At 33.5% G+C, this 72,089-nt stretch overlaps 4 protein-coding genes and 1 pseudogene across 9 annotated transcripts; 4 read left to right on the top strand and 1 right to left on the bottom strand.

The window, feature by feature from the left end:
* Positions 1 to 25,992: 25,992 nt before the first annotated feature.
* On the top strand, positions 25,993 to 26,531 carry LOC148563747 (uncharacterized; annotated as a pseudogene).
* Positions 26,532 to 27,763: 1,232 nt separating this feature from the next.
* LOC148563746 (uncharacterized) lies at positions 27,764 to 28,401 on the top strand. Its single transcript, XM_088486927.1, has 2 exons — positions 27,764 to 28,059; positions 28,158 to 28,401. Exons 1-2 carry the CDS (start codon positions 27,764 to 27,766, stop codon positions 28,399 to 28,401), a joined length of 540 nt encoding a protein of 179 aa, XP_088343053.1.
* Positions 28,402 to 40,435: 12,034 nt separating this feature from the next.
* LOC148563745 (uncharacterized) lies at positions 40,436 to 49,694 on the top strand. The gene is made up of 3 exons (XM_088488795.1): positions 40,436 to 40,486; positions 42,650 to 43,782; positions 49,404 to 49,694. Exons 2-3 carry the CDS (start codon positions 42,657 to 42,659, stop codon positions 49,427 to 49,429), a joined length of 1,152 nt encoding a protein of 383 aa, XP_088344921.1. The 5' UTR covers positions 40,436 to 40,486; positions 42,650 to 42,656; the 3' UTR covers positions 49,430 to 49,694.
* Positions 49,695 to 53,238: 3,544 nt separating this feature from the next.
* Positions 53,239 to 57,852, top strand: LOC107643472 (uncharacterized). 6 transcript variants are annotated; one of them, XM_088488153.1, is made up of 9 exons: positions 53,258 to 53,374; positions 53,450 to 53,534; positions 53,768 to 54,448; positions 54,573 to 54,989; positions 55,093 to 55,157; positions 55,627 to 55,723; positions 55,848 to 55,922; positions 56,113 to 56,224; positions 57,024 to 57,852. In XM_088488153.1, exons 3-9 carry the CDS (start codon positions 53,768 to 53,770, stop codon positions 57,026 to 57,028), a joined length of 1,452 nt encoding a protein of 483 aa, XP_088344279.1. In that variant the 5' UTR covers positions 53,258 to 53,374; positions 53,450 to 53,534; the 3' UTR covers positions 57,029 to 57,852. The 6 variants fall into 6 exon arrangements, with proteins under 6 accessions (XP_088344277.1, XP_088344279.1, XP_088344278.1 ...); XM_088488152.1 differs by having other exon boundaries at positions 53,764 to 54,448; XM_088488151.1 differs by having other exon boundaries at positions 53,239 to 53,534; positions 53,764 to 54,448.
* An 11-nt stretch (positions 57,853 to 57,863) lies between these two features.
* On the bottom strand, positions 57,864 to 60,984 carry LOC107643473 (formin-like protein 4). The gene is made up of 2 exons (XM_016347131.3): positions 59,552 to 60,984; positions 57,864 to 59,452 (listed from the first exon to the last, which is right to left on the bottom strand). Exons 1-2 carry the CDS (start codon positions 60,952 to 60,954, stop codon positions 58,237 to 58,239), a joined length of 2,619 nt encoding a protein of 872 aa, XP_016202617.1. The 5' UTR covers positions 60,955 to 60,984; the 3' UTR covers positions 57,864 to 58,236.
* Positions 60,985 to 72,089: the final 11,105 nt, after the last annotated feature.

The following is a 72,089-nucleotide window of genomic DNA, read 5'->3' as shown; positions in this document are numbered from 1 at the left end:
GTCATTGTTTACTTGCACTTGAGAGAAGTTGTTTAGTCTTTTTAGAGGTCCTAAGTATGACCCTTTCCCATTTTTCTTTGTAGGTCTCGTCGCCTTTTCATCTATTTTTTTACCGAAAAAGATGTCTTCTCAAGTTTCTGAATAGGTAGATTACCGTTCTTGGGGAGGAACCCTTAGTAGATACAGACTACATCACCGACCTCCGCACCCATCATAGGATTTGTGTTCTTGATGAGGATGAACCCAAGTACGAGTTGATTACTCCGGGTCCTGAGGATCAGGTTTGTTTTGGGAAGGCTGCTGACGCTGATCCTCATTTCTTTTTTTTTTTTGTACGAGAGTCTTTTTACTCGCCTGGGGTTTTTTTTGCCTTTTTCTGACTTTGAGGTAGAGGTTTTGAACCACTGCCGAGTTGTTCCTACCCAACTTCACCCCAATTCTTGGGGTTTTATGAAAATTTACCAGCTTGTTAATCGAGAGCTGGATTTTCCGACGTCTTTGAGGATCTTTTTCTATCTCTTCCATATGACCAAACCCTTCAATGGACAAAATAATAAGCAACATTGGATCTCTTTCTGGGCCATTCAAGGTCGGAAAGTTTTTTCCATCTTTGATGAGTCTTTTTACGATTTTAAGAACTTCTTTTTTAAAGTCCTAACAGTGAAGGGTCACCATCCCTTCTTTCTTGATGAAAATTATTCTCCCCGCTTTTCTCTATACTGGTTGGAGACCTCTCCTGTGGAGAAATACGGCCTGGATGACTTGGATGAGGTTGAGGAAGCTGTTGTGGGGTTCTTCCGAGAAGTTTGGGGAAGAGCCCCTTATTTGGATACAAAAAGGTTTCTTCAGGGGTCTCCGAATTTTGTACGGACCCAATTAGGTAGCTTTATTGTTGCTTTCGATAGTTCCCGACTTGTAGTCTTCCGATTAGTTGTTTCTGACTTGTGGTAGTCTAACTCTTTTGTTTTCTTCTTTTCAGAGATAGTGAAGAAAGGTTCCAGTGCTTCTTACCAGAAGGTTCAGGATGCTAAAAGAAGGTTGCGGGCACGGGTTGATGCCGCGAGGGCTGCCGGCACTCTTTCCCCTCCTCCTCCTCCTCCCCCTCATGATTTGGAGACCTCTTCTCGCCCAATTATGGTAACTTCTACTTCTGCCTCTTCTCTTCCTTCTTTTACCCTTCCTGCCCGAGCTTCCCCTGAACCTGAGAGGAAAAATTGCAAGACTTCAGGGTCAGGTGCTTCTTCCAGGGATTTTGATGGTCCCCAATTCGTTCGGAATCACATCTTTTCCTATACTCATATTAATATGGATGATGCTTTCATTCGAAACCATCTTAATATCCTGGTTCAGGGGAGTGTTCGGGCTACTGGGGTATGCACAAAACTTCTTGATATTTTTGAGAATACTCCCCTTAGCTCTTTAGGTTCTACCAAAAAAGTTGAAAAGCTGGTGGGGAGGATTTTTCTTTATCAAGAGGAAGAGAAGAGGCTTTTGGAGGAAGTTGCTAGCTTGAAGGAGGATAGGTCCCAACTTCAGGAGAGGGAGAAGAAGTTGATGGCCCAGTGTGCCATGGCGGAGGGCCTGAAGAAAAAGGCAGAGCAGAATTACATCAGGATCTTTACTGACAACATTGACCTTCAGCGGGAGTTGGAGAAAGGTCAGGAGACTTATCAGGATTTGGAGGACTACGTAGCGGAGAGCTCGGAGGAGGCCTGGAGGATCTTTAAGGAACAGGTCGGAGTTATTGCTCCTGGCCTGGACCTTTCTCTTCTTGATCTTGATAAGATTGTTGTGAATGGGGCTATCGTTTCTCCTCCCCGACCTGAGACGGATTCTGAGCTGAAGACCCGTATGCAATGACATGAAGAATCTCCTCCTCGTGAGGATCAACGAGAGGGATCTCAGCCGACGTCTTCAGGTGTTCCGACTCCTGCCGCTGAAGAGACTGCTCCGTCCTCCCCTGCTGCTGATCCGACCTCTCTTCCTTCTGATGACCCTTCATTTTCCTTCTTTTACTTAATTTGAGCTATTTGGGGCCTGGCTTGTGGGCCCCTTTGAACAAGTTATTATTTCTGTGGTGATTGCTCCTGACTTTTATTGGCCTTTTATGGCCATTAACAAAAAATGCTTTAATTCCTGTTCCCCTTTTTGGATAAGGGGCTTTAAGTTTAATTGCCGTGTACATGCTTTCCGCAATTTTTCCCTGTTAGGTTTTTTATAAAAAACCCTTTTGATCTTTTTGTTTTTGGAAAAACCTTTTATCTGGGCAGGCTGTGCTTCGTCTACATTGTCTTAGGTTTTCCAAAGACTTGAGCCAGCTTCTGCTTTTGATTTTTGATGATTTTCCTTTTTTCTCTTTTCGTATTGCTTATGAATTCAAATTTTTCTATCTGAATTGTTCATAACTTAGGTTATTTTCGTGATGCACTTCAAGTTTTCTCGATTTTTCTGACTTGTTAGTCGTAACACTTCCGAGTTATCATGATCTGCTTTTATAACCTCTTTATACCGACTTCTACTTCGTCATTTTATCCTGCCGACCACGTAAGTCGGGCATGGGACTTTTACGTTTTGTCAAGCTTAAGTCAGCACGTTTCGTAGGAAAAATAATAGTAACTTAATAGAATTTACAAAGAGATGTAGAAAAAGATATTTATTTATTGATGAATGTACTTTTTGCTACTAAGGGGTTGAAAATTGTTGCCCCTTAGTCTCCACTTTGATGCCTCGATAAAACCCCCTTCAGGAAAACTCTTCTTTTTAGGAAAAAAAACCATGAATTCGGGAAAAAGAGTACATCAAGGAGTGGAGTTCGCTTTTAACTATAGTACATTTTCATATTACAAGTATGCCACGACCTAGGTAGTTCGGCAGCGCTCAGGTCCTCGTCGTAGAAGCTCACCCTTGGATTTTGCTCGTTAATCTCCGCTGGTATCATGGCTTCTATGCCATAAGCAAGTCGAAAGGATGTTTCTCCTGTAGCAGACTGAGGTGTAGTCCGATAGGCCCATAGTACTAGAGGGAGTTCCTCAGCCCATGCTCCCTTTGCATCTTGCAACCTTTTCTTTAGTTCTACCAGTATAATTTTGTTAGCTGCCTCGGCTTGCCCATTTGCTTGTGGGTGCTATACCGAGGTGAACTGATGCTTGATTTTCATACTGGCTACTAGGTTTTTGAAGGTAGAGTTGGTGAAGTGAGTGCCATTATCAGAGGTGATGGAGTGGGGGACTCCATACCTTGTGATAATGTTCTTGTAGAGGAAGTTTCGATTTCTCTGGGCGGTGATGGTTGCCAATGGTTCTGCTTCAATCAATTTCGTGAAGTAGTCTACTCCCACTATTAGGTACTTTACTTGTCCAGGTGCTTAGGGAAAGGGTCCTAATAGGTCCAACCCCCACTTTGCAAAAGGCCATGGAGAAGTTATACTAATGAGCTCCTCAGGGGGAGCGACGTAGAAGTTTGCATGCACTTGGCATGGCTGACACCTCTTTACGAACTCGGTGGCATATTTCTGCAAGGTCGGCCAGTAGAACCCGGCTCGGATGACTTTTCTAGCCAACGACCTTGCTCCAAGATGATTTCCGCAGATACCATTATGAACCTCCTCTAAGACTTCCATTGTCCTGGAAGTCGGGACGCACTTTAACAATGGTGTAGATATTCCTCTTTTATAAAGGATATTTTTTTTTACCAAAGTGAAGTTTTGTGCTTCCCTCAGTATTTTCTTGGCATCTTTTTTGTCTTTGGGTAGGATGTCGAATTTCATATATTCGATTAGTGGGCTCATCTATCCAAGGTCCAATCCGGATACTTCAAGGACATCTTGTCTGGCCTCTGTTTTTGTAACTGAGGGTTCTTGGAGAGTTTCTTGGATCAGGCTTCTATTATTTCCTCCTGGCTTGGTACTTGCTAGTTTGGAGAGTGCATCCGCTCTACTGTTGAGATCCCGAGTTATGTGTTTGACCTCGGTCTCTGCAAAACGCCTAAGATGCTCCAAGGTTTTGTCTAAGTACCTCTTCATGTTGGGGTCTTTAGCCTGATACTCTCCATTTATTTAGGAGGTCACCACCTGAGAGTCGTTGAATACGACTACTTTGGTTGCACCGACTTCTTCTGCCAGCTTTAATCCTGCAATCAATGCTTCGTATTCTGCCTGATTATTAGAAGCTGAAAATTCAAATTTGAGGGAGACTTCTACTTGTATTCCCTCTTGGTTGACTAGTATTATGCCTGCACCACTTCCGACTTTGTTGGAGGAACCATCCACGTATAGCTCTCATGTAGTGGAAGCTTCCTCTTGATCCCCTGCATGTTCTACCACGAAGTTGGTGAGGCATTGGGCTTTGATTGCTGTCCGAGTTTCGTACTTGAGGTCGAACTCGGATAGCTCTATGGCCCATTGAACCATTATGCCCGCAATGTTCACTTTCTGAAGGATTTGCTTCATGGGCTGGTTCGTTCGAACTCTTATCATGTGTACTTGAAAGTAAGACCGTAACCTTCGAGAGGCTACTATTAAGGCATATGCAAACTTTTCAAGTTTTTGATACCTTAATTCAGAGCCTTGTAGAACTTTGCTGGTGAAGTATACAGGATGCTGTCCGACCTCGTCTTCCTGTATTAGAGCTGATGCTACAGCTTTGTCGGCTACAGACAAATACAGGACGAGTTCTTCCCTAACTTTAGGTCGGGTTAGAATGGGAAGTTGGCTTAAAAACCTTTTGAATTCCTGGAACGCTTCTTCGCACTCAGGAGTTCATTCGAACTGACATCTTTTTCTTAGTAGAGAGAAGAGTGGTAGGGATCTTAATGCTGATCTTGCCAAGAACCTGGAGAGAGCTGCGAGTCGGCCATTCAACTGCTGGACCTCCCTTAGGCAAGTCGGGCTTTTCATTTCTAAGACTGCTTTGCACTTGTCAGGATTGGCTTCAATCCCCCTTTGTGTAAGCATAAATCCTAGAAATTTTCCTGCCTCCACCGCGAAGGCGCATTTTGTGGGATTCAATCTCATCCTATGCATCCTAATGGTGTTGAAGACTTGCGAGAGGTCGGTCAAGAGGTCGGCCTCAACCTTGGTTTTTACTTGCATGTCGTCTACATAGACTTCCATTAAACTCCCAAGGTGAGGGGCGAACACCTTATTCATCAGCCTTTGGTATGTGGCCCTTGCATTTTTCAACCCGAAAGGCATGACCACATAGCAACAGTTTGCTTTTGGCATGATGAAAGATGTATTTTCTTGATCTGGCTCGTACATCGGGATTTGATTGTATCCCAAGTACGCGTCCATGAACGACAAGTATTGATACCCCGAACTAGAGTCTACTAAGATATCAATGTTAGGAAGTGGATATAGGTCTTTAGGCCACACCTTGTTCAGGTCAGTGTAGTCGACGCACATCCTCCATTTGCCGTTTTTCTTTTTGACCAGCACTACATTTGCGAACCAAGATGGATATTTAACCTCCTTGATGAAGCCGGCTTCTAGGAGGGCTCTTACTTGCTCTTCCACCACTTGAGCTCGTTCAGGTCCGAGCTTTTGCCTTCTTTGCTGAACAGGTCACGATCCGGGGTATACTGACAGTTTGTGTGACATGAGCTCGGGATCTATACCTGGCATGTCGGAGGCTTTCCAGGCGAAGATGTCGAAATTCTCTTGTAGGAGCCTTATAAGCTTCTGCTTCAAATCTTCTTTCAGGCTGGCTCCTATGTTGGTATTTTTTCCTCCCTCTTTTCCAAACTGTACCTCCTCAATTTTTCCCCCGGGTTGTGGTCGCAACTCTTCTTTAGCTCTGATCCCTCCGAGCTCAATGGTGTGTACCTCCTAACCTTTTTCTCTCAAGTTTAGGCTTTCTTTGTAGCATTTTCTTGCCAATTTCTGGTCTCCCCTAATCGTTGCTATTCCCTCTGGTGTTGGGAATTTCATGCAAAGGTGGGGGGTGGACACTATTGCTCCTAGCCGATTTAGGGTAGTTCTGCCTATTAGGGCATTGTAGGCTGAACCCACATCGACGACTATGAAGTCGATACTCAGAGTTTTGGATTTCACCCCTTTTCCAAAAGTTGTGTGGAGGGGTATGAATCCTAGTGGCTTTATTGGTGTATCCCCCAACCCATATAGGGTATCGGAGTAAGCTCTTAACTCCTTTTCATCCAGCCCCAGCTTACCAAATGCCGGCTTGAATAGGATGTCGGCTGAGCTTTCCTGATCTACCAAGGTTCTGTGGAGATGGGCATTGGCCAGGATCATAGTGATCACTACTGGATCATCATGTCCGGGAACTATGCCTTGCCCATCTTCTTTAGTGAAAGAGATGGTTGGGAAGTCGGGGACTTCGCCTCCGACTTAGTAGACTTCCTTCAGATACCTTTTTCGAGATTACTTTGTGAGGCCACCTCTAGAAAACCCTCCTGAGATCATGTGTATATATCTTTCTGGGGTCTGTGGTGGCGGGTCTCTTCGGTCCTCGTCGTCTCACTTTCTCTTGGCATGATGGTCCGACTTTTCTATGAGATATCTATCCAGTCAACCTTCTCTGGCCAGCTTTTCTATCACATTTTTAAGGTCGTAACAATCATTTGTTGAGTGACCATATAGCTTATGGTACTCACAGTAGTCGCTACGACTCCCCCCTTTTGTTTTTGATAGGCCTAGGGGGAGGTAGTCTTTCAGTATGACACATTTCTCTGTATACATCGACCAGGAAAATTCGTAGAGGAGTATAGGAATGATATCTCCTAGGCCTTTCAGGGCCCACTTCCTCTTTCTTCTTGGGTTATTTCTCTCTTTCTTTTGATGAGTGAGAGTACCCAGGTCGCCAGCTTGTCTCTCGAAGCCTGGCATTTTTCTCCATGTTGATGTACTTCTCAACTCTCTCCTGTACATCACTCAGGGAGGTAGGGTGCCTTTTTGAGATGGACTGGGAGAAGGGGCCTTCTCGGAGTCCGTTTACCAGACCCATAATTACTGCCTCCGTGGGCAGATCCTGAATCTCCAAGCACGCTTTGTTGAACCTTTCTATGTAATCCCTTAAAGGTTCTCCGACCTCTTGTTTTACTCCCAAGAGGCTCGGTGCATGCTTTACCTTATCCTTTTGGATTGAGAATCGCATGAGGAACTTTCGCGAGAGGTCGTCGAAACTACTGACGGACCTCGGGGGAGACTGTCGAACCACTTCATCGCTGCTTTAGCCAAGGTTGTCGGGAAAGCCTTGCAGCGAGTAGCATCAGAAGCGTCGGCCAGGTACATCTGACTTTTAAAATTGCTTAAATGATGCTTTTGATCCGTAGTTCCGTCACAGAGATCCATATCAGGGCTTTTAAAGTTTCTGGGCACTTTTTCCCTCATTATGTCCTCATTGAATGGATCTTCTCCTCCCAAGGGAGAGTCTTCTCGGTCACTGTGAGAGTTTCAACCTTTGAGAGCGGACTCTAGTTTTAGGAGCTTTTCTTCAAGCTCCTTTCGTCGCTTTATCTTGTTCCTCAGATTTCTCTCTGCTTCTCATTGTCATTCCAGCTCTTGCTCCAACTGCTCCAGGTGCCCTTGGTGGCCATGGAACAGTCCCATGAAGTCAGCTGCATGGGGCTGCCCCTCCTTTCCTGATTCGCGCCCCTCAAAGAAATTTCCCTTTTGGTCTTTTATTCCCGAGGTGCCTTCTTTGTTCTGATTGGTCACCCCTTGGTGGGTGACTATCGCGCTGTCATTATACCAGCGTCCTGATTCTCTTGCTCAGAATCGGACGCTGTGTTTCCATCCTCGTTGAATTCATCCGCCATCATTAGTTGATCTCTAGGTCTCTGGCAACGGCACCAATGTTACGGTGGGTAACCAGAGATTAATGGACCGGACTGATAAGATTGGCCCAAACGTTTGGAGGAAAGGACCTCCGACTGGATTCACGTCTGGGAGCTACTGTCTGACTTATGTATGTGGAAGAATGGGGGTGGTACTTGCAAAGACACTCCGATGCCTAAGTTAGCAAAGGGTTTTAACAGGTTTAGAGAGTATTGGAACTTAGAGATACCTGAAGGGTGTTAGTGTATTTATAGTGGGGAACCAATAACCACCATTGGAGTAGTTCCACCTTTTAAGGTGAATAACCGTCCCTTTATCTTAAGAAAGTTGAGATATGGCTCCTGGAAGTGGGTTGAGAGATTTTAGGGGCAGTTGCTTATTTGAATAAAGGTTATATGTCAGCTAACCTTCGACCCCGACTTCCTTAGAGTGGAGTGTCTGTTGAATCCGACCTCTTCCAAGGAGGTCGGTGAGTAGCGAAGGCCAATCTTTAGATTAGATCTTTTCAGCTTATTTGGGCCTGGGCCTTAGTGTTGGGTCAGGGTATGAACATATCCCATATGTGATAGAAGGATCAAGATTTTTTTGCATTTAAAAAGTTGATAGAGTGATAAAATAAAAAATAATTATTCTTAAATTAAGATAATAAAAGATGATTGTTACAATTTACGATACTCTTTTATTGTTTGGAATTTTAAAACTTCATAAAATTTTATAAAAAAATTACACAAACTACTTTATCTCTATACTAAATTTATTTAAAAAATTTGACAAAATTCACTCTCTTGTACCAAAACCTCTTCACCTCCAACATTTTCTCTCTAATACCAAAACTTTTCTCTCTCTCTCTCATTCATGAGAATGGATTCGATAAAAGTTAATTTTACATAATAATAAAAATCTCTTCTTATTAAATTCTATCTAGTATAAGATAAATATATATATATATATATATATATATATATATATATATATATCAAATCTATTTAATAAAAAATAAAAAATTATGATATTATTCAATAAGTGATTTATTTAGTTGAAGTTTATATTTTTGAGGTTATTTTTATTTAATTTTAATATTTACTAATAAATTGACAAATTTTATATTACATATGTATTTTGATAATTAATTCTCAAATATAAATTTGATTAAAAATTATTGAAAATTGGTTAAAATAATAAAGTATTTTGTATTTTTATATATCTATATTTTTATTTAACTAATTTTATTATTATTATTTGAAAACAATTTTGGTCTTTCTTCTATTTAGTAATTGAATAATTAATTAGATAATCTATAAAATATATATTGAGAATATGAAAGATTTTATGTATATTTTTTTCTAAAATACCTGTTTTATATATATGTTTCATAAAAATTATATTATTTAATCACTATAAAAAAAGAGAGATATTTTAACATTGTCTTTTTTAACAGTCATAATTAAGTGTAAAAATTAATATATATTTTTGACAAATATCACAAATGTTTTCTATGTTTTTTTGATGAATAATTTGACTGTAGAAAATTACTCCTTAATTTTGACACTCATTTGTTTTCAATTTACTCCACTGTTCCTCTTCTTCTTTGGGCTCTGTCAATTTTGGCATCGCTTTGCTCTCTGTTTGGGATCATACTGCTCATTCTTTATCTTCAAAATCTCAGTTTATTCTTCGATTTCAAGATCTCATCTCATTCTTTGTTGAAAATTTTTTATGGTCAATAAGTGTCAAAATAAATAGTATTTTTTACGGTTAATAAGTATCATAGAAAATATATTCTCAAATTTTTCTAACAAATTATTTTTTACAGCCAATATTTATCAAAAATAAGATTTAAACTTTTTTCACAATTACTTGTATGTTAAAAATACTATTTTTGACAAAATTTTTATTTAACATATTTTCATAGTTAAAATAGTGTCAAAATTTATTTTTTTGACGAATTTTAATTCTTTTTTTACACATATAACCCTAAAAAATAATCCATATTGTTGTAGTGAATTATGTATGCTTTAATTTATAAAAATGTTTAGGAAATAATTAAAATTTATTCTATGGTTAGTTTATTTTGTGTTTTCAATTATTACTAGAATATCTAGATAATTTTAAATATAACAATTGTATAATTATATATGTTAAGTTAAATAAAAAAATTATTTTATTATCTTCCTAATGTTAGCAATATATTTATATGAAATTTTTTTTGTTACTTTTATGTCTTATATACTTTTTTCCACACTTGAAATTTTTAGACTCATTCCTACAAATTTGTTCTATTTGAATAACCCTAAATTTTAGACATTAAAATTTATTATTAATCATTATATACTTTGCTGTTTAATTGGTTGTTTGAGTTTGTAAATCGATTGCTAATATTAATAGAGACATTCTTATTTTTATAAAATAAAGGACAAATCACTCAAATAAAATATTTGGGTTCCAAAATTATGGAAATACAATTTTTGCAGTTTTGATAAAAAAATACAATTTTTTACAAAATTATATAAACCGTTGAAGGAGTTCCACGATTTTTAAATACACATAAATCGTTGGAGGGATTCCACGGTTTACGTTTATGTTGTATTTGGCCAGAAACCGTAGCAGAAGTTCCACGGTTTCTGTTGGAATCGAAAATAAACATAAACCGTGGAAGGGTCTTAGAGTAAGTAGTGTGATGGTTGAGATTCAATTTTTACAAATTTACAAATGGAAGAGGAAGAGAATTTAAATACAAATTAGAAAGATATAATTAAATACAAAAAAGAGTACTCAGAAAGATAATTTAAATTTATGTGTTAAAATTTAGTAATTTTTGTTATAATTTTTAGTACTTTTTTTATATTTAATTATATTTTTCTAATGGAATATATATTATAAAAATTAACAATAGTAAATATAATATATACTAATTTAAGAACACATAATAAAAAAATATACAAAATCAAATAAAAAATAAGATTCTATAAAAAAGGTATTAATAAAAATAATTAAAAAATTTATATGAATAACGAATAATAAAAATTCTATTAAAAAAATACAATAATATACATCAATGAACATAAAAAAAATTTCTAAACAAAAATATCTATACTATTAACCAGAAAAATAAATAAAAGATAGATAAAAAATCAAAACTTAATAAAGAGTACTAATAATAATATTAAAAAAATATTTATTTGTAAACTAAGCCATAAAAAAAATTCAAAAATTTTTATGATTATTTTTTTGTATCTCTTGTTATAAATGAGATTAAATAACAAAATTGAAGAATTTATTTTTTTTTCTTACCAATTTTGTCATTTAATCTCATTTACAATAAGAGATACAAAAAAAATAATCATAAAAGTTCTTGAACTTTTTTTTATGGATATGGTTTACAAATAAATATTTTTATAATATTATTGTTAGTACTCTTTGTTAAGTTTTGATTTTTTATCTATCTTTTATTTATTTTTCTGGTTAATAATATGGATATTTTTGTTTAGAGGTTTTTTATGTTCATTGATGTATATTATTGTATTTTTTTAATAAAATTTTTATTATTCATTGTTCATTTAAATTTTTTAATTATTTTTATTAATACATATTTTTTATAGAATCTTATTTTTTATTTGATTTTGTATATTTTTTACTATGTGTTCTTAAATTAGTATATATTTTATTTATTATTGTTAATTTTTTAGAAAGATATAATTAAATACAATAAGAGTACTAAAACATTATAACGAAAAAAATACTAAATTTCAATCTATAAATTAAAATTTTCTTCTTTAGTACTTTTTTTTTTTTATATTTAATTATATCTTTCTAATTTATATTTAAATTCTCATCCCCTTCTATTTGTAAATATGTGAAAATGACTCTCAATCATCATACTACTCACTCTAAGTTAGTATGTATAGTGCAACCATAAACTGCTAGACCCCTTCCACTTTCACGGTTTATGCTTATTTTCAATTCCAACAGAACTCGTGAAGCCCCTGCCACAGGTTTTGGCCAAATGCAACATGAACCTAAACTGTGGAACCTCTAACGGTTTATGTGCATTTAGAAATTGCGAAACCCCTTCAGCGGTTTACATAATTTCGTAGAAAGTTGTATTTTCGTATCCAAATTACAAAAATTGTATTTTCGTAATTTTGGAAGCCAAATATTTTATTTGGGTGATTTGCCCTAAAATAAACTACAAGAGTATTTGAGTATTTTAAATTGAAATTTAAAATCATGTTTTTTAATTCATTTAAACAAACTTAATCCTACATAATGTATTTCTATTTATTAAAATCAAATTCAATTTCTTCTTTCAAATTCAATAAAACAAACTTAATTATATAGCAAGTATTTTTATCATTTTAAAATGACCTAAATGTGTATTTTAGTCTTTTAAAATCAAACATAAATTTCTAACATTTTATATCCATTAAATAACATCAATCCTAAAAAATATTTTGTCTTTTCAAGATTAATCTTAAATAAGATATTTTAAAATTTTAGTATTAAATTTAAATTTCTAGATTTTAATGCATTTAAACAACATTAATACTAAAAAAATATTTTTGCAATTTTATTAATATTCAAATAAATATTTTAGAATTTTAAAATTAATATTAAAAGAAATAATTTTATCTTTTTAAATCAAATATAAATTTTTTAGTCTTTAAAACAATTAAACAACTCTAGTCTTAAAATATTATATTTTTGTCTTTTTATAATTAAACTAAAATAAATTTTACTCTTTTTTTTAAATTAAATCAACTTTCTAATTCAAATTAAATAACTTTAATCTTAAAGGGTGTTTTAGTTTATGTGGAGTACGAGGAGTACGTACTCTTTTAAATTGCTCTGTTAGGGTTTTTTAGTGCTCCGTTAGGATTTCTTAACGGAGTTCCTATTGCCGTCAAGACTACATTGTCAACGTCAATTAAATCTCAATACAAGTCTACGTAATCTGCATGGCTAAGACAACGAGGGATGAAGATCGGACTGAGGAAGACAACTGGAAAGGAGGCAAGAATGTGATCCTACTGGAAGAGGCAGACATATCAGAAGGTATTAACGCTTGCTCCAATAGTCTCTATGACAGACTCTTTGCTTTCAAAACCTTCTCAACTGGAACCATGAGGAATGCTTTAAAGGCTATATGGGGAAACCCGAAAGGATTTAGCGTGAGTGACAAAGGGGATAATTTCTTCCAATTCTTCTTTAATAAAGAAGTGGATGTCTTGCGTGTTGAACGTGGTTCTCCATGGCTATTCAAAGACTATGTGCTCCATGTCAAGAGATGGAAGGAAGATCAGAACTTTGATGAAGAAATTATTTCTAATTTTTCAGTTTGGGTTCAATTTTGGGGTTTGGCAGAATCGTTTAAAACCCTCGAAGTTGGACGTAAATTGGGAGGAAAACTAGGCACAGTGTTGGAGGTAGGTAAATTTCAGATGTGAGGCAGAGAAACTAGGATTGTGAAGGCCAAAATCAATATTGATGCTGCCAGGCAAGTGAGAGATCAGTTAATAGTGGCAGGACCTAATAAAAAGGAGGTAGAACTGACACTGCGCTATGAGAGACTTGGAAAAAATTCTGTACCTATTGCGCAAAATTGGGGCACGGGGTGAAAAACTACCATGATCTGCTGAAGGACACAGAGAGTGATTTGGTAAAAGAGGATGACATTGGCGAATAGGTTAAAGCCAGCCAAGTGGGAACGCGAATCTACTCTGAAGGAGAAAGAACATTCAACAACTCAACCCAAAATCAGAATAAGGCCACTCAATGTAAGAAAAAACCGGTCTTAAACTGCTTATTAGAAGAATTTGCAGGGATGTCAATGCAAGAAAGGAAACAAAGTTTGAAACCACAAGACACTGGTAATAGGGATCAGCCAATTCTAGAACAGAATGCATAGAGGTTATCATAGCTGGTCAGTCTAATACCAAGGAGGATGAAGGGCAGCTTATGCAATTCGCTATTGGACAGTGTCTCACCACAGAGAAAGGTAGGAAGTAGAAAAGGTTAGTAAGACAAGGTGTTGCAGAGTCAGATACTAAAAGTGAACTCAAAAGAAGGTTGATGCGTGGTATAGCTAAAGGATCTACAAAGAAAGCAAGAACAGAGGATGAAAATACAGTTGAACAGATGGTGGAGGGTGCCAGCCTACAAATGGCACCCAAGGCGCCATGAGAACTATAGTTTAGAATTGTCGGAGTTTGGGGAGACCCCTGACAATTCACACCTTAAAAGGGATTTGTAAATCCCACTCCCTCGAGATTGTGTTTCTAAGTGAAACAAAGAACCAATCTCGACAGGTGGAAGCAAAACTTCAGGTATGCGGCTACAAAAATTGGCATATTGTTAACTCGGCAGGAGTGGCAGGAGGACTTGTGCTAGCTTGGAAGGACAGCATCAGTGTTCAAATTATTAGTAGTGGAGAATTCTTTGTGGCAGCCAAAATTAAGGAAGTCAGAAGTAGTGAGATATGGGCGTTCATTGGTGTCCATTTGAGTTGTTCGGAACAAATTCGATCCTTACAGTTTGAGAAGCTTACAGCAATGAGCCAACACCTGGAAGAAAAAGTGGTAATAGCAGGCAATTTTAATGCTATAACAAGCCAAGCGAAAAAGGATGGTGGAGGCCAAAAATCAGCAACCACCATTGCAACATTCACTAATTTTATTGACAGTAACGAATTAGTGGATATTGGAATAGTGGGGCGCCCTTTCACGTGGACAAGTCGAAGACAAGGAGAGGATTTGGTGAAGGAGAGGCTTGACTGCTATTTAGTTGGGATGGAATGGAAGTTGAAGTTTCCGAATGCAGTGGTGCACAGGCTCACAGAGTCAGGCTCGGATCATGCTCCAATTTTGATGGAAACTGAACCTCAATCCTGGCATAGTAAAAGGTGATTTAAATACCAGGAACGTTGGTGTGGAGAAGAGGATGTCAAGAGAATTGTCAGTGAAGTATGGAGAATGGAAGTTGTAGGCTCGGCTATGTTCTCCTTGGCCCAAAAGTTGAAAGTTTGTAGACATAGACTAGTTCAATGGCAGAAAACTCACAAAGCAAACTCCCGAAAAGAAATTGAGGACCTTCAAGCTAAACTAGAGAAGTTGCGGGTGGCTGGAATCAATGGGGGAGAAGAGCTTACCAGTTTGGAGGAGAAGTTGGAGCTGTCATATTTGAAAGAAGAGAGCTATTGGCGAGAAAAATCTAGAGTCAAGTGGCTAAAAGAAGGAGATCAAAACACTAGATTCTTTCACCAGAAATTTCAATCAAGGATGCGAAGGAACAGAATTTGGAGATTAGTGGGGAGGGACAATGAGATTGCATCGAAACCGGAGGATATTGCAAAGGTAGTTGAAGACTACTTTTGCGATATTTTTACTTCTTCTTGTTCGGCTGATCCGAATCCATACTTAAAGGATTTGGAGCCTAAGGTTACAGCTTCCATGAACCGTAGGCTCCAAAGGCCAGTAACTATGGACGAGGTCAAAAGAGCTACATTTAGTGTTCATACTCAGAGTGCTCCTGGTGATGACGGGTTTACAGCTAAGTTTTTTCACTTTTTCTGGGATATAGTTGGAGGTGACGTTTTTAAGGCAGTGAGAAGTTTCTTTCACAGTGGCAGAATTCTAAAAAGTTTCAATCATACTCAAATTTGTTTGATTCCAAAGGTGCCAGATGCCAGTGACATGACTCAGGTACGACCGATCAGTTTGTCTTCATTTATGTATAAAATTATTTCTAAAGTTATGGTGCACCAATTACAAGGTATTATGAATAAAATTATAAGTCCAAATCAGAGTGCGTTTCTCAAAGGTAGACTCATTTCAGATAATATTCTAATTGCCCACGAATGTATGCACTATTTGAAAAATAAGAGAAGTGGGGCAGAGTATGAGATGGCTATTAAACTAGACATGAGCAAGGCTTATGATAGGGTTGAATGGCATTTCTTATGGTATATTATGGATAAGCTAGGCTTTGATGCTAAATGGATTAACTGGACTAAGGAATTGATACCGACTGTTTCTTACTCTATCGTTGTGGAAGGTCAACCTTTTGGCTATTTTAGGCCAAATAGGGGCATCCGACAGGGTGACCTCCTATCTCCATATCTCTTTCTTTTTTGTGCAGAAGGGCTTTCCTTCTTGCTACACAAGGCAGAGAAAAATAGATTAATTCAAGGAGTTCAAGTTAATCGGAGATGCTAAACAGTTAATCACCTTTTGTTTGCTGATGATTCAATCCTTTTTTGCAAGAGCGCACCTAATACAAGCCAAAGTATTCTAGAATTTCTAGAGATCTATGGGGGTTTCAGTGGGCAAAAAGTCAATTTGAATAAGTCGGCTATCTTTTTCAGTCACAACACTCCTCAGAACACAAGACTAGCAGTTGCTCAGACACTAAATATTGAACATATCGGAGCACAAGACAAATACCTGGGACTGCCCTCTATAGTTCAAAAATCAAAGAAAGCAACTTTTTGAGCTATCAAGGATAAAGTTCAGAAGAGGATTATGGGTTGGAAAAGAAGTCTATTGTCATCAGGTGGCAGGCACACGCTATTGAGGGCGGTGGGGAGGCGATTCCTATTTATACACTATCTTGTTTCAAGCTCCCGGACACGCTGTTGATTGAGATTCATAGCATGCTCTCGCAATTTTGGTGGGTCAAAAAGGCACAGAACGAAAAATAGTTTGGATTAAATGGGACACAATGACGAGACCGAAGAAAGATGGAGGGCTGGGGATCAAGGACCTAAGGGCACAAAATTTGGCTTTATTGGGCAAGCAATGTTAGCGTCTAATGAAATACCCTAATTCTACTCTATCAAGAATGATCAAAGCTAAATATTTCAGATATACAAATTTCCTACATGCAGAGATAGGAAGCGTACCATCGTGGGGCTGGGGAAGTGTTCTTGAAGGACGCAAGGTGATCGAGAAAGGCTTGTTATGGAAAATAGGCTCTGGTACTAATGTTCGTATCTTCCATGACCCCTGGCTCCCACCACCAGTGCCCCTTAATGTCCCTCAAAATGCACTCACAATCCCGCCAAATCTGCAAGTGTATTACGTTAGTGCGTTACTAAATCCTGATAGAAGCTGGAATAGAAATCTGATTGAGTCAATTTTTTTAGTTGATATATGCAATAAAATTTTTTCAATCAAACCAACAGAGGAGGAGGATGAAGTTAATTGGTGCTGGACAAAATCTAGTATATATGAAGTTGGGTTAGGATACAAAATTGCTTATAGATTCTTTCATTCTCCTACTTCATTGAGACCCCAGAACATACAGAACAACAGAGTCTGGAATAACATTTGGGAATTGAAATTACCTCATAAAATTAAGATTTTTCTATGGAAAAGTCTTCATGAAAAGCTTCCGGTGTTGCAACAAGTTCACAGCCGGTTCGCATCCACTCCTGCCACTTGTCCAAGATGCATGTTGAAGGCTGAATCAATTTCTCATGCTTTGTTCCAATGTCCCCTGTCTTCAATAATATGGAGTATAAGCTTAATAACCCCTAACCTATGGATGAGAGAAGAAGAGACCTTTTTCAATTGGTGGCAACGAGTCTTATTCTGGGCAGCAGCTCAATTCGACGGTAGACAAAAGACCCTCCTCATAGCAGCGCTATGTTGGAGCACTTGGAAAGCGAAGAATCAGTGTATTTTTTAAAAGGTAATAAGCCCGGCACCAAAAATAGTGAAATAAGCCAGCAATTTAGTGCGTGAACTCGTGAGCCATACCTGATAGATGCTGCTAATTTTCTTTACTCTTACTTTACTCTTTTCTAAGCTCTTAGTCTTTCAGTCACAGTTGGTGATAAATGAAAATACCCAATTCTTTTGTATTTCCTTATGGAAATACTTTTATTTTATATTAATAAAATAACATTTATCTTTGAAAAAAAAAGAGTGTTTTAGTTTCTTAAAATTAATATTAAAAATGTATTTTTGGCTTTTTAGTTTTGTTTCAATTATAATGTTATAATAGTATTTTTTTTTGATAAACAGAAAGGCCAAAGGCCCAAACAACAAAACTACAAGAATATAATAGTTTAATATAAGTAATATTTATCTAAAAATATAATAAATCAAAACTAAAAATAATAATCTTAACCTAAAAATATTTTAAATAAAAAATATACATACTAACTTTTTTTAATTTTTTTAAAAGGAGTTTTAATATGCTAAAATTTCAAAAAGTATTAATTCAGATCATATAGTGTATATTTTATAGAAATTATAAAATTAATCACTACAAGAACAACGGGACTTAGCAGCCACAAATTGCCGCAAATTGATTGAATTGGTGCGGTTCTTATTGCGTAAATAAGCTCCGCTGTAAATTGATTTGACTTGAGGCAGTTTTGGGTCCCAGGCGCAGCAAATAACCTTGTGTGGGGGTGGGGGGAGGGGTTTCGTTCGCTAAAATACCCAAACAAAAATTAACAGGCACTATTAAGCTTCACCTTTTGCACGCGAAGCCCAGCAGAGCAACGACGCAATCGTCGACGTCCTCCCCAGCCATCCGTCCCGGTGTCGTCGTCGGCAGCCTTCCCCCTTGCCTTGTTGTGAGTTGCAGATCGGCGCCTCTCCCCTCAATCTCGTACGTTCTTCTCCCTTATCCCAATTTAATTTTAGTGGCTGTTGATAAATTAATTTTGCATCAATTTCATCTCTATGGCTTTTGAATTTTGGTTTGAACAACATTGATCGATTGATTTTGCCCAAATTTTTCTTTCCCAAATTAACATTCTGATTCAATTTTTTCCCAATTTCTGAACCCTTGAATTCAACCCACCGCCACCCTTCGTGTTTTGTCGTTTGTCTCCTATCATCCAACAAGGAGTTGCGTTCAATTTCTCCTCAGGCCAAAGAGAGACCCTCCTAACAGCCAAGAACCAACTGCCGCTCGCGGCCATTCCACCCATGACCGCCGCTTGTGAGTTCAGATGCGGTGGCTTTGGTGGTGGCCTCCGTATCATTGCCACTCTTGCCCGAAGATCTGCGTTCGCCACCATTGCTCCATCAACAAGGGTCGCAAACGCTCTCTGCCTCCCCTTCACGGCAGCGTCGTCCCCCACGCTGCTTGCTACCACATCGTCGTTCGTCGCGTTCTTTCTTGCAGCTGCTCTGCCTACGACCGCCGCGTCTGTGAACCAGCAACGCAGCTTTGGTGTCGGTTCCCGATCCAATAGATCCTCGTCCTCCACCTTCTCCTTCGCGACGGTGTCGTCCTCGGAGCCACTTCTGGCCGTGAGTTCCCCATCGCTGTTGTCTCGAGTGGTGCCATAAACATCATCACTGTCCAACGCCATCGCGATAGATAATTTTATATGTGCTTCTAAATATTCTACTTGTTGAATTGCTTGTGTTATAATATCATAGATTGGGATTGATGATGCTGGAATTGGACTTTGAAATTTTGATTGGATTTCTAGATCTGAGATTTGAAATTCTGCTTGCTCTGTAGATTCTGTTGAGTCTTCTTGTTATTGCTGTGGCTTAACATGAAAATCAAAAGTGGTTGTTGTTGAGCAGTTTGTTGTTGAAGTCCCTGATGAACCTGAACCTTGATTTGCAAATTGTTTTTCATAAAATTTTGCCAAAGATAAAGCACAGAAAAGAGATTTTGGATTTTCAATTAGATGAATCCTGTTTAGTACTTTAATTTCTGAGATTTTAGATTTTATAAGTGCAGTTGTGAAAGTTTGATTCCTGTTTAGTACTTTAATTTCTTGAAGAAGATGAATCCTTTTTGTGTACCAACAAATATTGGATCTGCCATACTTGCGATGGATCTAGTCTGTTGTTACATAGACACCATAAATTGGTGTTTTGTTTCGTACCAAGCTTTTATTTTGACTATGTTATCTTCACATTTGTATATTGAATGCAGAAAACCACATCATAAGATGTGAAGCTGTAAGTATTCATGCTTTAATATTACTCTCAGGATGGTGAATTTTTCGTATCCAATATTATACCTTTTATTTATTTATTTAACTTTCTTTTTCAGAGACAATTTAGTGTAACGATACAGTCATTGCATCAAAATGTATTGATAAATTTAATATGAAAATATTCCTACAGGATGTGATGCTTTGTGGTGGTTCAGATGCTGCTATTATACCCATTGGTATGATTCACTATTGATTCTTTTTCACCTGCATAAGGTTATCGTGCCATAAATCTAGCTGATATGAATCCACTAATCATTGGTACAGGTTTGGGAGATTTTGTGGCATGCAAAGCCCTATCACAGAGGAATACAGACCCTACCAAAGCTTTACGCCCTTGGGACATTGTAATACAACAAAAATTTCTTGCTGCTACTCACCATATTTTTGTATTGCTTATCTTTCAACATTTTTTAGTTTTGAAACAATACAACTATAATTATAATGAGATTTGATGAGCAAGTCTTGTATCCTTTCTTGTAATCTGAAAAGAATAGTTTATTAAAAACTAATGTTTCAATGGTCACAGATACAACTTTTCTTTTTTATCACAAAAATTTTGTCTTCTATGGATATGAGCTATGGAAAATTTATTTTTTCTTATTAGGTTGTTTATGATATTCCAGAATTGAGATGGATTTGTCATGGGGAAAGAGCTAGAGTTTTACTTTTGGAAGACTTGGAGCATGCAAAGGTACAGGAAATCTGATCTAATAATTTTAGGACAGAACATCCCTTATGAAATGACATTGCATGTTTTGATATTATTACTGAAGACTTGTGCATGTAATTTATTTCGTTTAGTGCATGCTGCAGTTCCTTCAAATAGTATTAAAGGACTTCATACATCTATTCTCTCTTGTATTAGGATTGATTTTTAGGCTACTTGTCATAAAAATTCACCTGTTACTTCTCACGTCAAATCTGCACTGGACATTTGTCTTGCAACTGAATCAAATGCATCTCTTTTACATTGTAGAAAACCTAATCGATCATTAAATAGGTGGAGCTAGAGGCTCATATTAGGTCTTGATTGAGAAGGTGGAGAGAAACCCGAAATGAATGAGGGGGCAATGAAAGCACCAGAGGAAATGGTGAATGATATAGTAATCAGTTGTCTTCCTGTACCTACATTTTGTAGTCATTTTTTTTAAAAATCAAAATAGGGTTGAAACTTTGAATTATATGGAGTATGAATACCTACATTTTTGTAGTCATTTTGTAGTCATTTGGCCATATGGTAACTTATAGTTGAAGAGGAACTGTTGTACAACCTTATTAGTAAAGGAATGATATCATCTTACTAGTGCCAAAATAAAAGAGAATAAGGAGTATAAAAGAGAATAAGGATTATAATCATCTTATGGTATTGTTTTGTGGTTCATCATTGAAGTGCAAGATTCTAATCTATCTTTTTGTTGCTTTCAGGTTCTTTCTCTAGGTCAGTAGTGAATTTCATGGCTGGTTGTCAAACTATAGTATCTAATATTGTGATGTCTGTAGTTGTGTTCTTAACCCTGGAATTCATCACTCCCCTTTTCCGTTACACTCCAAATGCCATTCTTTCTTCAATCATCATTTCTGCTGTCATCAACCTTGTGGACTATCAGGCAACTATTTTGATTTGGAAGATTGATAAATTTGATTTTGTTGAAATGTCACGTGAGTGTCCCTATTGTCTACCTTGGTTTTTGTCTGATTTTTATATCAAACAAGAACATACTGTTCTGGTTTGTTAGTTTTCTATAAGCATTAACTAACTTATAATTTGTGTTCTTTGTGCAGCCGTTACTGACATAGACACCAGTGGCATCCATGCCCTTGAAGAGTTCTTTTAATGAGGATTTTAAATGTGCCTTTTGTATCTTTCTGCTGATATTTTTCATCCTCTAAGTTGTGAATATTCTGAATCATTTACGTCTAGGTTGTAAACAAGCATCGTCTGATATTTGTTAGCAGTGCTGGTAATAGTGGGCCAGCATTGAGCACCATATGATATTTGTTAATATTTTGGAATTATTTACGAGTTTAATATTGTTTATTTAGTGTTTTTTTATGTTAATATCTCAAGTTTAATAAATATAATGTAAAGAAAATAGGTTATAGTAAAGAAAAATGGTATAAACTATTGTAGTTAGTCAGTTTTTCTTTTAAGCTTGTGTATGAAATTGCGGCGGTTTTTTTTTAAATTCACAGACCAAAATAGCGGCGGTTTTGTAACCGACGCAAAATCGTCAGCTTGATTTGTGGCGGTTGTGCCAGCGGTTCATTAGAATTGTCGCAAAATCAAATCTCCACCCCCTAATACACGATGTTTGACGAAGCACTGGTATGTCATTTTGCGGCGGTTTTAAACCACTACAAATCCATAAATAAACCGCCGCAAATTCCCGATTCTCTTGTAGTGAATGATAATTAATACTTCATTTTATTAATTCTTTTATTTTAAAAGATACAAATTTGGGATAGAAAATATATGAATCATATCACATAGCGTATTTTAGTTGAACCAATTCAATATATGGCTCACATGGCCTAAGATTATCTTCGGTAGAAAATTACTTAATTTTTATTTATGATCCACTTATTATAAAAAAATGTTCTATATTAATTTTTGCGTTATAAACATTAAATAAAAATTTAAAATATTTCTCTCTTTTTTATTAAAAAAACTAAGTTTAGTCCTAGTTGTGGTTCTATTTAATTAAATAATAAAATAATTAAAATTAATGTAGTTAATATCTTTTATATATAATAATATTATTAAAATTTATAAATTTAAAAATAATTTATTATTAAAAAATATTAATATTAAAAAATAAAATTAATAACTTCATAAATAACAATAATACATAATATATAATTTAAGATTAAACTAGTTTGTAAATTTATTTAATATAAAAAAATAAATTATTTTATAATTTATAAAAATTAAATTTATTTTTTTATGTAAATAAATTCAATTAATTATGATTTAATATAATAATATAAACAATGTTCAAAGTATTTTACTAAGTATTTCTGAGAATTTTTTCATTTTTTTATTATATTTTTATTTAATTAATTATGATTTAATATAATTATTTATTTTAAAATTAACTTATCACGTGACAAATTATTATTGGCCACTCAAAATTCTTCTGGAGAGGAACTCTCTTAGCTCTCTTCTCTCGATATGCATGTAGAGACTCTCGATCTCTTTTCTCTAACTGCTTGATCTCTTTTCTCTAACTGCTTGTTTCTCTTTTAGCATAAAAAGTGAAGGCCAATTCTATAGTGCCTAAATTTTACCTAACTTATCTTTTATAGTAATTTTTTATTTTTTAAAAATTATTTATTGTTATATTTTTTAAATTAAATATTATTTTTTAACTTTTTTTAGTATTAATTTATTCAACAACAATTTTTTTCTGTTAACAACAACAATCACAATAATTAATTTATTTATTATTCATTTCAATTAATAGTTAAAAAAAAAAGAACACAATGAACAAAGCCCATCGAAACACCAAATTTTTTAGCCAAGTCAACAACAATATCTGCCCCCAACTCACCAGGAGGCTTCAACACAGTGGGTGCCAAGAGATCAGTAGCCATAACAACCTTAACCCCATGAGTCTAAAGTCTTACCGTCTTCAACCTAACGAAATCAAAGCCACAGTCTTCATGACCCACCGTCATGAAGAGACAGGCTACCTTCGCGTAATTGTTAACGTCGTCTTTTGTGGTGAGGAGACGCGGATAGTCGCTTCGTCGGGGGAACAGACGGCAAGGGGTGGGGGTTGTGCGGGGTAATGATGGGGCTCTCTTCATGGTAGATGTGGTCGTCGTTGCCAGCGAGTTGATAGGTGGCGGCTTGTCGCGGATGAAAACTCTTCGCCACCAATTGGGAGGCGACAGCGCAGCTACGTGGGTGAGAGAGATGAGAAGATGTTAATGAGGGATGTTTATTGGGAATTGCTGATGATAGTGGGATGGGGTTTAATTTGTTTTTGGAACTGATGATGATGGTGGGATGGAATTTGGAGTGGGTGGGTGGACTCAGAGAGTAGGAGGAAGGGAATTTTTTGGGGGGGGGGGGGAGGAGGCAAAAAGGGAAGAGACGAAGAGATACTGGGGAGTGGGGTGGGTGGGGTGGGTGGGGTGGGGTGGAGTTTTGTTTTTTTTTTAATATTATTTTTATTAATAGTTAAGGATAACTTGTTCAAAAAATATAATTGAAGTAGAAATGGACGATTTTATAACATTTTGTAATGTTGGAAATGATTTTAATAAGCAAAAATAGACGGGGACGATTTTGATTTTTCCCTCAAATCTTAGGGATGAAAAAAGTATTTAACCCTTCTAATTTCAATTTCGTTTTGGGTTCTATAAAAATATTTATGAGACTATATGTCATAAATAATTATTTAAAATTAAAAATAAAATTTACTTCTCCAATATTTAATCTTAAGTTTATTTAAAATTTTATATTATTTTTAATTATTTTATCAATATAATTATATAAGTGACAAAATTTTATTGATTTTTTATTAAAATAATATTGTATTTCTAATATAATATTAATTTCATTTCATCAATTATCTTTGTAAGATCCCAAATTTTTGAAAAATTAAATAATGAGTTATTTGTGATTTATTATTTTATTTAAAAAAAATTATTATTATTATTATTATTATTATTATTATTATTATTATTATTATTATTATTATTATTATTATTATTATTATTATTATTATTATTATCATATTTATATATTTATAATATTTATATATTTATTTTCCTTTGGCCGAAGCCTTAAGGGAATTAAGATAAAGAAAGCCAAAACGTGGCTTGCATGCTTAACTATGTACATATATATAATTATTACTAATGTTTCTTTTATACATATATCTTTTGTATGCATTTCATATATATATATATATATATATATATATATATGGAATGAAAGGCAAAGAAAAGGGGAAACGTGGCTTTAATATAGGAATGTAAGATAAGAACTTGACAACTCATTAAGCCTTAATCATCATCGATTACTTTCCTTGCTTAACTTTTCATTTTCATTCACTAAGCCTAAGGAAAAAGAAAGAACAGAGATAGATCAAAGCTTTATGAGAGAATCGTAAAACCCTTTAACCTTCCGTCCTCGATTTCTTGCGATCCGTAACTCCAATAAAAAATCTAATCTGGTAAAAGTGTTCGTATCTTTCTCTTCTACGTGTTGGCGTTACTTTTGTCCGGTGGAAATCGACGGTGACGTAGCTCCCCTACCCCTTGAGCTTGGCCAACTGGAGTTCTAGGAGGCACGGAGGATTCCAGACGTTTTTTCCTTCAGCAGCACGGTCAGAAAGTTTCTCTAGAGTTTCGAGTATTTCGATTACGTACGAAGGTAGGGTTTTGATAAATTTTCACCGACTAAATGATATTTGATAAGTAAATTGATGTTTGGATTGAGTGTTATTGAAATTTGATTGCATTTCATGTTGAATTTTGTTGATATATTGATATTTTGATGAAGTTGGTTTTAGTCAGCTCGAGAATGAATAAATTTTTAAGTTAATATTTTGATAAAAAATAAAACAGGTTTTCGGTCTCGTTGAAGGATAAGATATTAGTTTGGAAATTTTATTTTAAAGGATGTCATTATATTTTTATAAAAAGATTGAGGTTATGTTTATTATTATAAACTAAGTTTTGAAAGGAAAATGCTATTTTGAGTTTTTATTCAAAATTACTGCCACAGGAGAGCAGATGTGACCTTGTTTGGGCCTTAGTGCCAAATGTAAAGTGGGGACGCCCACACACTGAGAACTGTTTTCTAGATGTACGCTTATTGATTTGGAAAGTCACACTGTATGCGGCCTAGCCGTACAACTTATAAGCACACTGATGCATCTGGAAAACCATATCTGGGACTCGTGCCCGGGTAATGTCGGGAGCGGGTAGGCAACCGACACATGAGCTCATGGCCTGCGTTAGGAATAGACATGCATCATTCTTGTTGCGCATTTGTATTTTACTTGACATTGTGAAATTGTTTGTGATTGTCTTCTTGTGTTTATACATTCCTTAATGTTATTCTGAATTGTGGGGACTAGATATTTCTTTGTGACACTTGTATATTTCGTTGTGAATTACTTGAACTGTGGAAATCCTGACTAAACTAACCACCCTCGACCCTACTAAGAACCCCCCAGTTCTTACCCCTTCTCTTCTTCCCCTTCAGATGGAGACCGGAGTTATATTTTACGAGATGGACCCTCCCTATATATACGAGGATATTGTACAGCATAGGTTTTATGTAGTAGCTGCGGAGATTAGGACTCGTATGTACATTCTGCGTGATCATCCTTTCCATCACCCGATTGACACTCCACAGTTTAACCCCGACATGCCCTATGAGTTCCCACTGCAGTGGCTCCACCCGGATGCTCCATTTCACCCATTTCATGATGGGCCGGTGCCTCACCAGCATCCCGATCAGCCTGCGGATCAGGCAGACCCTGAGCCTGAGCCATGGAGGAGCATTTTCCAGAGCCTGTACCGGAGGAGGACATCCCCGTGGAGCAGATCTCAGTATCTTCATCCGAGCCATCTTCTGAGGAGTCACTCACCGCCTCTATTAGTGGACCGGCGAGTGCTGGTCAGACCAGTAGCACGAGTGCTAGTGCCCCTCCCGAGATTATAGAGATTTCTGATGACGAGGACGAGGATCCTGATGAGTGTTCTGATGTGGTTGTGATCTCCTCTGACGATGACAGCTGAGTCTTGGGAGCTGCAGTTGTGCCTTTTGATAGTTTTTTTTGTGTTAGCCTAGCCTTTGTGTTAATCTCTCACTTTTGGTCAGACTCACTGAGAGAATAGGGTGTACATAGTGGACTAGGCTAGTTCGGGTGCCAGTTTAGGGATTTTCTATATGGACCAGGGCCCGGAGTGTTGGGTTGTACATAGTAGTATTTCTGAAGGGTTGTATGCTAACTCAGGATATATATATATATGTACGACAGTACCTGTATGCTTATGCGTGGCCTATGCTATGTGCTGTGATTGTATATAATGCCGGCTTGTGTATGTTTAATTAGTTGTCCTTGCAAGTTTTCTTATAAAAGTTTTTCCAAAACTCGATAGTACGCTAACCCGATTACAGGCTTAATAATACATAGTAAAGGTTTCATGTGAACAAGTTGGTGACACTTGATTTATGGTATGATCATGACTTACTGGGAATTGGGTCGTTACAACTTGGTATCAGAGCAGTTCGTTCCTATTAAAGCCTGGGGATATGGACTGAATCATGCTTCATTGCATTCTCTGAGTTGTGTCTCATGCATATAGGATATCGTTGTGATATGAATTGCATGATTGTCACTGTGTTTCCATTTTAGAGACTATTCACACTTCGCCTGAAATGTTAATACTGATCACCTTAATATTACATGTTGGGTGTGCACAGAATCTTGATGGCTGCACTGGGACGAGGACGTGGTAGGCGTGGTGCAAACCATGCAGAAGAACCGACGAGGGGTGCAGATGCTTTTATAGCTGCAATGAACACCATGGCTGAGGCTGTGCGTGAAACGGCAACTGCTACTACGCGAGCAATTGACCGTTTAGGGGAGAGAAACGGAGATCGTAACGGAGGACGCAATGGTGAGCGTGGTGGAGACGGTAATGATAATGAAGGTGCCGGAAACCCCGATAACCCTATGACACTGGCAACCTTTCTAAAGGTAAATCCGCCCAAGTTTAAGGGGACGCTTGTTGCAACTGAAGCTGACAATTGGTTCCGTGGTATCGAGAAGTCATTGCGAGCGCAACATGTACCAGAAAGACAGTACGTGGAATTTGCGACCTATATGCTGGAGGGAGAAGCTGAACACTGGTGGCAGGGAGTGCAACGCTTGTTAAGGCAGGTGGTGGAAGAGATTGATTAGGATACTTTTAAGGAGGAATTTTACAAAAAGTACTTCCCTAGAACTATTCGTGATGCTAAAGAAATGGAACTGATGCAGTTGACGCAGGAGAGTATGTCAGTAGCAGAATATACTCAAAAATTTGAGGATTTGTGCCGATTCTCTAAGATCTGTCAGGGAAACCCAGATGATTTTGAGGAATGGAAATGTTTAAAGTACGAAGGAGGACTCCGCGAAGAACTAATGCACTCGTTGGTACCACTGCAAATACAAAATTTTACAGAGCTTGTCAATAAGAGTCAGTTGGTGGAAGACTGTACCAAGAAGGTGGCGGCAGCAAAGATGAGTCGTCAAGAATTACCTCCGAAAAATTTTAATCGGTATATAGCCCCTCAGGGAAGGAACTTTAAAATGAATAGGACACTTTCTTATGGAATCAGCAAGTTAGTAATCTTCCTGCTCGTGACAATATCGATAGGCAAGGACGAGATACTGGAAAGCGACCACAGCCAGCACTAACAAACCTTGTTTGTAATCAGTGTGGGAAGGACCATGGTAGGAATCCATGTCGATTGGGTTCGAGCGTTTGTTATTTTTGTGGTATGCCTGGACACATAGCGAGGAATTGTGAGAAGAAGATTGCTCAAGATTCAACTAAATCTCAGCAGCCAGGAAGAGTATTTACAATGATGACTGAAGATGCTCGTACTCGGACTCCCTGACCCATGATCAGTATTGTGTTAAGACTCGCTCCTTAACTGCACTTTATGTTTCTGGTGCGTCACATTCTTGTATTTCTTTAACTGCTATACGTAAGTTGAGACGAGATGAGGACACACAACATACCTGAGGACTAGAAAGTAAGATAAGAACCGTTTACTCGCACCTGCTTACAGGTAAAGAAAATTTTGAGGGTAAAATTTTCTTTTAGGATGAAAATTTTCGTTTATAGCAATTTTCGAGGACGAAAATTTTTATAAATGGGGTAGGATGTAAGACCCCAAATTTTTGAAAAATTAAATAATAAGTTATTTGTGATTTATTATTTTATTTAAAGAAAATTATTATTATTATTATTATTATTACTATTATTATTATCTTTACTATATTATCATATTTATATATTTATAATATTTATATATTTATTTCCCTTTGGCCGAAGCCTTAAAGGAATTAAGATAAAGAAAGCCAAAACGTGGCTTGCATGCTTAACTATGTACATATATATAATTCTTATTAATGTTTCTTTTATATATATATATATATATATATATATATATATATATATATATATATAGGCTAGGCTTATAAGCATATCGGCTTATAAGCATATTTCAATCTTTTATATATATATGTACATGGAATGAAAGGCAAAGAAAAGGGGAAACGTGGCTTTAATATAGGAATGTAAGATAAGAACTTGACAACTCATTAAGCCTTAATCATCATCAATTACTTTTCTTGCTTAACTTTTCATTTTCATTCACTAAGCCTAAGGAAAAAGAAAGAACAGAGAGAGAGATCGAAGCTTTATGAGAGAACCGTAAAATCCTCTAACCTTCCGGCCTCGATTTCTTGCGATCTGTAATTCCAATAAAAAATTTAATCCGGTAAAAGTGTTTGTATCTTCCTCCTCTACGTGTTGGCGTTACTTTTGTCCGGTGAAAATCGACGGTGACGTAGCTCCCCTACCCCTTGAGCTTGGCCAACTGGAGTTCTAGGAGGCACGGAGGATTCCGGACGTTTTTCCCTTCAGCAGCACGGTCAGAAAGTTTCTCTAGAGTTTCGAGTATTTCGATTACGTATGAAGGTAGGATTTTGATAAATTTTCACCGACTAAATGATATTTGATAAGTAAATTGATATTTGGATTGAGTGTTATTGAAATTTGATTGCATTTCATGTTGAATTTTGTTGATATATTGATATTTTGATAAAGTTGGTTTTAGTCAGCTCGAGAATGAATAAATTTTTAAGTTAATATTTTGATAAAAAATAAAACAGGTTTTCGGTCTCGTTGAAGGACAAGATATTAGTTTGGAAATTTTATTTTAAAGGATGCATTATATTTTTATAAAAAGACTAAGGTTATGTTTATTATTATAAACTAAGTTTTGAAAGGAAAATGCTATTTTGAGTTTTTATTCAAAATTACTGCCACAGGAGAGCAGATGTATCCTTGTTTAGGCCTTAGTGCCAAATGTAAAGTGGGGACGCCCACACACTGAGAACTGTTTTCCAGATGTACGCTTATTGATTTGAAAAGTCACACTGTATGCGGCCTAGCCGTACGACTTATAAGCACACTGATGCATCTGGAAAATCATATCTGGGACTCGTGCCCGGGTAATGTCGGGAGCGGGTAGGCAACCGACACATGAGCTCATGGCCTGCGTTAGGAATAGACATGCATCATTCTTGTTGCGCATTTGCATTTTACTTGACATTGTGAAATTGTTTGTGATTGTCTTCTTGTGTTTATACATTCCTTAATGTTATTCTAAATTGTGGTGACTAGATATTTCTTTGTGACACTTGTATATTTCGTTGTGAATTACTTGAACTGTGGAAATTCTGACTAAACTAACCACCTTCGACCCTTCTAAGAACCCCCAGTTCTTACCCATTCTCTTCCTCCCCTTCAGATGGAGACCGGAGTTATATTTTACGAGATGGACCCTCTCTATATATACGAGAATATTGTACAGCATAGGTTTTATGTAGTAGCTGCAGAGATTAGGACTCGTATGTACATTCTGCGTGATCATCCTTTCCATCACCCGATTGACACTCCACAGTTTAACCCCGACATGCCCTATGAGTTCCCACTGCAGTGACTCCACCCGGATGCTCCATTCACCCGTTTCATGATGGGCCGGTGCCTCACCAGCATCCCGATCAGCCTGCGGATCAGGCAGACCCTGAGCCTGAGTCCATGGAGGAGCTTTTTCCAAAGCCTGTACCGGAGGACGACATTCCCGTGGAGCAGATCTCAGTATCTTCATCCAAGCCATCTTCTGAGGAGCCGCTCACCGCCTCTATTAATGGACCGGCGAGTGCTGGTCAGACATGTAGCACGAGTGCCAGTGTCCCTCCTGAGATTATAGAGATTTCTGATGACGAGGACGAGGATCCTGAGGAGTTTTCTGATGTGGTTGTGATCTCCTCTGACGATGACAGCTGAGTCCTGGGAGCTGCGGTTGTGCCTTTTGATAGTTTTTTTTGTGTTAGTCTAGCCTTTGTGTTAATCTCTCACTTTTGGTCAGACTCACTAAGAGAATAGGGTGTACATAGTGGACTAGGCTAGTTCAAGTGCCAGTTTAGGGGTTTTCTATATGGACCAGGGCCCGGAGTGTTGAGTTGTACATAATAGTATTTCTGAAGGGTTATATATATATATATATATATATATATATATATATATATATATATATATATATATATACACACACACGACAGTACCTGTATGCTTATGCGTGGCTTATGCTATGTGTTGTGATTGTATATAATGCCGGCTTGTGTATGTTTAATTAGTTGTCCTTGCAAGTTTTCTTATAAAAGTTTTTTCAAAACTCGATAGTACGCTAACCCAATTACAGGCTTAATAATACATAGTAAAGATTTCATGTGAACAAGTTGGTGACACTTGATTTCTGGTATGATCATGACTTACTGAAAATTGGGTCGTTACAAACTTTAATACAAATTTCAATTTTAAATTAATTCATTTCTTGAAATTTTAACTTCATCTAATCAGTAATAATCAATATGATTTATTACTGTACTTTTTAAGAATTATTTTGAGATATTTGATATTTTGATTACTAAATTGACAAATACATAATATTTTAGAAATTATTTTAAATATTAATTCTCTATTAAAAATTAATTTTTATTAAAATGAAAAGTTAAAATATAAATAATTAAATTTTATTTAAAATCTACAAATTTAAAGGAAAAAAGCAAAAATAACTTTTATTAGTCATTACAGTGTTACACATTTGTCTTTGTATGACTATAAATATTCTCTTTCTAATAAATGTCTAAAGGATATAATAATTATAAATTAATTAATAAGTTATTGGAATTCAAAATAACAATTCATTTAAAAAATACACCTGAAAAAAGAATTAATTAGAAACGGAGCAAGTAATCTACATGCAATGCACATCTTCTAGTTGAAGATTCATAATATGATCCAGCTAATCTCACTTATCTAAAAAAAATATTTTTTTTTCTACATAGATTTGAGTTTCCTTTGTAATTCAATATCCCTATTCTAATGATACCATTATAGTAGTTTCTATTAGATCTTAAAAAAAAATATTCTTAATAATTTATATCATTAGAAAGTTTTTTATTGGACTTTTAAAAAAGTTTTTTATTGGACTTTTAAAATTTATTATTGACAACTTAAATTAAATGAATAAAAATAAAAAGAATTAATACTAAAAAATTTCTTAGACTGTTTTTTTTTATTTTTTAATGTAATAAACAAAACAAATAACCTATTTTTTTATTAAATACATAAAAAAAACGTATATTCATTAAAACTCGTTTTATAAACTTGTTTAAATAAACCCTTTAATTAATCAGCTTAAAAATAAATCAAATTTTCTTAAAATAAAACTATAAAAAAATCTAAAATTAAATAAAAGATAAAATAAATAATCATTTTTTGACCATAAAAAATTTGGATACTGATGAAACTAACTATAAAAAACTTAAACTAATGATGTATCTATGAAAGATAATGTTGTGGTAAGCACGAAGGATGTGGATGCCCATTAATATCATGAGTGGCTCAGTTTTTCCATAAAAGAATATTCATGTTACCAAAAAAGAATTTATATTTAATAAATATTGAAAATATGAACCCTATTCATGTATAAATAGAGGGTATAAACAATAACATCAATAACAACATTCTCTCTCTTTACATACAATGCTACTTTTATATATATATATATATATATATATATATATATTGGTGAACATTAACACTAGGATTTTATATTTCTCTATCTTATATTTATATCTTCCTTATTTATTTATTTTACAACGCGTTATCAGCACGAGACTCTGATCAAATTTTTAGGAAGACTCAGATAACAAATTTTCATTATGTCGAAACTCTCTCATCTTAAATTCAATGCTCTTGATATATCTGGAAATAATTATTTATCATGGATATTAGATGCTGAAATCTATTTTGATTCAATGGATCTTGAAGATACCATTAAGACTGAAAATAATGCATCGCAGAAGGATAAAGACAAAGCCATGATTTTTCTTCGTTGTCATCTTGACGAAAGATTAAAAAATGAATATCTCACATTAAAAGATCCTGCAGATCTTTGGAAAGACGTTGAAGAAAGGTATAATCATCAAAAGACGGTGATACTTCCTCAAACCCGATATGAATGGACGCACTTGCGTCTACAGGATTTTAAATCCATAAATGAATATAATTTGGTAATATTTCGAATCACCTCACGAATGAAATTACGTGGGAAAAATATATCTTATAATGATATATTAGAGAAAACTTTCTCGATTTTCCATGTCTCGAATGTGCTCCTGCAGCAGCAGTATCGAGAAAAAGGATTTAAAAAATATTCTGAGTTAATTTCTTGCCTTCTTGTTACTGAACGCAACAATGAGTTGCTCTTAAAGAATAACGAAGCGCGCCCAACTAGCGCCGCCCCATTTCTTGAAGTAAATGCGGCAAATCGTTACTCCAGAAGAGGTAAATGACAAGGTTTTGGCAACAAGAAAAATTATGGAAGTAAAAGAAATTATGTTCAAAAGAGAGGATCTCACCAGAAGTGGGATAAAGAAAGAAATATTTGGCAAAATAAATCAACAGATGATAAGTGTTTCCGTTGTGGTGGAAAGGGCCATTAGTCGTGTACCTGTCGTACACCAAGGTACCTAGTCGATCTTTATCAAGTATCTTTGAAAAAGGACGACAAAGGAAAGAAAACAAATTTTGTTTCAAACGATGCTGAAAATTCCACCACTCATTATAATGTATCTGATTTTATTGAGGATCCTAAAGAAAATATTGGTCATTTGATCAATGATGGAATAGTTTAATATATGGGATTGTTAAGTATCCATGTAAATAAATAATGTAAAGAACTTATTATTAAGTTTTATTTTCTATATATTTAAGTTTCAAATATGATGTATATAAATAATAAAATATTAATGTTTATAAATTTTGAAATCATTAAATGTGTCAAGTTTTAAAATAAAAATTTAGTATATGACATTATTTTTATATACCGTGTTTCTTAGAAAAATAATTCCAATCAAGTATTCAATTTAACTGTGCATACTACTCATTTTATTATTATTATTATTATTATTTGTCTTTGAAGAAAATGGCAAAGATATATAATGAAGATGTATGCCTTGCGGATAGTGCAAGTTCGCACACCATTCTCAAAAGTGATATATATTTTACCCATTTTGTGCCAAAAGAAGAATATGTTAATACTATTATTGGCTCAGGCAATGTGATTTAAGACTCCAGAAGAGCTATAAATTTGTTTCTCGGAGGAACAAAATTCATAATAAATAATGCACTATTTTCTACCAAGTCTCTAAAAAACTTGTTGAGCTTTAAAGATATTCGCCGAAATGGATATCATATTGAGGCTATGAATGAGGGAAGTCATGAGTACTTATGTATCACAACACATGATTCAAATAAAAAGGTTATATTAGAAAAGTTGCCCTCACTTTCATCTGGGTTATATTATACCAATATTAGTGTAATTGAATCACATGCCACTGTAAACCAGAAATTTACTTGCCCAAATGAATTTACTTCCCAAGCTTTTGATGCTTATTGTATGGCTAATGGAATAAATGTTGAATATCCAGTAGCTCATGTTCACACACAAAATGAGTTAGTAAAATCATTTATTAAGTGCCTCCAATTAATTGCTAGACCCTTACTTATGAGAACAAATCTTCCAATCTTCAAAAAGAATTGTCCTCGATTTTGCATATATATCAAATGTAAAAAAATTAGATTCACTAAATATAGGTGGACTATAATACTTATTAAGAAAATTATTCTCATTGGAATTGATTTTGATAATCCCCAACAACACCTGGAATGAAGTATCTTCTCTAGTAACAAGTATTTTTTTTCTAAAAATGAGAAGCTTCTTTTTTTTTTAATAAATTCAAATTTAATCTCTTAATTCAAAGACCATATTTTGATAGCTCTTCTTTACCTACTAAATAGTAGTTAGGTTCTTCTTGTTAATTGTGTTATAAGCCTTCATATGTTTAAATTTATTTTTTTCAGTCTTATTTTTACCATTTAAAATAACATCACTTAAAAATAAAAGCATTAAATCCAAATTAGTTAACTATTTAAAATCATTCAAAGATTCACAAGAATAACAACTAATAGAATTATAAATTGTAAAATTATAAGAAAATTCAATATCTTATAAATAATTATCCAAAACACTCTTAACATGCAAGATATAATTATCCAAATAACTAGTATAAGTAATCACATAATCAACCTCTTTGAAGAATAATTTAGCAATGTGTGCAAAATTCTTAATATTATGATATGCAATAATTAAAAATACGATTATATTAATCTTGTCCATGACAAGAATAATACTATAATTACGTTTTCTAACACTAAACAAATTAAGTAGAAAATTTATAAAAATATCAATCCATGTATAGATAGGAATACAAAAAAAAAAAAGCACAATATATTTGACAAAACTTGATATTTAACTTGTTTACATATAATGCAATCAGAATAAATTCATTCAATACTCTTACATTTATAAGACCAACAAAAATATATAAATAACAAATTTAAAATTCTTTTTACTCTACTATGACACTTTAAAAGGTTAAATCAATATTCTAACAAGTAACATATACAAAAAAGAATTAGTTGTATAAAAATTTTTCATATAACAAAATACTAATAAATTAGGAGTAAGAGTAGTGATTAACGACTTGTTTTGGTGAGTTTCTAAAAAAATATTTTTTTTAGTTATCTTTTTTTAAAGGATCTTATAAAAAAGTAAAAATAATTTTATGTTTGGATATCTCATGTAAAAAGATTTTTTTATCTATTAATTATGTTTGGGTATAATAATATAAAAGTATTTTTTTGCATTGTTTATTTATTATGTGATAAATATTTTTTTTAAGAAAAAAATCTTTTAAAAAGGATGTAAATTGTAGCTTCTCAAAAAAATATTTTTTTTTTTATTTTTTAGTGCTTTTAGTTTTACTACTAAAAATTTATCAAACATACTAAAAATATAAAAAAAATATTTTCAATAAAAAATACCTTTTTCTATCAACTCAATGGCACCTAAACAAGTACTAAATCATACCTTTTTGAGCAACTCACGAATAACCGCATTCTTATTATCTTGTTCAAATTATATATGGAGAATAATCAAGTAATTCAATTCACTCTGCATGTCTCTTGTTCAAGATCCCTTCAATTATTAAATGCAAAAATATACAACACTTTATTATATGTTGAGTACTTAAAATTTAATCCATGTATCTACTCATTAAAATATAGAATTGGTTGTTTTTTGTTTTTTTTTTTCATCCACATTAATGACTTCAAAAATTAACACAAAACATGCGAAGCCTTGAAAAAGTGTCATAAAAATATTAGGTAGCTCATAGTTAGTTTTAATATGAGAAATTAAAGGCTTTTATCTAAAATTAGCACTGTATTTCTAGATCTCTTTTACAAGTGTGTTTATTACTCTCAATTTCTTTTTTACTCATTGATTTTTTTTCTCAATGTTCTCTTTCTTTCTCTCTAAATTCTCTCTTTCACTCAAATATTGATTTTTTCACTTAAACCCTCACTCTTTTTCTTATTTTTTTTATCTTCTCAAATTCTTCTCTTTTTCTCTCTTATTTTTCAAATTGCTCGCTTCTCAAGGATTCCTTTAAGAATTTTTACACATTTAATTCTTTTAAGTATACATCTCTATTTATAACATACTCAACAAATTCTTCTATTACTATAGCTATGAAAGAGAATTAAAGATGAAATTATAAGAACTCTTCTTTTTATATTGTTCTATATGATTCTTTTTGAAATCTTAAACTTTGAATTTTGTCTTATTCTCAAACTTTTATTCTTTTAAAAATTTTTACAGAATTAGAGTTTGAAGAGAGTCAAATTGTAATAAATTGTTGCTACTTTTTCATGTTAATGGCCAAATTGACTAGATCCTCCATTGTTGCATAATGATAAAGTTCAACCTCGTTACAATTTCTTAGTTTAATCCAACCAAAAATTGCTCCATAAGAATTCTTAGAACTTTTTTTCAATTAACCTTACTCATCAAATTTAATAACTCCTTGTGATACTTCTTTACAAATTTTGATATTTGTTTCAACTTACAAAAATTTTCAAAAAACTCCTTGTGTGATATGAGAAACTAGTTTCTCATGATTTTTTTTTCATCTTCTTTCAAGTGCAAATTGAACTTTTTCTATACCTTCTTCTGAATCTATCTAACTTATTCCACTAAATACGTGCATCGTTTGAAAATTTGGCCTCTGTCAATATGACATTTTTTTGCTTTAAAAAAAATTAAAATATGCAAAAATCAACTATACCTTTTTTTTTATTTCAAATAAGCTTTAACATCATTTCTTCTTTTAAAAGTAGGAACTTGTATTTTAAAAACTTTTCTCTTGTATGAAATTTTTTCATCATCACATTCATCAATCTCAATCCTCATTGATTCTAATTTCGAAACATGTAAAAAGAATAATAGATCCTTACAATATTTTTTTCAAATATATCACTCGAATTAAGACACTCGTATTTAAAAATGGCAATGGGGCTTCATGGAGTAGGGACCTTTCCCTACCTCCCGTCTCTGTTTAGTAAAACATCCCTATTTTCGTTCCATTTTCGATACGGGTCTCCATTTATTTTCCTCTGCAGGAAAGACGACAACCTGTGGGTATTTATAGATATTAAACTTTAAAAAAATTAAAAAATTAACACAATCATAATAAAATTCAATACAGTTCAACTAAAATATATCAAATTAAAACATAATTCAAATACAAATTCAACATAATAATCAATATACACATAAAATCTCCGACATATAAAATAAAATAAAATAAAATAAATTTCGAATAAAACAATATAACAATTTTTGGTGGTCATAGTTGGATAATAATACTCTCTTCTTATAATGACAAAAATTTGAATAATTAATTATTACAAATTTAAATATTATACATATTATTAATTTATTTCTTAATACAACTTAAAAAAAAGCCATTAAACATACACTTATATAAGGATATTTAAGTAATTTTTTCGTAAGAATTTTTGCGGGTCTCTATCGGATGGGTACCTTAATTCCTGTTTTCATCCCTATTTATTCCTAAGGTGGATCTCCGTTCTATAAAAATTTTGTAAGTCTCCATTAGCTCCTCTGTCATAGGTAATTTCAGTGGGTATCTGTAGATATTATTTTCTTGCTATCTCTACTCATATTTGTATTTAATTTATGACTTTTTTTTTTCTCTTTTTAAGTTCATTACTCTTGCTTCTTTCCATTATTGAATTGTTTTAAATAAGTTGCATTTTAGAATTTAAAAAAATTAAATTAAACTAATCTTAACAATAAAAAATTTTAATTTGATAAAAAATATCATATTCAGTCAAAAATTAATTACTAAATAAGAATTTATCTATAATTTATAATTAATAAAAAAAATTGGCTTCTACCGGGGGTTGATTTTTTTTTTATATAAAAATTATTGTTGTATTATTTTTGGTTATGCAGAAGTGGTGTGTTTTAATTTAGTATCGAGGGTCCTATTTGTGTTTTAAAAATTAAAAAAAAATTAAAGTTCACAAATTGAAAGGTCAGATTTGTGTAGTGTAAATTCACAAATCGGAGGATCAATTTTGTGTAAGTCCACAAATCGAAAGGTCAGTTCTATATTTTAAAAATTAAAAAAAAATAATTAAAGTTCACGAATCAGAGAGTTAGTTTTGTATTTTAAAAATTTAAAGAAAGTTAAACTTCACAAATTAGAGGATCAAATTTATGATCTCTATATAAAAAAATACATTAAATTTTACATATTATTAAAAAGTATTATTATAAACATAATATCAAAATTAAAAGCGTCTACCAGAATTCTTTTGAGCATGAATTATAAACTCTAAAAATCAATCACTAATTAGTTATATATAAAAAATATATTAATTGTTTTTTATAAAAAATAATATATATTAATATATATACAAATATTACATAAAACTCATCATTAAATCAAACACCAACTAATATTACATAAAAGTTTCAAAATCAGAAACGTTACATGTATGACCTCGTGCATATAACTATATAAATCGAATTTGTTAAATTTGAATTAGACGTTATAGTACTAAATTGAATCAATATGATTCGAACTAGTAAAGAACAATGTAAATTAAAATCACTTGTTTCGATTTACTAAAGAATAAAATTCGAAACGCAGGAGATATATATTAAATTGAATTAAATAATAAACTTTATTCGATTTACTATTTGTAACAGATTATTGACATTTATTACTTTTAAGTATTAACTTTAAACATAAATGTCAATAAGAAAATACCTTTATTTGGATTCAAATAAAATATTAAAAAAATCAAAACAAATAAGAATAGAAATCTAACTTTTGTATTTTAGTTCAAATTTCAGAAAATCTACATTTTTATAAACTTATGAATTTAAAATGAAAAAATTAGTTTTTTACAAATAAATTTATAAAAAATATAGATTTTTTGAAATTTGAACTAAAATACAAAAGTTAGATTTCTATTTTTATTTGTTTTGATTTTTTTAATATTTTATTTGAATCCAAATGAGGGTATTTTCTTATTGATATTTATTACTTTTAAATAATTGTTTATTTATTCTATATTAACTTTAAAATATAAATGTCAATAATCTGTTAAAATTCGGTTTACTATATATGTAAACCCCGGTTAAATTAGTAGATAATTAGTCAATAAATTAGTTTTTAATAAGGAGGATTAGAAATGTGAATGCTATATTAAATTAGGGTAGAGCTCATCGAAACGAGAATTTTGACACTAATTTCGAAGAAAACGGTCCAAAATTAGACCGAAAGGACCGAACCGGTTGAACCGAATCCGAACCGGGCTATCGGTCCAACCGGACCAGCCCATTAAAAAGAGCCACGGGCTCTTTTTCCCTCATTTCCTCAAGGACGCAGCTGAGCTCCAGGGAGAGGAAAGGAACGCCGAACCTTTACGGCAAAGTTCCAAATCCCGTAATTCCTCCGTTCGAGCTCCAATCGTCGCACCGTTTGCGGCCACGCGTTCACCGCGTCGAGCTCTACGTTTCTACCGGAACAATTTCATAGGTAACTTGATATTCCACTTCAGCCTCTCATTTCCCCCAATTTTCGAATTTTAAGTGGGAATGTTGAATTTCTTTGATTTTTGATGTTTTAGGATCCAATTAGCTTGAGAAAAACGTTCACTCTTGCTTATGTGAAGCTTGGGTAAGGTGAGGATACGATAATTCTATTTTATTTTCATTAAATTTGAGCTTTGAGTATTAAATTGGGTATATATGTATTATGAATGTGTATTAGGTTGAAAATAAATAATTGGAGCTTGAAATTGTGAATACTGGAACTTGGAGGAAGCGGATTAGTTGAGTTTTGAGGGGCTGTTTTGGTTTTGAATAAATAGCTTTGGTCGTTACATGGAAATCGGCTAAGGTATGGTTTAGGTTTCTTGCATTTAATATATAATGTTCTGTGAAAACTTAGGCTAGATGACCATTGGATAAGTTGGAATGCAGGTGTATGTTTAATGTTTAGTAATTTATCGATGAATATATTTGGTTGAAGTTTATTGGATAATTAGTTTTTAATTTTGGATGGTGAATGTTGTTATGTTAATTTGGAGAGAATTATGGTTGAATGTTATTGTTGATTAACTAATGATTTGGTGAATTATTGATTTGAGGTATTTTGTGTTAAAAGCCTAGGATTTGTGAACTATGATCCTTAGTTGAATTTTGGTTGTTGGATTTGAATGTTGTATGAGTTTAATTGTTGATTTGAGGTAGATTTATTGTGGTGGTTGTTATGATGATGAGAAAGGGTATGTTGAATTGAAAAGAATACAGGTTTGGACCCGAACAGGGTGGCAAAGTCCGAGTTTTAGAGGAGATGCTGCCGAAATTTTATAAAAATTAGAGATTTTGTTTATATGATTATCTAAAAAGATTTAGATTTAAAGGTTATATGGTTTGATTTTGAGTTATTAAGAAAATGAGCATGTTTTAAGTTTAGTTCATTTGGAAAAGAATGAATTATGTTTTGAATTGGAACTATTGATGGACGGAATGAGAGGTGTGATAATGAAGGATAATGATTGAATATGATTGACATATAATGATGAATGAGATGTGATTGAGAATGATGTGGATGTTGATGAATTTTAATTGAATTATTTATATGGCTTATGAATTTGAATAATCTGAGATACGAGATTCCCTGGATTAAGTGCCGTGGCTTGCCACCACGTGTACCAGGTTGAAAACTCGATACTCTGTTGACCCTACGACGTAAGTGTGACCGGGCACTATATAAATTCCCGGGAATGTTACCCCCATTGAGCAATATTGATTATTTGAGAAAAATCTATGCATAGACTCTTGGGGATGCACGTCGGGGGACCGTCTAAGGACAATTCAGACTTGTCGGGTTGGCTGGATAACCGACAGATGAGCCTCATCAGCCATAGGACAGGCATGCATCATATGCATATTACTTGAATTACTTGCTTATGCTCTAATTGGGTGTGCCTATCTGTATTTGCCATGCTAAATGTGTATTTGTTACCTGCAGTAGTTGTAACTTTCTTGTGTTTGCCTTTATCTGTTTATTTGTCTGTGAAAATGCATGATGGAATTGGAGGTATGGAGGAATGGCAGTATAGGACTTAGATTTAAGGTTAAGTTAAGTTAGGATTAAATATTTTTAGGAAACCACCTTTTATGGCTTCTGTTTAATACTTTGAGCTCTACAATCTGAGTGTCGGCGTTCTAGGATTGCCTCTGGCATTCCCAGGACCTTATATATTATGTGTGTGGCACCTTTACCATACTGAGAACCTCCGGTTCTCATTCCATACTATGTTGTTATTTTTCAGATGCAGGTCGAGAGGCATCTCGTTAGGCGTCTGGACTCTTGAAGCGGAGTGGTTACTGGGATATTTTGTTATGTTATGATGTATATATATGTACTTAGATTTCTCTCCGCATGACTTATTCTTTTTGATCCTCTTAGAGGTTTATGGAGAGGCAGGATTGTGTGTATGTACTTTTGGGTTTTGGATATGTATGTATATATGTGTAAATATTCTCCGGCCAGTCTTGACTTCGCAGGCTGAGTTAGGAGCTTGTTATTTTGTATCTTTGGCACTCTATTCCTACTTCTGTTATCTTATGTTTGACAGTTACGGTTTTCTTAGCATGCAAGTTAACTCGTTCCTTGAGCGTTGCGCTTTTATCTCGCGATTTTTATTTCCCCTATCCTTCAAGGCTCCTAGTATATTATAACTCTTCTGCTATTATATGTACTTATTTTATTTTAGAGGTCGTAATACCACATCACCTCTGTTTTACGACTTAAGCGTAAAGCTTTTTGTGGTAGAGTGTTACATTATGGTATCAGAGCAGTTCGTTCCTATAGAGCCTGAAAGACGGACTGATTGTGCTTCTGTGCATTCTCTGTACATGTGTTTATGTGCTATTAGGATATCTGATTGATATATATGGCATAAACGTTTGTGAGCATGCATTTGGAACTTAAAGCATTAGACCTGCGATATTGAGACTGATCAACTTAATATCACTTGTTTGGTGTGTATAGGGACCAGATGTCGACTCGCGGACGCGGTCGCGGGCGAGGTAGAGGTAGGACAGGCACCGTTACTCCTGTACCCACAGGGACTGATCCAGTAGACTTTATGGCTGCCTTGGGAAATATGGCTGCAGCTATGCAGGCAACAGCTGAGGCACTGGGTAATCAGATAAATCAGGGTAATCATGGGAACAATAATGATGAAGACGGTCCTATGACACTTGCTACATTTCTGAAAGTTCGCCCTCCGACTTTTAGGGGAACCTCAAATCCCACTGATGCAGATAATTGGATTCAGGCTATGGAAAGGGCATTACAGGCACAACAGGTTCCTGAAGAGCAATGGGTTGAATTTGGAACTTATCAGTTGCAAGGTGAAGCTCAGTATTGGTGGCAGGGAACACGACGTATCCTGCAGCCTGATGGTGCTGCGATTCCTTGGGAGGTTTTCCGGACAGAGTTCTATAAGAAATACTTTCCTAATTCAGCCAGAAATGCCAAGGAACTTGAATTAATGCAGTTAAAGCAGGGACAGATGACTATTGCTGAGTATACTAGCAAATTTGAGGAGTTATGTCGCTTTTCTCGTATCTGTCAAGGTGCGCCTGAAGATTTTGCTGAATGGAAGTGTATTAAATATGAGGGAGGTCTTCGGAGCGATATTCTGAGCTTCGTTGCCCCAATGGAGATCAGGATATTTTCTGAATTGGTGAATAAGAGTAGGGTGGCTGAGGATTGTGTGAGGAAGGCGGCAGCAGAGAAAGGAAGTTTGAGGGTGCCTTTTCAGAGGCCTTCAGGGAGGAACTTTGCTCCGAGAGGTAGGAATTTCAAGCGTGGAGGCTTTGTTCCGCAGCAGACTCAGGGTCAGGGTAATTATAGAAGGCTGAATATTACTGCTAATCAAGGAAAAAGGTTTGGGAAGCAACCACAGCAGGATCTGAATTGTCAGAAGTGTGGAAAATATCATCCTGGAGTTCCGTGTAGATTAGGACTTGGAGTGTGCTATTCCTGTGGACAGCCCGGGCATATAGCCAGTAATTGCCCTGAGAAGAAGAAGTATGAGACTGGTAGGGTGCAGCAGCCAGGGAGAGTATACACCACTTCTACCATAGGTGCTGAGGGATCTGAGACACTGATTAGAGGTAATTGTGAAATGGCTGGTAAAATCTTAAATGCTTTATTTGATTCAGGAGCAAGTCATTCATTTATTACATTTGAAAAGGCCCATGAATTAGGATTGAGAATGGTGGTTCTAGGTTATGATTTGAAAGTATATAATGCTACTCATGAAGCTATGGTGACTAGGATAGAATGTCCACAAGTTCCTTTTCGAGTGCAACAACGTGAATTTGTGCATGATTTGATTTGTTTGCCTATGACTGGTCTTGATCTCATTTTGGGATTGGATTGGTTATCCAAGAATCATGTTTTACTTGATTGTTCTGAAAAGTCAGTACAGTTTATGCCGGAAGGGTCAGAAGCACCGGTTGTGGTGAATAGTTACTATTTGAATTCTATGATAGTAAACTGTTCTGGAACCGAATGTCAAGGTACTATGTTATTAACTGCGGGAGTATCAGGTGATGATCAGAGTTTAGAGTAGATTCCCGTTGTATGTGAATTTCCAGATGTGTTTCCGGATGATATTAATGAATTTCCACCTAACCGGGAAGTGGAATTCGCAATTGAGTTGGTGCCTGGAGCCGGTCCGATTTCAATTACTCCTTATAGGATGTCGCCTTTAGAAATGGCTGAACTGAAAGCTCAGCTGGAAGATCTGTTGGGTAAGCATTTTATCCGACCAAGTGTTTCTCCGTGGGGAGCGCCAGTGTTACTGGTAAAGAAGAAGGATGGGAGTATGCGGCTGTGTGTCGATTATCGGCAATTGAATAAGATCACTGTGAAGAATAAATATCCGTTGCCTAGAATCGATGATCTAATGGATCAGTTACAGGGTGCCGGTGTGTTTTCTAAGATTGACCTGCGATCAGGGTATCATCAGATAAGGGTTAGAGATGAGGATATTCCGAAAACTGCTTTCAGAACGCGTTATGGTCATTATGAGTATACAGTGATGTCTTTCGGGTTAACTAATGCCCCGGCAGTATTTATGGATTATATGAACAGGATTTTTCGACCGTATCTGGACAAGTTTGTTATTGTCTTCATTGATGACATTCTTGTTTATTCTAAGACTGAAGAGGAACATGCTGATCACTTGCGGATTGTGCTTCAAATTCTGAGAGATAGGAAGTTATATGCTAAGTTATCTAAATGTGAGTTCTGGAAGAGTGAAGTGAAGTTTCTCGGCCACGTGGTGAGTAAGCAGGGGATAGCTGTGGATCCTGCTAAGGTGGAAGCAGTGATGAATTGGGAGCGACCAACTTCAGTGACAGAAATCAGGAGTTTCCTAGGTTTGGCGGGGTATTATCGCAGATTCATTAAAGGATTTTCACAACTCGCCTTACCTTTAACTAAGTTGACTAGGAAGGATACGCCTTTTATCTGGACTCCGGAATGTGAAGAGAGCTTCCAGGCATTGAAGCACAAGTTGACTACTGCACCTGTATTGGTATTACCTGAACCAAGTGAACCGTTTGAAGTGTATTGTGATGCATCTCTGAAAGGGTTGGGGTGTGTTCTGATGCAGCACCAGAATGTTGTAGCATACGCCTCACGGCAGTTAAGGCCGCATGAGATGAACTACCCGACACATGATTTAGAACTTGCCGCTGTTGTGTCTGCTTTAAAGATTTGGAGGCACTATCTCTATGGTGTTAAGTTTCATGTTTTCTCAGACCATAAGAGTTTGAAGTATCTTTTTGAGCAGAAAGAATTGAATATGCGTCAGAGGAGATGGATGGAACTTCTGAAAGATTATGATTTTGAATTGAATTATCATCCAGGAAAAGCGAATGTTGTAGCGGACGCTTTGAGTCGGAAGTCTTTATATGCAGCTTGGATGATGCTACGGGAGGAAGAGTTACTGAAGGCATTCCAAGGTTTGAATTTGGGAGTTAGAGAAGAATCTGGAATCCTGTGTTTGAGTCAGTTGCAAATTTCTAGTGATTTTAAATCAGAACTTCTAAAGGCTCATCAAGATAGTGAAGCGTTACGTAAGGTATTACCAGCAGTTGAACAGGGAAAACAGTGGAGAATGTCAGAAGGTCATGATGGTTTATGGAGGTTCAAGAACCGGATTATTGTGCCTGATGTTGGAGACCTACGACAAAGTATCTTGAAGGAAGCTCACAAGAGCGGGTTTTCAATTCACCCAGGGAGCACTAAAATGTATCAGGATCTGAAAGCGATGTTCTGGTGGCCAGGTATGAAGAATGATGTGGCATTGCATGTATCTAAATGTTTAACGTGTCAGAAGGTTAAGATTGAGCATCAGAGACCATCAGGGACCCTTCAGCCTTTGGAGATTCCACAATGGAAATGGGAGAGTATTGCAATGGATTTTGTGATAGGTTTGCCTAGAACCCGATCTGGTTGTGACGCTATTTGGGTGGTTGTAGATCGACTAACAAAATCAGCTCACTTTCTTCCTATCCGAATAAGTTGCACAATGGAGGAATTGGCTCGAATGTATATCAAAGAGATTGTCAGGTTACATGGTGTGACCTCTACTATTATATCTGATAGAGATCCCCGTTTTACATCAAGGTTCTGGGGAGCTTTTCAGCGTGCATTTGGGACTCAGTTAAGCTTGAGTACTGCGTATCACCCTCAGACAGATGGTCAGTCAGAAAGAACTATTCAGACCTTGGAGGATATGCTAAGGGCTTGTGTTTTGGACCAGCCGGTAAGCTGGGACCGGTATATGCCATTAGTAGAGTTTGCTTATAATAATAGCTATCATGCGAGCATCGGAATGGCTCCATATGAGGCTCTGTATGGCAGGAAATGTCAGTCTCCGTTGTGTTGGTATGAAACTGGAGAAAAGAGTTTATTAGGGCCTGAGATGATAGCTGAAACGACTGAGCAGATAAAGAAGATTCGTAATCGAATGCTTATAGCCCAGAGCCGCCAGAAAAGTTATGCTGATCAGAGGCGAAAGCCTTTGGAATTTGAGGAAGGAGAACATGTTTTTCTGAAAGTAACACCAACCACTGGAGTGGGAAGAGCTATTAAGACCAAGAAACTGAATCCCCGTTATATTGGACCGTTTGAGATTCTGAAGAGAATTGGACCAGTGGCTTATAGAATTGCCTTACCGCCATACCTTTCGAATTTGCACGATGTATTTCATATATCACAGCTTCGGAAGTATACTCCTGATGCAAGTCATGTTCTAGAACCAGAACCAATCCAAGTGAGAGAAGATCTAACACTCCCAGTAATTCCGGTGAGGATTGATGACACCAGTGTTAAACGATTACGAGGAAGGGAAGTATCATTGGTAAAAGTAGCTTGGAGACGAGCTGGTATCGAGGAACATACCTGGGAACTCGAATCAGATATGCGAAAGGACTATCCACATCTCTTTTCAGGTAACTATATTTGAATTTTGAGGGCAAAATTCTTTATTAGGTGGGTAGGATGTAAACCCCGGTTAAATTAGTAGATAATTAGTCAATAAATTAGTTTTTAATAAGGAGGATTAGAAATGTGAATGCTATATTAAATTAGGGTAGAGCTCATCGAAACGAGAATTTTGACACTAATTTCGAAGAAAACGGTCCAAAATTAGACCGAAAGGACCGAACCGGTTGAACCGAATCCGAACCGGGCTATCGATCCAACCGGACCAGCCCATTAAAAAGAGCCACGGGCTCTTTTTCCCTCATTTCCTCAAGGACGCAGCTGAGCTCCAGGGAGAGGAAAGGAACGCCGAACCTTTACGGCAAAGTTCCAAATCCCGTAATTCCTCCGTTCGAGCTCCAATCGTCGCACCGTTTGCGGCCACGCGTTCACCGCGTCGAGCTCTACGTTTCTACCGGAACAATTTCATAGGTAACTTGATATTCCACTTCAGCCTCTCATTTCCCCCAATTTTCGAATTTTAAGTGGGAATGTTGAATTTCTTTGATTTTTGATGTTTTAGGATCCAATTAGCTTGAGAAAAACGTTCACTCTTGCTTATGTGAAGCTTGGGTAAGGTGAGGATACGATAATTCTATTTTATTTTCATTAAATTTGAGCTTTGAGTATTAAATTGGGTATATATGTATTATGAATGTGTATTAGGTTGAAAATAAATAATTGGAGCTTGAAATTGTGAATACTGGAACTTGGAGGAAGCGGATTAGTTGAGTTTTGAGGGGCTGTTTTGGTTTTGAATAAATAGCTTTGGTCGTTACGTGGAAATCGGCTAAGGTATGGTTTAGGTTTCTTGCATTTAATATATAATGTTCTGTGAAAACTTAGGCTAGATGACCATTGGATAAGTTGGAATGCAGGTGTATGTTTAATGTTTAGTAATTTATCGATGAATATATTTGGTTGAAGTTTATTGGATAATTAGTTTTTAATTTTGGATGGTGAATGTTGTTATGTTAATTTGGAGAGAATTATGGTTGAATGTTATTGTTGATTAACTAATGATTTGGTGAATTATTGATTTGAGGTATTTTGTGTTAAAAGCCTAGGATTTGTGAACTATGATCCTTAGTTGAATTTTGGTTGTTGGATTTGAATGTTGTATGAGTTTAATTGTTGATTTGAGGTAGATTTATTGTGGTGGTTGTTATGATGATGAGAAAGGGTATGTTGAATTGAAAAGAATACAGGTTTGGACCCGAACAGGGTGGCAAAGTCCGAGTTTTAGAGGAGATGCTGCCGAAATTTTATAAAAATTAGAGATTTTGTTTATATGATTATCTAAAAAGATTTAGATTTAAAGGTTATATGGTTTGATTTTGAGTTATTAAGAAAATGAGCATGTTTTAAGTTTAGTTCATTTGGAAAAGAATGAATTATGTTTTGAATTGGAACTATTGATGGACGGAATGAGAGGTGTGATAATGAAGGATAATGATTGAATATGATTGACATATAATGATGAATGAGATGTGATTGAGAATGATGTGGATGTTGATGAATTTTAATTGAATTATTTATATGGCTTATGAATTTGAATAATCTGAGATACGAGATTCCCTGGATTAAGTGCCGTGGCTTGCCACCACGTGTACCAGGTTGAAAACTCGATACTCTGTTGACCCTACGACGTAAGTGTGACCGGGCACTATATAAATTCCCGGGAATGTTACCCCCATTGAGCAATATTGATTATTTGAGAAAAATCTATGCATAGACTCTTGGGGATGCACGTCGGGGGACCGTCTAAGGACAATTCAGACTTGTCGGGTTGGCTGGATAACCGACAGATGAGCCTCATCAGCCATAGGACAGGCATGCATCATATGCATATTACTTGAATTACTTGCTTATGCTCTAATTGGGTGTGCCTATCTGTATTTGCCATGCTAAATGTGTATTTGTTACCTGCAGTAGTTGTAACTTTCTTGTGTTTGCCTTTATCTGTTTATTTGTCTGTGAAAATGCATGATGGAATTGGAGGTATGGAGGAATGGCAGTATAGGACTTAGATTTAAGGTTAAGTTAAGTTAGGATTAAATATTTTTAGGAAACCACCTTTTATGGCTTCTGTTTAATACTTTGAGCTCTACAATCTGAGTGTCGGCGTTCTAGGATTGCCTCTGGCATTCCCAGGACCTTATATATTATGTGTGTGGCACCTTTACCATACTGAGAACCTCCGGTTCTCATTCCATACTATGTTGTTATTTTTCAGATGCAGGTCGAGAGGCATCTCGTTAGGCGTCTGGACTCTTGAAGCGGAGTGGTTACTGGGATATTTTGTTATGTTATGATGTATATATATGTACTTAGATTTCTCTCCGCATGACTTATTCTTTTTGATCCTCTTAGAGGTTTATGGAGAGGCAGGATTGTGTGTATGTACTTTTGGGTTTTGGATATGTATGTATATATGTGTAAATATTCTCCGGCCAGTCTTGACTTCGCAGGCTGAGTTAGGAGCTTGTTATTTTGTATCTTTGGCACTCTATTCCTACTTCTGTTATCTTATGTTTGACAGTTACGGTTTTCTTAGCATGCAAGTTAACTCGTTCCTTGAGCGTTGCGCTTTTATCTCGCGATTTTTATTTCCCCTATCCTTCAAGGCTCCTAGTATATTATAACTCTTCTGCTATTATATGTACTTATTTTATTTTAGAGGTCGTAATACCACATCACCTCTGTTTTACGACTTAAGCGTAAAGCTTTGTGTGGTAGGGTGTTACAATATATGTGCTTTTTAGTAGTAAATCGAAGGGTTAAGTATGATTTTGGTCCTTAAGGTAGGGGCTGAAAATTTATTTCGTCCCCAACCTTTTTTTTTCTCTACAAAATGGTCCCAAAGGTTTAACGTAGTTTTAAAATCATCCTTCGGACAAAAATACCATTCCCCCTTCTTCTCCAAAATCACCCAAAAACAGAACAGAAACTGAAGCTGAACCAGAACCCACCATCACCACCATCATCTTCATCTTCATCAAAGCATTAGTAACAACAACAATCTAACAATGTAATAAACATTAAAAAAAAACAACCAGAAGCAGAAACAATGGAATTAAAATAAAAACCAAAACCAGAAGCACAAATAACCAGAAGCAGGAGCAGAATGAAATTGAATTAGAAGCAAAATCAGAACTAGAAGCACAAGCAACCATAACCAGAAACACAAGCAACCAGAAGCAGAACAACCAGAAGCAGAATCAAATTAAAAACATAATCAGTAGAAATGAACAAAATCAACAAACGACGAGGAGCATAATCAGAAATCAATGTAATTAACAAAATCCACAAATCAAACAAATTCAACAACATAAATAACAAAATCGGTGAGTAGTAGAAACGGCGAGGAGAAGAAACGGCCGGCGAAGAGCAGCGACAACCGGCGACTGAGGGAGGAGGAGCAGTAGAAATGGCGAGCGACGCGCGACATCCACCCTCTCGGATCTGCTGGCGTCGAAGTCGAGCAAGGGAGACGAGTAGCGACGAGATCTGGCGGCGAGATCTAGCGGCGATCGAGGACCGAACGACGAGGAACAACGGCAGCGACAGCGATGAGGAGCATAGCAGCGGCGGCGAGGATTCCCCTTCCCTTCCCCACCTTCCCTTCCCCTCTTCTTCTATGACCCTCCTCCCCCTCCCCCTCCCGTTCGTGATTTCCTTTAATCTTTTTTTTCTTGTTTTTTTTTATATATTTTTTAGTTAGGGATAGTTTGGTAATAAAAATAAAAATTTTGGTAAATAGAAAGATTTTAAAACAAATTGAAACCTTTGGGATTATTTTATAGCAAAAAAAAGGTTGTGGACGAAAAAAATTTTCAGCCCCTATTTTAGAGACTAAAATCATATTTAACCCTAAATCAAATTAACTAGATTCGATTTACTATTGATATAACATATATAGTAAATCGAATCAAATTGATTCGATTTAGTATATATCTCCTGCATTTTAAGTTTTATTTCTTTGTAAATCGAAATAAGTAATTTTGATTTACATAATTTTTTACTAATTCAAATCACATTAATTTGATTTAATACTATAATATATATTCGAATTTAATCAATTTAATTTATATAGGTGTATATATATAAAGACATGCATGTAATGTTTTTTATTTTAAAACTTTTATATAATATTGATTGGTATTTAGTCTAATAATGTGTTTTACCCTAATTTTTATGGCGTAAATTCGTTGGTTCGGCCTTGCCTCGATGGAAAGAAGTGGTACTTATTGCAAACAAGAGTTAAAAGAAAACCGTATCTCTTTATAAGGAATAGAATCCAGTTCGGAATCTAGAAACTCTCAAGCAACTACTTTACAAGTTACAACTTTGCCTTTGAATCTTGATGATTGGGTTTATATCAAGGGTTTCTTCTTTCATGAAGTACCCACAGGGGCACAACAACACAAAGGTGATTTGTTACTGTTACTCTACAGAAAAAGTGAAGGAAAAAACAAAGAGAGAAGGGGGGGGGGGGGGGGTTGACGGTTAGGGGTAAGAAAAGAATGATCAATGAAGCATTGAACCTTTTATTCTATTCTCCAGACATTTTATTTAAATTATTTAAATATTTTATTTACTGAAATTCAAACGAATAAAATATTTAAATTTTTATATTATCATTATACATTTTAACTATACAAAATAAAAGATAAATAAACATAAAAATTAAGTATTGTGCACACCTTAAAAAAAATATCCCATACATCAAAATAAAAGTAAAAAAAAAAAAATTCAATCTAGTATATTTAGATATGCTACAGTCTGATTTATTTTGATTTTTTTATTTCATCTAATATTATTTAAATAATTTAAAATTTTAAAATTATATTCATCTAAATATTTTAAAATTACATATCTCAAGTATATAATACTCAATGTTTGTATTTATTTATCTTTTATTCTGTGTTATGATATACAGATACTGACATGGATACGGAACACGACATGACACAAGACATGCTGACATATAAATTTTAAAATCTTATAAAATATGAGAATACATGTATATATAAAATATAAAGTATTTTTTAAATAAATTGTAATAATATTTTATTAATATTAAAATAAAAATTATTTTTAATTTTTTATTTTAATTATATAAAATATTTAAAATATTTTTTATTTTAAAAAAATAATATTATATACTATTTTTAAATTTATTTTAAGAATATATATTAAAAATGAAATTAAATATATTAATACAGAATGATATTTGATATTTAATATTTAAATGTATCTAAAATATTTAATTTTTTTAATTTTTATTAAAATATAATAAAATACAACAAATATGTATATTAGGGGTGCACATGGGCCGAGTGAAGCCGGATTTGATGCGACCCAGATCCGGCCTGAAATATACACCGGGTTTATTTATTAGACCCGAAACCGACCCTAGACCCGATGAAACTAATACACTTTCGGGTCACAATTATACCGGATTAAAACCGGGCAGTTAACATTACATTACGTTGATACCTTCTTGTAAGCTAGCATGTAAAAATATCCAAATTTTCAAGACTCCAACCATTAGTTAACATGGTAAAATTAAAGCATAACCACAATCAATACTAAAGCATAACCACAATCAATACTAATATTGTCTAATAATACCAAATATTTAAATCAATACAAATAACACAATCTTATGTATTAGTCTAAAGTCTTATGCATTCTAAACATAAAAAATTAATTTATAGTCTTATCATGACTAATAACACAAAATATTAAGGTTTACAATACTTAAATTCCACATAAGAATAGTCATGATCCATCACTAATAACACAAAATATTAATTGTGTATGATGACCGGGCCACCGGGCCGACTTCGACTGACCCGAGCTATGACCCGACCCAAAATAATGACCGGGTCTATTTTTGAGACTCGTACCCGACCCTAAACTCGATGAAATCACACCAAATTAATCCTTAAAGTGTTCGGGACTGGACCGGACCTTCGGACCGGGTCGGGTCTGTGCACCCCTAATGTATACTAGACAAATATCAATAAATATTGTATTTAAAATATATCCGTAAAAATAAAATATTATAAATTAAAGAATCGCACCTGTCCCTACTCCCTTGTGTTTTCACTCTAGTGATCTATAGTCTTCATGTCTGGGAATTTATTTTAGGGTCCTCTTTTGGTCCCATTGTGGCCACTGATTCTTAACTCTTCCATGGTTTGTTCAGTACTTCAGTGAGATATCAATGAACGATTATATTATTTTTTTATTATTATAATTTCTTCTTTACAGGCCATTGTAGCTGAGTAATAATTCTTGGTTCTTCCATTGCTGAATGAATTTGGTGTAGGTGCGAACCTTATCTGAAAGTTTAAAGGTAAACCCCATTTCTCATTAATGTTGTTTCAGATTAAAGTTTCAATCTTTTTTGTCTTTTTTTTCCTGCAAATATCTGGCTCAACGGTTTTGTGGATTCACCAATTGATGATGGTGTTTTTCTTTTTGGTGGTAGTCTGAGTTGTACTTGTGTTGGTTGCTTGCAATTATGAACACAATTTGTTGATTTTATTATATTTTGTAAAATGTTATTGTCTCTGCTATTTAAGCAAGATGGGAGAAACATCAGCTTCCAATGATGGCTTGCAAGCTTCTGTTTCATTGGGTAGATTTGAGAATGATTCATTGTCCTGGGAGAGATGGTCTTCTTTCTCTCCAAACAAGTACATGGAGGAGGTTGAGAAGTGTGCCACACCTGGATCAGTGGCACAGAAAAAAGCCTACTTTGAAGCTCATTACAAGAAGATTGCTGCCCGCAAAGCCGAATTGCTTGCACAAGAGAAGCAAAATGGGGAAGGTTCTTCCGGATCAGAAGATCAAAATGGTATGCATATCACTGGCGAAAATTCCGGTGCTGGTGCAGTCTTTGATGTTTTGAAAAAACCAGGTTATGTTGAAGTGGTTAAGATAGAATCTAGTTCTGTTGATGAGATTAGTAGGAGCTACATAGTTTCTAGAGATTATGTAAGTTCTTCAGCCAAGGCAGAGAATGAAGAACTGAAAACCAGATCACATAGTTCGCAGTTGACAGATAAGGCTGAAGAAGTTGTCAGCACGAAACAAGAAGAAAGTATTGATGCTGAAGTTGAAGATGTGAAGGAAATTTTGCATGTCGTGTACAATGTCAAGGAGACAGGAAATGCCACAGAAGTTGAAGTAAAAGAACTGACACTGGATCATACTAAGGATGTTGAAGCAAAGCATCTGACATTGGATCATCCTAGGGAATATAAGGTTTGCATTCCTATATCTGTTGAATTCATCTTCATTTTCGGGAAAACATTGGTGAAATCATAATTTTTCTTGCTTCAAGATTGGCTCTACCCAGTTGCCTGTTCTCACCATCTATTTTTGATAGGTTACCCCCATAAAAAGGGAAAGCAATGTGGCCAAGACAAAGAAGACATCAATGCAACCTACACCTAAGATATCCCAAATTTCAACACCAAGAAGTTCAAGTTCAAAGCCTACATTAACTCAAACAAAGCTACCAGCATCCAGTTCTTCTACTAAAAATGCAGATTCTCCATCTTTATCAAGGAAGCAAATTACTTCAAGTGGCCAGAGCAGAAAAGTTGCTAACAAATCCCTGCACATGTCCATGAGCTTGGGACTAAGTAATCATGATCCGGCTCCTCATAGTACAGTGGGGAAATCTTTAATAATGCAGAAAATGGGAGATAAGGACATAGTGAGACGAGCATTTAAGACATTCCAGAACAATTACAACCAGCCAAAATTATCTGGTGAAGACAGATCCTTGGTGAAAAGACAGGTAGCTAGTGTGGAAAATCATTATGAACAATTGTTGTTTACTGTTGATATGTCGGTACTGTCGCATTGATTTGAGAATGCTTTCCTATGTATATCTTGGGCAGGTTCCTGCAAGGGGGACAAAGCCAAAGGTTTCTACCTCTACAGCTTCACAGAAAGAAAATGGACAGTACGTAAATTTTTGCTGGACTGATAATGTGTTTTGATTTGCACCCGTTTAATTCCTTAATGCATTCTGTGTAACCCCACTTTGTTTATCAATTACATTCGGTTGATGCATCTCGACAAAATTTCAAATGTGTGTTTTGCTTTAGCCTACCATCAGATGATATCGTGTTTTTGTTTTGTTTTCCTCAAGAGTACAAACTTATCAACCATAAAGACTGCATAAATGATGAAACATTGGAAGTTAATGTTATATGAAGTAATTCAGTTTTGGTTATACTTAGCTCTAACTTGATCCATCCACAAATATTCCTTAATTGAAATTTAGCTCATAAAACAATCCGTAAAACCATCGTTGTATTTTTTATTGAGTTAAAAAGTTGTATTAGAAAATATGATTACCTTTATTGATGTAATGTAACATGAGGTCAATTTTCTATGTTATGACTCTGTTGAAGTTTTTTCTATAATAGGCCAACAAAGGTTGAGAGTATTGATAGAAGAAGTGCAAATTCTGTACGAGCTACTTCAGTTCTGAGAAGAGATGTTAGAGCGGAGAAAGGGAAAGAGGTAAGAAGTGGCTCTTGATGTTTGCATTAGATTTCCTTTGATACTGGGAGTTCTCATTGGATTTTGAAAGTAATGCTTATTTCTACTGACCAAAAAATGCTCTCGCCTTTTGTCTTTTAAACAGTCCTTTAGAAAAATAGAGGAAAAATCGAATACAAAAGTGGCGGTAGAAAGAACACGCCTTCAACCAAAAATAAAGGTTCTCTTTCATATATCACAGTGTTTCTCTATGGAAGATATGTGCATACATTTATAGTGAATCAAAGGCAACTGCTTAAAATATGTAGCTGAATTTTATAGGATGGGTAATCTTAGGTTATATTGTTATTTTCAAGTAGATAATATGCATAAATTGGATGTTTTTCTGAACTATCTATTCTTCAATGCAGGAGGAAAAAGAGGCAGAGATGAAAAAGAGAACACCTAATTTCAAGGGTTACACCTCTACCAGCATATTGGCCAGGACAAAAAGTGTCAAAGACAAAGAGTCATTCAGAAAAGGTATGCATTATACATCTCATTTTTCATTTATTTATTTATAATTTTATGCAAAACACCCTCATGTACCCGTATTTGTACCTGGTACAGGCACTGCATTCCTACCTATGCATCATCTTGGTAATTTGTAGTGTTTATTGCCTTACAATTTATATGTGCCTAAACTTACATCAAACAATCTAAATATCATCTGCTATTACATTTTAAAGACAATTGTATAAATATTACATATCTAAAAGCTTTACCTTTAACTTGAAGTCAGCTAAAGCTTGGACTATGGAGATTTGTGAGACACTTGGCTGTCTAGTTTTGCTGTTAGACTTATTTTTTCCACTGTCAAAATGAACTTGTATAATGTTTGGTGGGTCAGAATAGAGATAGTAGTAGGAGTTCTTGCTGTGCACATTCTAACAGCATTTCTAGGAAACACTCCCTGTGAGATATGAACATTTGCTGACAAATCGCCCAGTCTTTACCTCGACTGCATGATGAATCCTTTTAAACTAGGAACTTGATTACAAACTTCTAAATTATACGGATTTCCAGTAGTTAAACCTATTAAATACTAACTCATTTTCATAATTTAGAAACATCCCCAATTCTTTTTGAGTGGTAATATCGATACTTTATTTACATGTATGCGCCGGAGCCCAGGCAGAAAAGAGGGTCCGGTGTGGGGTGAATTCAAAAAATTGGATTAAATGAAGCATTGACAAAGGCTGCATGTTCTAAACTTATATTCCAGCTTACAAATATTCAGTTCCTGTATTGGATAATCATTCAATGTATTTTATTCGTCCAGGGTGATGCTAAGATTGGGAACCCTTTGTAGCTGCCCACCGCCACAGGTGGTGAAGGTAAAGATAAAGAGAGATCAAAGAAAAAGAAAGAGTGAAAAAAAGAATCTCAAATACACCATTGATTCAGATATATGATAGTATATCTTATATCTGTTAGAGGGGAAACTTTTATCGGAGCTCGTGAATCATGGAAGGACTAGAAGGAAGAAATTAATTGAAAATGGCATCTATAGTTGATAATTAATTTCTTCCCTCACACCCCCTTCAACAATAAGATTTAGACAACATTGTACAATGTCTTTAATGATGTTGTTTTTCTTTTTATTTTAGGCATACATTTCTTGTAGGTAGTTGCTCCTTTTACATGTTCCCCTCTTGAGTCTTGATCCATTGTAGACCATTATCAAACAAAAATGCTTAGGTTTATATAGTTGCAGCAACCAATTATCCCATTCACGTGCAATAGTGCAAGACCTTCTTGTTATGTGGGGAAACAGGGTGAAGAATTTCCAGAATCAGGTAATCCAAGACTTGTAAAGTTGGCTACAAGATGCAGATTCACTCGAGCTTGGCATGTATACGTTCTTCAATAAGCTCTCTATTTGTTACTATATGTTGATAATCATATTACCTACGTCAGTAAGAATTGTACTAGAAACTTAGAATGCAGTTAGTTTAGTTCTATAGGAGTTTGAGTTGCCCCGTTTTTAGTCTTTCTAGTGTTTAATACTTCTACATGTATTAAATTCATGTATAAGTACTGAGTAGTGGGGAGCATATTTACTACGATCCTTGTAATAATAATAAATGGTAAAAGAACTTACTTGTCTATCTGATATCACTGATTAGATGAATTGAAGATGTGTATCGAAAGAAATTGAAAGAATCAAAGATCCTTGTACACCATTAGAACCTAAAAGCTTCTCCAAGAAAATGGTTCTCTATACAAAATTCCAAATGAAATTGTGCAGTTACACGTTGAAAAGTGAAAACATTCCAAATTTCCAATCATTTTGGCCCTTGCAATGTTGTTTTTCATTATGGGGTTTGAAATCTACCTTTTGATGTACAATAAAACGCTCAGATAAAAAAAAATTTGAATTGTTCAGGCCTATGGTAACCTTGGTTATCTCTAGTGACTAAGATTAGGCCAAACCAGGATTCCTTTGAGCTGCTTGCTATGTTCAAGTGGGATCAAAACCTCAAAAGTCCTTTCTACTTTGTGCCCTTCCTCTTCTGCATGTTACGAGCAATCTCAATGCATGCTTGATCAACCATTCCCAGAAAATCCTTCACTATCTCAAACAGTTGAAGTGGTTGTTCACTCTCTTTCCATGCCCCTCCTCCTTGATAATAAGCTGTTGTTTTCTTCACAAGCTGCATCACCCTTCCATGTTCTTCACTCACCAATTTCACTTCTTCCTCGGCTTCTGATAGAAAACGGTTCATTTCTCTTGCAAAATTCCCTCCTTTATCATTTCCTCCACACTTCAAAACGAGTTGTCGAATCTCAGCTATCCTTGCTGAAAGTGCTGAGATTGAACCAACAAAACTTTTGTAATCTGTTAGTGTTGCTTTCTTTACATTGGAGAACTCAGAACTGACCCCTCCAACAATTGGCAATCCTAGTATTATGTATTCCCTTTTTCTTTGTTCATCTGAAACAGAATTCTCAGTGTTTCCACTGCTAATACTGCTGCTACTTCTACTTCTGCTGCTACTTCGGCTCATGCTGTAGTCTCGATTGAGAACAGCACGTTTGCCTTCAGATCGGACCACTTCCTCAACCACAAAGTGAAGCAATGTGGTTTTTCCATCGGTGCTCTTCACATCAGAAAGTTTCCTAAGAGAAGCCAAGTTGAAAGCTTGAGCATTACCTCTATGAGTACCTGCATTCATGCGATTTCCGGCCTTGAGCACTGCTTCAAGAAGCTTCAGGAACACTCCTTGGTTCCTAAGCTCCTTACATCCCAACTCAAGTGTCTGCAGAAACTCCTTGATTTCGACAATCTCGGCATCATAGTTCAGCCTGAACAGCATGGCATTCAAGCGCTTAAACACCGAAGGAACAGCTTTGAGAGTATGATACAGGAAGGACTCCGCTGCAGGAAGGTTTTCAGGATCTCCTCTGTATTGGAGTATTAGAGATTGCTCTTCTTCTGTTGGAGCAACTCTAGAAAGCTTTTCAATGGTGTCTATGTTGAGGCCATGACCATCAAGGAGTGCATCAATGACTTCTTTTCTTGATATTGCAAGAGATTTCAACACAATGGCAGTGTTCTGTGATTTTCTTGGGTCAAGAAGGGTGGATGCCTTTGTTGATGGAGCTGAGGCAGAGGAACCCTTGCTTGGACTCCCTGAATCATTCGCTTTTGGGGTGTTGTGGTTAACAACATAGCCAAAGAGAGCTTCCATAAGATCGTCATCGACCCTGAAGAATTATATGTAAACACTAAGTGCCAAAACAAATGATCAAAATTTGCATATTAGTTTCAGAGAATTGAATGTGATAGGAATATTAGTATTATACCTGAAGGAGCCACGGTCAATTTTGTCCCAAACCATGGAGTGATCAAGATTAGCATTGACTTTATCCCAATGCAGAGGCTTCAGTTTCACTTGACGATTGCCGGTTTCTTGCATATCTTCATCTTTAGATTTGCCTTTTCTCAAGTATGATGGTGCTTCAATAGGGGTAGGAGGTGGTTTTGATGATGACTTTGGATTTCCTCCCTTTGGTGGCCCCTTTCTAGAAGGAATCGGTGGAGGCGGCGGTGGCGGGGCTTGGCTCTTTCTACCAGTAATTGGTGGAAGAGGAGGTGGTTGTGGTGGAGGTGCTTGGCTCTTTCTTTCTGGTACTGGTGGAGGACATGCTGGTGGCACTGCTTGGCTCTTTGGAATTGGTGGCGGAGGTGGTGGAGGTGGCGGCAGTGTAGGTGCTGAACTTTTTCTATCTTGGATTCTTGGAGTGGAAGGTGAAAGTGGTGTAGGAGTTGATGATGAAGAAATGGAGGGTGGTTTTGGTTGTGAATGGCTAACAAAATCAAGTTTATCAAAACCATTAATTGGAGGAGGAGGATGAGGTGGTGGAATCTTCATAATAGTGTATGGTTCTACAGGAAATATATTCAAATGTGAAGAATTTGAAGATAACCCTCTTAGCAAAGGAGTTTCTTGAACATTAGATTCAGGTTGTGTCCTTTGATCATAATATCCTTCGTGATCGCTTTCTTCTTTGTTTTTGTGACTTTTACCCAATACCTCTTTTGAGTTCTTACCATCTTGAAGCCTTTTCCAATATACAACATCCAAACCATTCTCATCAACAATCAGCCCTTTTATGTTACCTTCCATTCTCTCATACACACTCACCTGAGGTTGAGGTCGAGGCTGAGGCAGAGGCACCACAACATTCCTATAATCTCTGTGTGTTGCAGAAGAAGCAGCCATGGTTGTTGTAGTAGTGTTGGTTATGTCAATTCTCTTCTTTGCTCTGAAGCACCTTAGACCTAAGAAGAACACAATTCCACAAACAGCTAGTGTGCATGCTGCAGTTGCAGCTACAGCCTTTGCTACTTTACTGTTTGATGATGGTGATGGAGATGGCGATGATGGCGGTGATTCTTCTGGATTTGTTGTTGGTAATGGTGGTTCTTCTGGTGTTTCAATTGGATAGAAAGTCTCAATGTTCTGAGGATCAAAATTGGTTTGGGAATAACATGTTTGTATAAAAAAAATATGTGAAACAAAGAGAAGGCTCAGAAGAAGCACAGCATTCTTCAGAGCCATAACATTAGAGAATGAAGCATGGATTAGATTACATTCATCACACGGTTTTCTAAATCCTAAGACAAGAAATTTTAATGCACTTTTTCTTCTACTTCTTCTTCTTCTTCTGTTCTTTCCGTTGATTATAATTGAAAGTTTGTCCATTTTCTTGTTATATTGGTTTTGTTAGTGTCTGAAAGTTTCAAAAGAAGTAAGCTGATAAATGTCGTTAGTTGGTAGTTTCCAATTTTATTAAACCATGCAATGACCAACATGACCCTGGATCTTAGAAATGAGTAAATGGCGTAGTTGAGGGGTATTTTAGTACTTTTGTGGCAGGATTTGGTCAAACTACAAAAGGATATGTGAATTAAGTAGTGTTTGAAAGAGACTTGTCACTTGTGCACTATTCCACTAACTATGTCAAACATGTTAATATTGCATGCGGGGTTTGAGGTGGCACTAGAATAATGCTCCAAATCCAAAAGCTTTTTTTCTTTTTCGAGTCAAATGCCATTAATTTATCATCATGGCACAGTTATCCTATCTTTGACTTTGTCTTACTATACTACCAATTATAATTAAAGGTATCTTATTTATATACATTAACTTGCGAGTTATTCTGATTTATATATTGTTGAATGAATTAGTTAACGTGTTCGACCGTGAATATTTAAAAAAAGATAAAGAAAAATAAATTATTAATTAACATACCATACTATTTAGTAGCAAATAATATGTGAGTTAAAATTAAAAATGGTGTCTCATATATTATTTTAATGATTAATGAAAAGTTAGATTAGTTGCTTCTAGAAGCTAAAAAGGCACAAGAAAAAAGGGAGAAGTTCCATTACAGAAATTTGTGGTGAAGGATTTGGTTGACTTGATGGTCATGCTGACGCCAACCTATACAGTAAGAGCAGCTCCAATGAGTGGTCCTCATTCCACTTTTTTCTGACACATGGTGGAATTTATAGTTGGAGAAGGAGAAAGATGAGTTCCTTCACGGAGGCCAAGGCAGAAGAATCCCTCTGAGCAGGAATCAAACATAACCAATGATAACTTGCCACAAGTTACCTTTTAAATAAATACATATAAAATTATAATTAAATAAATAATTATATTAAATAATTAAATTATATTAAATAATTAAATAAAATTAAATTTAATAATAATTATAATAGTTAATTAAATTAAATAATTATAATAATTAATTAAGTGGGACCACAACAGGGACTAAAGTCAGTTCCTCCTAATGGAGAAGAGAGAGATGCTTTGAGTTTATGACACAAAAGTTGATGTGGAGTTACTTCTTATGACAGGTGGACCATAAACAGGAACTTGGATGAGTTTTCTACTGGAGATGGTCTAAGAACATCTCTAATGGATGAGTTCCATTTAATTTTTTCTGACATTTAAGGGACCTACTATTGGAGCATAACCAACATGAGTCCCAGCACGTTGTTTAAGAAGAGAGAGTCTCCATTCAGAGGGACTCATTGTAACCAATAATAACTTGTCACATGACAAGTTATTATAAAAATAAATAATTATATTAAATAATTAAATAATAATTAAATTAATAATAATTATAATAAATAATTATATTTTTATTTGATTAATAATTTATATTAAATAATTAAAGTATAATTAATTTATTAATAATTATAATAATTAATTAGATTAAATAATTAAAATGTTAACATTTACATAATTAAATAATTAAATCATAATTAATTTATTAAATAATTTTTAAAATTTAAAATACTAACTACATTATTAAAATTAACCGTTGTAAGAATTTTTTTGTATTAAGTAATTTTATAAATTAGTATAATTTTGAATTATATATTGTGTATTATTGTTATGTATGAATTTGTTTAATATTAATATTTTTTAATAGTGAATTATTTTTAAATTTATAAATTTAAAATATTATTGAAAAAATTAATTATATTAAGTTTAAGTATTTTAATTAATTAATTAAGTGGGACTACAATGGGACTAAAGTGAGTTCTTTCTAATGGAGAAGAGAGAGATGTTTTGAGTTTCTATTTACTGTTTATGAAGCAAAAGCTGATGTGGAGTTACTTTTTATGACAAGTGGGCCATAAATATGAACTGAAATGAGTTCCCTACTGGAGATGGTCTAAGGATCCAAGATGTTTTGTTTGAACTTTGAAAGACAAATGCTCTTGTGGAGACATCGTTAAGTGAAGATCATATTGTAAATTGTTAAATTATTTAATATATTTAATTTAAATATATTTGATTAAATAATTTAAATATTCATAATATTATTTTTATGTGAAGATAATTTTATGAAAGTATATCTATTTTTTAAAATGGGAGTCACTTAGATAAAGATGTTAAAAATATTTTTTTAAAAATATTTTTAAAAAATTAAAATTTAACACATATAATTAATTAAACTGTGTTATTTTTATTAAAATTAAACCGGACAAATTAATTTATCTAAAAAATTAACAAATTAAATTTTAAACTGATCTAAATTAATATTTTTTTATAAAAAATAACTAATATCTCTATTATAAAAAATATTAAAATAACTAAAATATCGATATTATATAAATATATATATATATATATATATATATATATATATATATATATATATATATATTAATTTTGAAAATTCTAAATCCTAATCCTATGACGTCAGAGAAGAAAAAAATTAAAATTTAGGATTCTCAAAATTAATATATATAATAAAAGTATTTTAGTTATTTTCTATAATAGGTGTATTGTAGTCATTTTTTATAAAAAATAATATTAATTTAGACCGATTCAAAATTTAATTAACTATTTTTTAATTAAATTAAATTGTCTGATCTAATTTTGATAAAAATAATATAATTTAATTGATTATATATATTAAATTTTAATTATTAAAAAATATCTTAAAAAAAAAATATTTTAAACGTTTTTAGCAGAATAATTCCCTTTTAAAATGGCCTATTTCTATTTGTATGGTGTAGTAGTTGAAAACTAATATACATGCATAGTGTTGTATCTTCACATATATATGAATCAATTCTCTTTCTCATAGGATTAACGTGAGATTATTATTTGCATTAAGTCACCGTTGGTTACTATGTAGGAGTTATTAAAAACATATATAAAAAAAATAGCTACTCATATGTAAATGATAATTACCATGCTGTAAATACACATTATATTAAATAATTTAATTAAATATATTAAATTATTTATCCGTTTTCAATTATTATCTTTATCTGAGTAACCGAAAAAAGAAAAAGAAAAATATCAACAAATCAAGCTCAATTAACATCTCATTATATATGTTTTACTATTATATCATGTGTAACATAAAAAATAAAAATATAAAAAAAGTTTTAAATAATAGTGTTTGTAAAAATATATAAACTAATATTAATATTGTGAAATTGACTTGTCTTTCACTACCTTCCAAGGTGCTTCAGATTTCTTAGTGTAAGGGTGAGCACGGGTAGCGGGTACCTGATTATCCGTCCGAACTCGAACCGAATCAATTAAATTGATTTTGAAATCAATGGGTAATCGGATCCAATCCGAATCAAACCGATAGTTTTTGTTAGTAATTGGTTCGGATATCGGTTTTAGGGATGCGAAACCCGAAGTAACCCGCAAACCCGATCATATATTAATTAAATAACAAAAAATAAAAAAATATATATAGCTTTTTCATTAGACAATGATTATACATTATTAATATGTTTGGATTTTAATGAGTTTAGTTTTTAATGTATTTGGTGTTTAACATGTTTGGATTATTTCTATTGATGTTACATGTATATTGTACTTATTGAATTTTTAAGATAAAAATTTGGAGTTTTTTTATGAATTTCAAAGTCATCGAATACCCAATTATCCGAACCGAATCAATCCGTTCTTATGACCAACCTAATGGAATGTTGGTAAAGTTAATTTTTTTGAGAGGAGCTTGATTTTTTATTGATGAATTATTGTTTCCACGGAGCTTTGTATGTAGGCCAAGTTCAAGTTCCATCCCGTCCATGCTTTCTATGTCTGCTTGGAAATCTTCGAAGTGGAGCATATAATGAGATTGGATTTTCTCAATTTAAATTCAATTTTGGTAAATTCGTGTCAAACTCGGAGATGCAATTTCAACGATTGGTAATATATTCAAATTTTCTTATTTTAAGCTTTTCGTAATTAAAATAATTTTATGACATATTGTGATTTTCTTTTCAGAAATTACCGGTTTTCTTTTGCATCAATGCAATGTCATTGAGGAGAATAAATGTTAGTTTAGTTTCTCGATGTGGCAATTCTATACCTTGTCGCATTGCATGGATAGCGGGTGACGGAGCTTATTTAATAAGAAAATATCTGAATTTGCACAAATTCTAAATGTTCGAACTTATGATGTTGTTTCAGTTGGTAGTCGTTACGAGAATGACTATAATCTATACGTGTCTAAGGATTAGAATATAAAATATTATTTAAGTAATTTAGTTCTAATATTGGTATTTGATTAAATTTGTTTTAGATTAACTTAAATTTAAATTGTTGCCTCAATTTATATATTACGACTATTCTTCTTTAACATGTTATTTTTTAATTTTTTGAATATGAGATTTTTTTTTCGGTTTTTAGGTTATTTTTATTTTTATTTTTATTTGTTCTTGGTATAATTAAGAGAAAAAAATAGTTAAGTTAAAAAAATTGTAAATAATAAATATTATTTTTGATATAATAATTATTTTAATCAATTATGTAAAATTATTATAAACAAATAATAAAATAATTAATAATTGGATACGAATAAATCAACAATAATATTTATTAAAAGTTTACAGGTTCAATAATACTCTTAGTTGTATTTAAATTTTGATAATAAGTTTAATTTACTTATTTTATATAATGAATATATTGGAGATTATATTATTTTTTATAGAATATGAAATTTTTATTCTATATTATTTGACAATTATTTTTTTATTTAATATTATATCTTTTTTAACTATTTAGATAATATATATATTGAGCAAGTATTTCTATTGAATTAATCATAAAGGTTAATAAAACATAATGACATAATTTTTATCTAATTGTAACAAGTATCTCCATTGAAAATATTGTCTAATTATTACCGTGTACAATTAGTGTGTGTATATATATACTGAGTAATAGTGATGGTTTACAATTATTTATTATTTAGAGGATTTATAATTCAGATATAGTTCCTCTTCTGTTTTTTATTTTTTATACCTAATGGCTACTAGCTATGATTATATATATATATATATATATATATATATATATATATACTCAATAGTATTATCTATGGTAGATTATGTGATGAAAAAGATTGAAAAATAAAGACAAAAATTATAAGATTATAAAAAGTTTCATCCAAATTTGACAAGAACAAGACGACTTATATAGAAATGGTTCTAATTGATGATAATGTTACTTGATTATTTTTTATGATTCTTTCAAGTGATACTAGGTCCAATTTATAAATATTTTTAATAGTTTTATAAGTTCTAATAGCTTTTATATTTAATTTGTTTTACAGTGTGATAAATTCATTGTTCAATCAAGAGTTATTTGGCAAAGATGTTTGAGAATGAACTGATCGAGGGAAGAGTCTATGTCTTCTCAAATTTTGTGATTGAGGAATCAAACAGAATTTATCTTCCAACTGCACACGTGTGTAGAATAACTTTTAAGAAGGAATCACATATAGTAAATACGGTCGATAATTGTAAAATTTCTGATAATCATTTCAATTTTCTTACTCATGTTGATATATTGAAACAAACAAATAAACAGTCTAACTTATTTGGTATGTAGTTAATTTGTATTAACCTACACAAAATTATTTTTTTTATTTTAATTTTTGCCAAGAAATTATATAATAGCATGTTTTATCGATAATATAAATTTTAACATTTAATTTATACAAATGTTTGAAATTGTATTGTGACTTTTTTAAAAGTATATCCTTTTATTAATATATTGTTAGTTTATCGTTTAGTATAAAATAAATTGATAAAATCTCTTTAATTTTTAAATAATTTATTATATTATTCATTTATTTGTCCTTAATTTGATACTCTTAATTCAATTTTTTTTAGTTAGATGTTATTGGACTCTTGACAAAAAAAAGAAGAGCTTATATAATGGTAAAAAAAAGAAAAAATGACCATTACATTATAGTTAATTTTCATTATTTGCAGCATGTGAAATTTTAATATTTCACAATGAGATTTTGTTTTGTAATAATTATCTTTTCATATGTAAAATCTTTTATCTTTTTCATAATATATTATTACTTATTTCTCTTAATTTCTGCTTTTATTTAGAAATGAGAAAAAAATAAGGTGAACACTGTGGAATCAATTCACAATCCAATTATTCAATTATCTACGTGATCACCAAGTAACCGAATACATACTTATTCTCTAATTTGCAAAACTTAACAAATACATTGGTAAGCATATTGGTTTAACTTTTTGTTTAATATATTTATTTATGTTATATCTGTAGTCATATTATATCTATTTTTACGTATATATCTTTTTGAAAAATACTCTTAATATTTTTTAATGGTATATTAAATTAATATTTTAAAATTAACTGTAACATATGATAAAAATAAAAATTAAACTAAATAGATATTACAAACACAAACACAGGCACAACCCATTTAACCCTACTCCAAACACAATCAGAGTAAAAAACTTTCTAACCCACTCATTTAACTACCTCACCAACTTTCATAAATCTACCTGCTAGCAATTTTCCTCTTCCCCAACCAAGATCATAAAACTCATCATAATTGGGGGTTTAACTGTTACCTGTTACAACCAAGTCACAAACAACCCTAAACTCAAATAAGTGAACAAATCTAGCAGTCACTCAACGACATAAAGAACAAACCTGTCGCACTGTCACGTGCTTGTCATCGCTGCCCACCCGTTGTGCTGGTCACATGCTCGCCATTAGAGTAGATTAATAAAAACAATTAATAACTATATTAGAGTTGATATACTTAACACCAGATTTAGACAAAATAAACAACACATGACATGTTACTTTTTTTTATTATTAATCAAATGATTATAATTCAATTTAGTTTTAACAAAATAACTTAAAATTATAATTTTAATTTTATCACGTGCATGATACGAATTATTACACTTCTTAGCATACTAAAAATGCATGTTGTTTGAGAATAAAAAATACTACTTACTCTTTAAATTTCAACCTTTAGTCAATCTTTTAATTTAAATAATATTATTTAATTAAAATTTAATTAAAATAAATTTTTTTAAAATAAACACATAGTTAATTAAAATTAATTTAAATTTTAAACACTAATTTTTTTTTAATTTCTTATATATCCACATAATAAAGCAGTTACCTTACTCATTCATTTTCTTCTCTCTCTCGTATACATGCTCTCTCTCTCTTTAAAGTGAAGCAGGTCTCCATGGACTCCATGTACGTAAAGTAGATAAAATCAATAAAAAATTTTTTTCTTCTTTGCAGGTAAAGAAACACTTGCTTGAATATGTACTTAATATATTATTATTATTATTATTATTTGTTTCATTGTTTATGTGACTACCAATTTTGTATTTTACTTTTTTTTTATCCTAGTATGTTAAGGAATATAAGAATCAACTTCTTTGGTTATGTTTAAAAATATAATAATTTATTTATTTAATAATAACTAGACTGATCTTATTTAATTTTAATAATGAAGTTGTTATAAATAAAATAATTTATATTTTAATTTGTTTGAGTAAATTTATCATAAAAAATCAAAATATTTGAGTAATTCATATTTTTTTTTATTCTAGTACCCTTTTTAACATTTTTTTGGACATCTTTTATCTTTTTTCTATTCTAATAAATTTAGTTTAATTTTATATATATATATATATATATATATTAAAATGTGACTTCAATTTTAGATCTGCTCGAAATTCAAATTATGTACAATTATGTTATTTTATATGTGTTGTGAAAATTTAATGTAATATTTTAAATATATTTACACACATCCAAAATAATAAATAACAAAATTAACTTATTAACTAAATAATATTACTTCTTTTTTTCTGTATCTAATTATATTTTAGTTTCGTATGTTTATGTTTAAACATTAATTTTTTTTTTCTCACGTAATTATTTTTGTGGTAGTTTTTTTATTATTTTGTATATGTTCATAGCACATCTAAAATAATAAGATTACACATAAAATATTTTTAGTACACATCCAAAATTTATTTAATTTGTGTTTATATTTTTCTTAACAAAAATAATTTTTTAACACATCCAAAATTCGTTCAAATTCATATTTATAGCTTTTTAATATAAATGATTTTATAACACATCTAACATTATAAAATTGCACACTAAATAATTTCTTAACACATTTAAAACTCATTCAAAAATAATTATGTTCATTACTCTTTTTAATTAGAACCGAAAAGAATCATATATACCAATCTTAAAACAAAAAAAATTGATTTTAATAGTATTATTTTAATTTTAGTTTAGTTAGAGTTTTTTTTTTGTTTGTTATTTTTATTTTGTTAGGTTTAAATTTAAATTTAAATTTAAATATATAAAAGAAAATTTGAAATATAACATCTAAAAATAATTATTATAATAAATAATAACTGGTTAAAAGATGAATTATAATAAATATCTAATTATACTGTTTTGGAATTATCGGCAGTGTGAATTTGTTAATATTTATAAGAATTCTTCATTTTCACACATAAATTTGAGCAACTTGTATGCTTTGACTTGCGAATGAAATAGGCTTTTATTTTTTCCAGTAATACTATAGAAAAATAATAATCTAAATTTATCTTATTATTTAACTTAATATTTATAATTTTATTATATGTAAGGTATATAATTTTATACGTATAATATCTATACCTATATATGTATTACATCAAATATTCTTTAATTATTTCAACAACAGTTAAAATATATAAAATAAAAAATACTAATTAAAAATAAGATAATTTTAAACTGCTTTAACTTATTTCTATTTACTTTTAAATATTTTTGTTATTCCTTTAGTCAGGAATTGTATTTAAGATGATCACTCCCAAATTACCTTGTAAAAGAACCAGAATTAAACTTGATTTTGGTAAAATTTTTTGAAAAGGGGTTTGGTAAATAAATTTATATATTAATTAATTTTTAAATTTAACATTTAAATTTATATTTTTTATAGTATTTTTAAATTTTAAAAATTATTTTACCAAACGTAATTATTGTTAATTGTGTTTATTGAAAATTATTTTTAATTTAATTTATCAAATATAAATGCTATATATTTTAAAAAATCACCTTTTAAAAACTAATTTTATCAAATTATTTTTAAAAAATAAAAACTTTATCAAATTAAATCTTAATGTCTCGCCATCTTTTAACACGTCTTTCCTTGATTACTAGTAACCTAGAAGTTAGAACAATAACTCATATTTTTCTTCAAATTGAGCAGTTGGGTGAAAATTACCGTACAAGTTCAAATACCATAGACTGTTCAAATCTTCCAGTCAAAGATGGACAAGTTCAAATACAGATGTATGCGTTTATATCAAGATTAATGAAAACATGAATAATTGATGAATGCAATAAATAAAAGACTTCACTAACTATTATAATTTATGATTTATACTATTATCTATGGCCATAGCTCCAAATTCAACCGTGATATGATGAATATTAACTTTGGGACGTGACCTAAAAGTTCGGACAAAAGTAACATATATAACCAAGAAAGAAAGTTTAGTTATGCCGAACTAACTATGTGCCTTGCAGTAATTAAGAAGATGGGTTTGGTAATTTAACACTATGAAATGTAAGCGTCGCTCATATATGATTATTTATTTCAGAATTCAAAAGAAGTTGTGAATCTTGTTAAGTAGTATTAGTTTCATATTTCACATAAAACAAAAAATTTTTAATTAGAACCTATTTTATTTAGTATTTATTAATTATTATAACAATTAATAAATATTAAATAAAACAAATGTTGACTCATTTTAACTAAATATTTTTATTTACCAAATATTTTCAAAATTCTTAATACTTCATTTCAAATTTTTGGACTCTCTCTAAACTTCACATCAATCTCCATCCACTACTACTCCTACTTTGTGCAGCATATTATTTATTATACCATTGATCATATATATGCTTCAAATTTCCTACTTCACAATTAATTGAGCTGTTGATAATGTCGCTGAACCAAAAATTCTTTTACTACCGTGTTTTCTGACATAATTTCAGTCAAGTTTGTCAATTGTCATGACAACGAATAAGCTCTTATGTGACCACCGAGAATGTGTTTCATTATTGTATCAGAACAACGAATATAGATATCAAACATGGCAAAGTATTTGATAAAACTCTCGTTCATTTGATGGAGAGGTTAAAAATATTTAAAAAATTATTTTAATTTATTTTGTTGTATTTATTAATAACCGACAATAATTTTAAAATTATTTTTAAATTTTAAACTCAATCAAATCATTTAATTGTATTAAAATCATTCTGTGTGAATCATGACGTAAAACATAGATATCTTTTGTCCTCATCTTTGCTCCCAATTCAAAAATAAATAATTTTTTAGCTTATTTTTATGATTCTATGAATACAACGATGCTAGCTGTTAGAGTGTTTCAATTTCTTTGATTATACTCAAATATGAGAGTCATCACCTCATTTTTCTGTTTAAGATGACTTCCACTTTAGGTAGCAGTGGTCGATGACAATATGACACCGGTGTAGAGGAATTCAACAAATTAAAGTAAGTACTTTTCTTTTATCACATATTTTTTTTAGGTGAATTTTATTGTACTCTTTTTAAAATAAATGGTAAATTACTTCTTGAAATATATATATTGAAAGTGATTCACCAGATAAATTTTATGACATGGAAGAGCTTTTACGAATGCAATTGATGCACTTAAAAGTAGAAAAGAACTTATGATCCATGATGATAGAAGTTATAAAGACATTTGAAAAGATTCTTTAGATTCTCAAGTCATAAACACAGTTAAAGACATTGTTGCTAATGATATCAAATACAAGTTTCAAGAGATTGTAGATTCGGATCCTTATGAGATTAAAGACATTGTTGTCGATGAGGTGGAGATCAATAGGATTTACAAGATGAGGTGACAATTATGCACAAGAATTTAATCACTTTCATGGGACAAAAGTTTTGCGGATAATGAACTCTGAGGATGTTATCACCATACAGAAGAGGG

This window comes from Arachis ipaensis, chromosome B5 (assembly GCF_059453495.1).
Source record: "Arachis ipaensis isolate K30076 ecotype BB chromosome B5, ASM5945349v1, whole genome shotgun sequence".
Classification (NCBI taxonomy): Eukaryota; Viridiplantae; Streptophyta; class Magnoliopsida; order Fabales; family Fabaceae; genus Arachis; species Arachis ipaensis.
The sequence above is the reverse complement of the archived record's forward strand: the minus strand, read 5'-3'. Positions and strand labels throughout refer to the sequence as shown.

Excerpts from the sequence above, each read along its gene's own strand:
- LOC148563746 (XM_088486927.1), top strand. The coding sequence starts at position 27,764 with ATGGAACTGATGCAGTTGACGCAGGAGAGTATGTCAGTAGCAGAATAT. Across the intron at positions 28,060-28,157 it reads CCTCCGAAAAATTTTAATCG|GCAAGGACGAGATACTGGAA; the intron begins GTATATAGCCCC and ends CAATATCGATAG.
- LOC148563745 (XM_088488795.1), top strand. The coding sequence starts at position 42,657 with ATGTCGACTCGCGGACGCGGTCGCGGGCGAGGTAGAGGTAGGACAGGC. Across the intron at positions 43,783-49,403 it reads ATCTGAGACACTGATTAGAG|ATGCAGGTCGAGAGGCATCT; the intron begins GTAATTGTGAAA and ends GTTATTTTTCAG.
- LOC107643472 (XM_088488151.1), top strand. The coding sequence starts at position 53,768 with ATGGGAGAAACATCAGCTTCCAATGATGGCTTGCAAGCTTCTGTTTCA. Across the intron at positions 55,158-55,626 it reads TCACAGAAAGAAAATGGACA|GCCAACAAAGGTTGAGAGTA; the intron begins GTACGTAAATTT and ends TTTCTATAATAG. Across the intron at positions 55,923-56,112 it reads GCCTTCAACCAAAAATAAAG|GAGGAAAAAGAGGCAGAGAT; the intron begins GTTCTCTTTCAT and ends TCTTCAATGCAG.
- LOC107643473 (XM_016347131.3), bottom strand. The coding sequence starts at position 60,954 with ATGGACAAACTTTCAATTATAATCAACGGAAAGAACAGAAGAAGAAGA. Across the intron at positions 59,453-59,551 it reads ATTGACCGTGGCTCCTTCAG|GGTCGATGACGATCTTATGG; the intron begins GTATAATACTAA and ends ATAATTCTTCAG.